We start from the raw sequence: 72,089 nt of genomic DNA, 5'->3' as shown, positions 1-72,089 counted from the left end.
ATTCCTCCCGTTCCAAGGGCGTATGGGGAAAACAAATTATTTACTGGAATTTCTGAACTGCCTCTTGTTTTCTTCTTTCATATGCATTTCATCAAAAAAGTTATTTGGAAAAGCAAAGGTAAGGGTTCCGTTCCGACTACTCTCTTTTCCCTCTCCCTCTGTACAGAGTTTAGATCCTTCAAATATTGTTTGGGAGGCCTAAATATGTTTTCTGACTAACAAGTGTTTGAACCATTGTGCTTAAAAGCAGGCTTCATGAGAGAGGTGGAGATCTGATAGAGTAAGAACTGTAGGGTTTAATATAACAATGCCACTCACAGCAAGTGATTTTCCCTTCCATTTCTATTCAGCGCTTCAGTGAATATAATTTTACATCTTATTTTTCAGTACTATAGTATAGCCAAACTAAGACATCTCTCTTTTCCCCTCTCACCCTTATCATTGTTAATATTGAAATCTTTTTAACTAAAGAAAAATAATATTATCACTCTTTATACCACACCAAATTCTGCCTTCATTGCTTCAAATACACAAGTACATCTATTTCACCACTGCCAGTAGCCCTAGGCATTATAATTTTAAGTTATACTTGAAAGCCACAGTATGTCTCACTTTTGACACCAAAAAGATGAGCTGTGGAAACTTTGTGGAACATGATGTCAGGATACAAGGAAGAACAGACTGCCAAGAACCTGTGGTAGAATCAAAGGATTCATTTCCACTATTCGGCAAACAAAACTAATGAATAGCTATCCAAAATAGGATACCTGAACAGCTTTGCAAATGTCCTAAGTCTGAAACAAGCTACTCTTATTCTTAAACTCCTTTAAAAAACAACAACAGAAAAATATCTTTGCTTATCTGCCAAGATCTCAGGAATGCAAGTTAGATAATGTTTAACAATTATTTGGGTAAGCAACCATTTTGGACACCATTTGAAATGCTGAAAAGCATATAATGAATAATTTCATGAGGTATTGTCATGTTCACAAAATACCTACCAAGGTCACAAAATGGACACTTCAAAACAAAGGAAAGAGAAAAAAAGAAGTCAGTATTCGGTTAGAGGCCTCCAGGAAATATCTGAACTGGAGGGACGAATGGAAAGCCAAAGAACAAATAAGCAAATGTCATCCAGAAGGAGGCAATGGCAGCATTCTAGGAGAAGTGTCAGAACTTACAAGGCTAGCTCAATTAAACTCATTTTTCCGATTGTGAAAAGTGTCAAACTGTATCATTTCAGATGGCAGGTCTGCAATCTAAATGTCCATCTACACCAAGGCAGAAACTGCCTCAATCTGCAACTCCCACAGTATATTATGATGGCTGAGGCTATGGAGAATTAACATGTAATTAGAAGGATTCAAGGTTTCTTGTCTCTGCCCAATTTAAATCAAAGAACTGCCAACACATTTTTAAAAAGTAGGCCAATGATATCTTCAGAAGGTTTCTCGCTGACTTTCTAATTGTCTAATTCAGAAGAGGAAGGTAAAATAAAAAGAGTGTCTCATGTGAACCAATGTCACATTGTCAGATTAGTTGAGCATTCATTGAAGAGGCTCATGGGGATATTTAAACAAATTTACATTGGAGAAGTTTTGTTCCTTGAGTGTTCTTTAGAGTTGCTCAAAGTTGCTACTTTTAGTTCAACCTTCTTTTTGTATATCATATTATCGCGTCTGCCTCAGAGAACGGTTTGAAGATATCTGAATCTAAGGTACTCTGGTATTATATAGGTAGGCAAAAAAAAGTGGGGGGGAACAAAAACAAAAAAAGAGTGATTTTATTGAAACATCATTTGCCTTCTCGTCATAAATATGCCTTTTGTACATCATAAAAAGTAATAAAGCCATAACGTGCAAACATAAATAGCAGCCTACATTTTGACCAATCTCCATTCTGGCATATTTGTTCCATAAATAGGAGAAAACTTATTTTAGCATGCCAGGTAAGCCGCATAATAGCATGAAGAGTAATGGATTTATTTTGTTTTAATGTGAACATTAACTCCGTGAACAAATTATTCAGTTCACATTTCCAAGAACAGCGTTGGATTTACATTCAGTAGTGTATCCAGTGGATTGCAGCTTTTGATTAATAGCATTTGCATTATTGTTCAGTATCTGGAACTCAAGCTGATACTGCAAACAGCTGAATCCATATCAGTTAAGTGCTAGCAGCATGAAACAGCAAACAATAACTTGCCGATCCATGATTTGGGAAAAAAAACCTGCCAAATGCTTCTCGGCAAATTTCCAGGGGAAAATAGTTCAATTAGTATTTGTATCTATAGCTCCCAGGGAACTATGCATGCCTTCTCAAAACTGGCATATGTGCATATTTACCCCCTGTCAATGTTTTCCCTGCTAGCGCATACATGGGGACTATGACCTGTTTTTACCAGATTTCATTGATATACTATTTTAGAAGTAGTATCTTAGAGGCTGACAGTCTACAATCTATGGATTCAATGAGGATTTCTGAAAGTTTTCGATGAGGTCTCCGGAGACAATTGCAAAAATATTACCAGAATGCATAACACAAAATGTTTAAATGCCTCTGATGAAAGATACATTGTGCCCTTTCCATTATTGTTTCGTTAAAATTGATAGCCTATCTGAAAATCCACGCGCATGGGCATGCAGAATGGAATTAAATATATGCAGATCCAAATTTGATAGTCAATGCTCTGTATGCCCCAAACCACTTGATTTTTTTTTGGAAAAGTTTTTGTTTTGCAGATATCAGAATAGATAAGTTGGTAAATATCTGGTCAGCTGATGGAATCTGTTAAGTTATTGGATTCCATACATACTTGTTTCAACCATTCTGGAATTACTATTCACAATAAATACTGTGTCAAGGCTTATGCCTGGGTTAATATCATATGGCAGTAGCGTGGAATTGTATGCATGTATGTATGTTTGTAGGTATGTATGTAAAAGCTTGGACTTCCTCCTCTTCCCTGAAATGAACTAATTGATTTGGATTTTTTAAATTTTTTATTTATTTATTTTATCAAGCATGTATTTTATGACAGATACAAGTGTAAACATAATTATAAATACATGTAAAGGATATAAATTACCGGGCATTTGGCCCTGGTTTTTGACTGTCCTGACTTTGTCCATAGGCTACGATAACATCAAGTGGCTAGGGAACACCTTTTTTTTTCCCCACTGTTATTTAATCTTTTAGCATGAAATATTCGTCCGCTGACCTCCTCCGACTGCGAGGTTCCCCCGCCTCGCAGGAATGGCCCTCCGGGTTATCGATGGCCGGCCTTAACGAGGGGTCTTGGGACCCGGAGAGGTGGCATGCGAGGAAGAAGAATCTGTGGGGTTTTTTAAACCGTTTTTTAAATAAGGGTTTTTTAAGGGGGGGGAGGGATTCGACGGGTGGGGGGGAAAACCCGTCGGGGAGGGATCCAGCCCCTGTGCTAGTTCGCGACACTATTCCATCTTGTCTGGAGGCAGGGGGGGAGGACGTTCCAGGTTTAGAGGGATGTTCGATCTGTACGGTAAGTGGGAGAGGCAGATATGGCGGGGAGGGCCGTGCGAGTTGTGGGAGCACGCTCGATGTCTGAAAGCGATCGCCTCCCCCGCCCCCTCTGTCCCTACCCGTTCCTCGGGTGGTCGTGATCCTCAGAGCTTGGATCTTCGGCTGATGTTATGTAATGCCCGGTCCGTGGTTAATAAGGCTCCTCTGATTTGCGACCTTATTCAGGGGGAGTCCGCGGACCTTATGGGCATTACGGAAACCTGGTTGGGCCCAGAGGGAGGGGTCCCCCTGGTTGAGATGTGCCCTCCAGGTTTCCGAGCATTTCATCAGCCGAGGTCCAAGGTAGGGGTGGGGGTGGCGGTTGTTATCAAGGAGGATCTAGAGCCGAGGAGGCCACTATTCCTCAGATTGCCGGTTGTGAATCCTTTATGTGCGGTGGGGCTATAGGAATCAGTTGGGCTTGGTGATCGCGTACCTGGCTCCTTGCTGCGTGACCACAGCCCTGCCTGAGCTGTTGGAGGTACTTGCTGCTGTGGCGGTTGAGACCCCCAGACTTATTGTCATGGGGGATTTCAACCTGCCATCAGCTGGCTCGTCATCGACGGCAGCTCGGGAGTTCTTGGCTTCCATGACGGCCTTGGACCTGATTCGAGTAAATGATGGCCCCACGCACACGGGGAGGCACACTGGATCTGCTTTATATCTCTGGACAGTGGTTAAATGATCTGGTATTAGATGATTTAGTAACGGAACCAATGTCATGGTCGGATCATTTTCCTTCGCCTAGACTTCCGAACCGCCATTCACCACGCAGGGAGACGGAACCTATACGGTGGTTCCGCCCCAGGCGCCTGATGGACCCTGAGAGGTTCCTGACGGAGCTTGGGCCATTCCTGAGGATCTGGCCCACGGCACGACTGAGGAACTGGTCGTGGCCTGGGAACAGGCCGCAGCCGGGGCCTTGGACCGTGTCGCGCCTTTGCGGCCTCTGACCCGGCGAGATCTCGACCGGCCCGTGGTTCTCCGAGGGGCTGAGGGAGATGAAACGCCGGAGAAGACGCCTGGAGAGCACCTGGAGGTCCAGTCGCCCGAATTGATCGGACACTAGTTAGGTCCTATTCTAGGACCTACCTAGTGGCAATGAGGGAAGCGAGGCGCCCACGCCCACCCTCATTGCGCCGGCAGATAACCGCCCGGCCGCCCTGTTTTGGTCACCCGCCTCCTACATCAGGAGGTGCGGATGACCCTTGCAGGGACGAGCCGAGGAGTTTAGCGGTTATCTATACGATAAAATCGCTCAGCTGAGGGACGGTCTGGATCGAATTTGGGATGATCCAAGCGAGGGAGAGGAGGCACGTCTTGTTGAGTCCATTTGGGATGAGTTTGACCCTGTGGCCCCCGAGGACGTGGACAGGCTGTTGGGGAGGCTTCACGGCACGACATGTTTACTGGACCCGTGCCCTTCCTGGCTGGTACTGGCCACTCAGGAGGTGACACGAGGCTGGCTCCAGAGGATTATCAACGCTTTGTTGGAAGGGTTTTCCTGCCGCCTTGAAAGAGGCGGTGGTGAGACCCTCCTTAAGAAGCCCTCCTGGACCCAGCTGTTTTGGGTAATTATCGTCAGTTCCAACCTTCGCTTTGTTGCTAAGGTTGTAGAGAGTGCCGCGACAGCTACCTCAATACCTGGATGAAGACGCCTATCTAGACCTGCTCCAGTCCGGCTTCCGACCCGGATACAGCACGGAGACAGCTTTGGTCGCATTGGTGGATGATCTCTGGAGGGCTCGGGACAGGGGTTATTCCTCTGCCCTGGTCCTATTAGACCTCTCAGTGGCATTCGATACCATCGACCATGGTATCTTGCTGCGCCGGTTGGGGGATTGGGAGTGGAGGCACCGATATCGGTGGTTCTCCTCCTATCTCTGACCGGTCGCAGACGGTGTTGACAGGGGGCAGAGGTCACCGCGAGGGCCTCACTTGTGGGGTCCTCAGGGTCGATTCTCTCGCCTTCTGTTCAACATCTACATGAAACCGCTGGGTGAGATCATCAGTGGTTTCGGGTGAGATACCAGCAGTACGCTGATGACACCCAGCTGTACTTTTCCAGGGAAAATAGTTCAATTAGTATTTGTATCTATAGCTCCCAGGGAACTATGCATGCCTTCTCAAAACTGGCATATGTGCATATTTACCCCCTGTCAATGTTTTCCCTGCTAGCGCATACATGGGGACTATGACCTGTTTTTACCAGATTTCATTGATATACTATTTTAGAAGTAGTATCTTAGAGGCTGACAGTCTACAATCTATGGATTCAATGAGGATTTCTGAAAGTTTTCGATGAGGTCTCCGGAGACAATTGCAAAAATATTACCAGAATGCATAACACAAAATGTTTAAATGCCTCTGATGAAAGATACATTGTGCCCTTTCCATTATTGTTTCGTTAAAATTGATAGCCTATCTGAAAATCCACACGCATGGGCATGCAGAATGGAATTAAATATATGCAGATCCAAATTTGATAGTCCATGCTCTGTATGCCCCAAACCACTTGATTTTTTTTGGAAAAGTTTTTGTTTTGCAGATATCAGAATAGATAAGTTGGTAAATATCTGGTCAGCTGATGGAATCTGTTAAGTTATTGGATTCCATACATACTTGTTTCAACCATTCTGGAATTACTATTCACAATAAATACTGTGTCAAGGCTTATGCCTGGGTTAATATCATATGGCAGTAGCGTGGAATTGTATGCATGTATGTATGTTTGTATGTATGTATGTAAAAGCTTGGACTTCCTCCTCTTCCCTGAAATGAACTAATTGATTTGGATTTTTTTAATTTTTAATTTATTTATTTTATCAAGCATGTATTTTATGACAGATACAAGTGTAAACATAATTATAAATACATGTAAAGGATATGAATAAAAAAAACATTACGACAGGGACAGTAGGCATGCTGGTGTGCTTATGCATGCCCCTTACAGACTTCTTAGGAATGGGGTGAGGTCTAAAGTAGACAGTCTAAGGTTAAAGTTTTGGGGATTTGGGGAACAAACCACAGAGTCAGGTAGTGCATTCCAGGCATTGATAACTCTGTTACGGAAGTCGTATTTTCTGCAGTCTAGTTTGGATCAGTTTACCATGAGTTTGTATCTATTGTGTGTTCTTGTATTATTGTGGTTGAAGCTAAAGTATTCATTGGCTGATAGGACATTGTGGCAGATGATTTTATGTACTATGCTTAGGTCAGACCGAAGATGGTGAAGTTCTAAGTTGTCTAAGCCCAAAATTTTGAGTCTGGTGGCATAAGGTATTTTGTTGTGAGCAGAGGAGTGGAGGACTCTTGTTGTGAAATATCTCTGGACTTGTTCAATTGTATTAATGTCCGATAGGCAGTGTGGGTTCCAGACAGATGAATGCCTTCCAATTTTGTTTTAAAGGAAGTAAGAGGCACAATCCACTAATATGAAAAATAAATTGTGAAAAATCTGAAGGAATTAACTAATGTATACTATGCCGGCATGGAACCTAGTTAATCCTGATCTTATGAATGAGCTATCTCTTAATGAATGGAGGCAGGGATGCTCTATTATTGCCTAAGAAAATGTTATAGGGAGATAGACAAAGAGCTGGGAGACTGACTAAACCTGCAAGCTTCAACTTTTAGCAGAAGGTGACATAATCTCTGACTAGGGAAATGAAAGGAGGTGCAGATAAGACTCAATATTACAACCCTTGAAGGGAAACATTCACTGTATGCAAAGACTTCTTTAAACTTAAAGCACATGCTGATAACATTTTCCCATTCTTCACCTGTTGCAAGAACAAGACTGGATATATGGTGTCCCAAAAGAGTACCACAACCATTCTGTTTCTAGCAGCTTATGAAAGATGTAATGCTTTCAAGTAGCCTTGAGACAAATATTTTCAAAAATCTTGGCCTTTGAACATCTCTTGTAGTGCACTTTGAGATTACATCCTTCCTTTTCTCTCTATCACTAGTGTCAAAGGAAAGCCAGATGTTCCATCTTTCCCTGTATTTAATGTTTCTATGGCTGAATTTCTTTCTGCTCATATTATGAGAAAAAAAAACAAGAAATTCAATTGTGGGCCGCTATTTCTAGCACAAAGAGGCCTGTACTGCATATGTAGTGAAATTTGTGGCAAAATCTAGGTGGCACTACAATTTGAAGAGCTACTGTTGGAAGGCTACTTTTATTTTCTCCCACATAAATTCTTAATTTGAAGTTTATTTATTTATTTATTTATTTATTTTTTATTTAATTTGATTTTTATACCGCCCTTCTCCCGAAGGACTCAGAGTTAATTTCAGAGGAATAGTTATCATATATCAGTCAAATTTAAAAAGAATTTAAAAAGAAAAATAACTATTTTATAATATGCCTGCCTAAAACTAAATGGCAAATATAAAAGGTGTATCTGAATCCTTATCTGAGCACAAGCTGAATGTATAGGAATCATGAGCCATTATTTTAAAGAGCTAACTTCTTCAAATTATTAGGACATTTTAATTTACCCGTCTTTTAGACTCTCTCTCTCTCTCTGTGTTTGTGTGTGTGTGTATATATATGTGTGTGTGTATGTATACACACCTATCTATCTATCTATCTATCTATCTATCTATCTATCTATCTATCTATCTATCTATCTATCTATCTATCTATCATCTATCTATCTATCTCTGTCCCAATGAGGAAGAAATGTATGAATGCCTGTGGACAACTCTTATTTTTAAAAATGAACTAAAATTCTTATTCAGCCTTATCGGTGACTTGATTTCTTGCTTTTCATTCAGGAACAGGAGGTTTAAATGTCATTAAAAAACCACGGGCAGTAATATTTCCAGCAGGGGACAGTGAAGAGAGGACAACAGACTGAAAAAAGTTATTAACAAAACAGTAGGAAACTGCCACAAACAGGACACAGTACAATTGCTACATTTACTGATTAGATAAATGATAGTAGAGATAGTAAGACAGAATTCAATAAACAAACACTACTGAATACTAGAATTGAATCTGCTTGCCCAATAAGAACATCTTGGAAGAGCCTACTGAGAAGCTGCCTTCAGTGTGATATTAAGGGGAAGTGGACTATGGGGCAGGCAATTATTGTTGTGATTCTCATGCTTTGGAACTTTTTGTCTCCATGAGGTTGTGAATCTCCCTCTCTCTTGACATTCCATAACAACCAGTGGTATTCCATCAGTCTGTTTTGCAGCATCCAACATGGAGTCAATTAATTAACCTTATATACTGTTTTTATATCTTTCCAGTCCACATACTGGATTTTTTTTTTTTAATTTATATTTATTTATTTATTTATTTGTTACAACAGTATATATAAGCATAAGCATGAAATAACTATACGATATGTAAGCATAAATATAATCATAAATATGTAATAACTATATGAAATTGGATACAATCAAAGGGAACATTAGGACAGGAATGGTAGGCACGTTGGTGCTCTTATGTATGCCCCTTACAGACCTCTTGGGAATGGGTTTTGGTCAATAGTAGAGTTTTTGGTTAAAGCTTTGGGGATTTTGGGAAGAGACCACAGAGTCTGGTAGTGCATTCCAGGCATTAACAACTCTGTTACTGAAGTCATGTTTTCTGCAATCAAGATTGGAGCGGTTCACATTAAGCTTAAATCTATTGTGTGCTCGTGTATTGTGATTGAAGCTGAAGTAGTCTTCAACAGGAAGGACGTTGTAACAGATGATTCTATGAGTTAAATTCAGGTCATGTCGATGGCAGCGGAGTTCTAAATTTTCTAAACCCAGGATTTCAAGTCTGGTGGCATAAGCAGGGGTGAAATCTAAAAATTTTCCCTACCGGTTCTGTGGGCATGGCTTAATTGGTGGCCGTGGCTTGGTGGTCAGATGGCTGGGTGGGCGTGGCCAATAACAATAAATAATAAAAATAATAAACAAAGTATAAAAAAACAATAAGAGGTACCAAAAACCAACTTTCACACTTTACACACACACAACACAACACAACTGACTCACACACAATGTAAAAGCAGCTGCACTTCACACTTCACACAGCCACAAAAAGCTCAAAAACCAACTTTCACACTTTACACACACACAACTAACACACACACAATATGCCACATACAGCTTTCTGAGATTTTGTGTGTTTGTGTAGTTAGAGTGAAACACTACAGAAACACACCAAATCTCAGAAAGCTGCACAAATATTTTATTTTATTATTTTATTTTATTTTATTTTATTTTATTGTGGACTTCAAATCCCAGAATTCCTCAGCCAGCAAAGCCAGCCAGTTGATCACCGAGGAAATAGATTGTTTTTATTTTTATTTATTTATTAATCATATTTATATACCGCCCTATCTCCCGAAGGACTTAGGGCGGTTCACAGGCAAATAAAAACATATAAATACAGATTAAAATAACAATTAAAAAACTTATTCTAAAAGGCCGAATATTTAAAAACATTATAAATAATAAAACCCATTTAAAACCAATAAATTTAAAATCTAATCCAGTCCTGCGCAGATGAATAAGTGTGTTTTAAGCTCGCGACGGAAGGTTCGAAGGTCCGGAAGTTGATGAAGTCCTGGGGGTAGTTCGTTCCAGAGGGTGGGAGCCCCCACAGAGAAGGCCCTTCCCCTGGGCGTCGCCAGACGACACTGCCTCGCTGACGGCACCCTGAGGAGTCCCTCTCTGTGAGAGCGCACGGGTCGGTGAGAGGTATTCAGTAGCAGTAGGCGGTCCCGTAAATAACCTGGCCCTATGCCATGGAGCGCTTTAAAGGTGGTTACCAAGATTAGCTGAGCGATTGATTCTGTCTGGCTGAAACTGAAACTGCTTTCGGGCTGTGGCCATGAGGTTCATCAGTAATCAAGTACGTGCCTTAGAATCTCTACTCTTACTTGTAGAAAACATGTTTTCTACAAGTAAGAGTACAAGTAAGGTTCTGCTGATGAGGAACTCAGGTGAGATCGCCAGAGGAGACTTTATTTTTATTTTTTTAAGTTTAAAGTCTGCCGATCTCAGCTGAGGGGTAGGATCCTCAAAGGCTTTTTGTTTTACTTTTAAAGGCCTGTTTCGGTTGAAGCAAAACTGGCTTTTAAAAGTAAAAAAAAAACCTCTGCAGATGGTGCGGCTCAGCAGAGGCGGGGGGGCGGAGCCAGGGATTTTTGCTACCAGTCCTCCGAACCAGCAGCCGCCTGATCCGGGAGCATTTCACCCCTGGGCATAAGGTATTTTGTTGTAATCAGAGGAGTGGAGAACTCTTCTTGTAAAATATTTCTGGACACACTCAATTGCATTAATGTCCGAAATGAGGTATGGGATTGGATGAAGTAACAAAGTAAGTAAGAAAATAACCTACAAATCTATTTACTTCCTAGTGGTTTCTTTCAGTTAGTGCTATAATTATAGAAGATCCTCTCTTTCATATTTAGAAGTCAAAATTAACTATGGCTATTTCTTCTTCTTGCAGACATATCATTAAACCCAAGAGATGTTTCTCCCTTAATTAACACTGCTGACTGTTGTAATATAAATTGTCCCAAGGTCTCTGGGCTGTGAATAATTTTCAGAAGTGCTTGATCTTTATATAAGTAAACGCAAATTCATATTCATGGAATTGGTTAGGACTAACTTTCTGCGTCAAAGACACATTTTTATTTCTGAAATATATCAGTGATATCACTTTAATCTCATAGTAATTGCCATTTTTCTTGAAGGCTTATTGGCGAACAGAACAATGTACATGGTTTCTAAGGTTTTCATGTAATTGTGCAGTCTTTGGGAAGACAATGCTTGCTAAATATCCATCATCGCACATAGCTATTGGGTCCTGTAAAATATGCTGTCAGGGAACAGCCATTAACCAAATGACTGCACTTCAAACACAACTTTCAGTTTTTCCTGTATCTTGGATGTTGTTCAGGTAATAATGTTCCTCTTAATAACTTCAACTGTGCTATTATTACATAAGGATTCTATCAATATTCACTTTAAGGCAGCACAAAGTCAACATTTGCAGAATAAAATATTTATCTCTCAAACATTTGCATTATGTTACAATAATGCATTGCCCTTTTATTTCTGCTTGACTTCCTTTTCTTCTGCCTTCACTGTATTTGACATCATCTCCCTATGTTTGGCTGCCATCAAACACATTTTTCTTAATCATGTAAAAGTTTCTGTCATGATGAAATACAAAATGCTTCAAATCTCCACAGGAAACAAAACTAAAGAGCAGTGACTGCTCAAGAAATAAATAAAATAAAAGAAAGAAAGAAGAAAGAAGAAAGAAGGGAGGAAAAGAAGGAAGGAAGGAAGGAAGGAAGGAAGGAAGGAAGGAAGGAGAGAGAGAGAGAAAGAGAGAGAGAAAGAAAGAAAGAAAGAAAGAAAGAAGGAAGGAAGGAAGGAAGGAAGGAAGGAAGGAAGACAAGAAAACAATGTTTAAAATGGAAATAAAGTGAAGATGTGGCAACATGAACTATTTTGCTCTATTCTAATAAAAATTAACAGTCTTGCAAAAATAAAATGTACGGTCGAAGAATCATAAACATTTAAGCATTTTGTCAAGCAGAACTTTCTACCAATATCAGGAATATTGACTAGCTTAACTAGCTCAGGGATAGGCAATTTTCTGGAAATCAAGGGCTACATTTAATATTTTTGGGAAATCAAGGACCACAAAATTGGTGGTATTATATAAATGGATGAGAGAAGAATTTTGGATGCTTCCTCAATTTTTCATGTATGATAATTTTCAACATTTCTGGTTAAATGGGATACAAATGCTGCAAAAAGGATTTATATATAATACATAAATATTGGATAGAAACTAATCAAGGAAAGAAGCAACCTGGAATTAAGGAGAAATTTCCTGATAGTGAGAATAATTAACCAGTGGAACAGTTTACCTTCAGAAGTTGCTTCATCACTGGAGATTTTTAAGAAGAAACTGGACAGCCACTTGTCTAATATGGTATAGTGTATCCTGCTTGAGCAGGGGGTTGGACTACAGGACCTCCAAGGTCCATTTCAGCTCTATTCTGATTGATTGATTGATTGAAGTATTCCTGTGATTATAAACAGCCAATCTCTATGTTTTCCTCAAAAGATGACTTTCAGATCTGTTAGTAACAACTCAGAATTATCAGAGAAAGGGGACAATCAAATCTCAGCAGAGGCTAGCTTAAGCAGAAGGTAGCCTGCCAACTCTACTGATCAACTATCTGGCATAATCTCTACTTAGATAACTGCTCTTGGGCTCCACGTTAGCATTCCTACAAAGCTACTTGGTTTACGCTTGCCACTCAACACCCAAAGTATAAAGTATTTCAGAAAATTGACAAGAAAGTTAGGATGGCAGAAAACAGCCTACAGAATTTCAGAGGCTAAGCAAGAACAACATTTCAAGAAAATAATGTTTTGTGCTTAGATGTGCTCAGTACAAATTAACTCCCATCCCCACTTCGCTTCTACTTTCTAAAGATTAGTTCACAAAATTCACTTATTTTGTGACAAGGCTGATATCAGAGGAGAGTTAAAAGGAAGGGAAAAGCAAAAGGTATAAAATGTACAATATTTTATAATGTACAATGATTTATATATGTTCATATTTAAGAATGCTGCTAATGATGCTGTATGCAAAGAATACATGAGTGAAGCAGGCAGGTGTAAATACATAAAACTAATTCAACTAAAGTATTTTTCTTTAAATACAATATACTAAAATATATTGCTAAAGAATGAAATAATAAAAGACTAAAAAATAAAAGGGATGGGATGGCATATGAAAGGTGGCAAACAGAAAACTAGAAAAACCCTTTAATTGGACAGTAACTCAGGTGAAAACATGATTGAGAATGGTGAAAATATAAATTGTTTGGTGGCAAAGGGAGCATCACTACACATACAGATGCAAAAGAAGAAATCCTGGACAACACTGAGGAACAATTGCAGGAACAGCAAAATATATAATCAATCTTTCTCTTTTCCCTTCATGATCTTGTCATTCTTCCAAAAGGCTATTGATTCAGAAATTCATGAATGATAATGGAAGTTAGATGGTTCCATTTGTCCTCAAAGCCACCCAGTATCACCTCATTCCATATCAACTGCAGGCTTTATGCTGAATCAGAGCACTACTAGAATTTGTGTTCTTAGTATCTCATTTTGTTCTGCATCTACCTCATGTCCCCGGGTCACAAATTTGAATCATCATTTACAGACAAACTACACCCTTAGACATAAGGTATCTAAGGTTTCCTATCAAAATCAGCATAATAATGCAATGCTACTTAACTCAAAGTTACCGGTTTTATAAAGATTAAATGGTTACATACTTGTTTCAGCAAGACTCAGTTACAATAGAGAAGAACTGAGAGACTGAAGGACTAGTTTAGGAACTGATCATTATGGAGAAATTCTATCGATATTGTTGCTTAAAGTTGATAATAACTTGATGATGATCATCATCATAACATCATTGTGATGTTATCAACTTGAAGCAATACAGCAGTGACACAAAGTAGAACAACCAAGCAGTGATGGAAAGTCATTCAAGAGCATCATTTTGCTCTCTAGAATTAGACCATCACATTTCTTCACTCAACACAGCTTGCAAGATGTTTCTCTTGAATGACCATTCAGCACAACTCCCCTCTGAAGTTTGCATGACCTTAATGAGTGTTTCAGAAACTCAATATACCAGGCAGGGTATGTCAATAGGAATGCCCATTTCTAAACCCGATCAGGGTGGAGAGAACAGAACTAAATCAGATCTTACATCCCATATTTTGTTTTTTCTGTTACTGCCTCTCAATGGCCAGTGGGAGAGAATGGGATAAATGGGAGAAGAAAAAGCCATCAGTAAGGGGTATCTTTACCATGCTCAAAGAAAAGCATATACCATGCTTAAACCCAATAAACATCTGTCTGTGTTTTGCCTCAAGGGGACTTTTTAAATTTAAAGAGCTTTCAAAAAAAAATCAGCCATTTTTATAACAATAAAATCAGACCAGGGCTATCAAATATCAAAAATATCTGCCAGTCTATCTAACTTCCTTTACATGGGCAATCTGAATCTGTATGGAAAAAACATCTCATTAAACAGAATCACTGCTTATCATTGTCCAATATTAGGGCGTGTCAATTTTTCCACTTTCATTTTCCAAATTTAAAAGTTGTGACGCCTTGGGAATTGTAAATATATTTTGGTTACTTTAATATAATTTAGATATGGTTGGTAAATACATAAATATCATAACTTTTTAACATTTTTAACATTTTGTTTGTGTCCATGTGTACATAGACAAGATATTGCAATTGAGTTTGGACTGGACAAATATGCCATACTCACCATTAAATGGGGAAAAATAGTAAAAGGTGAAGAAATCAAGATGCCGTAGAAAAATAACATCAACATCAACAGTCTGGATGAAGATAATCACTACCAATACCTGGGTATCCTTCCAGCTGACAACATCAAGCCCACTGAAACTAAGGTTAATATTAGAACTGAATACATCAAGAGAGTAAAGAAGATCTTAAAGTCCAAGCTGAGTAGAGGAAATACCATTAAGGCAATCAACACCTGGGCAATGCCAGTCATTAAATACACAGCTGGAATAGTGGTCTGGACTCACACTGTGGATACAACGAAATTGTGGTCTCTTCCCTGGTGCTCCAGTGGTTAGGATACATTCCTTGGTGATACAGTTGTTAGGATTCACCATTCCCTGGTGGTCTAATGGTTAGGATTCGGTCATTGGTAGTCCAGTGGTTAAGATTCAATCCCTCATGCTCCAGTATTTAGGATACAGTTCCTGGTGGTCCAGTGGTTAGGATTTAGCCCCTAGTGGTGATCCAGTGGTTAGGATTCAACACTCTCATCACTGTGTCCTAGGTTCGATTCCTAGTTAGGGAATCTATTTTCCTCCAGTGAGGCACTTCCCTGATGTGATTGTGAGTCTTGTCTGCTTTGAGGAAGATGAGACTATGCCAGAATTTCTAGCACAGAATTTATAATAACAGAGTTGGAAGGGACCTTGGAGGTCTTCTAGTCCAACCCCTTTCTTAGGCAGGAAACGCTATACCATTTCAGACAAATGGTTATCTAATCTCTTTTTAAAAACTTCCAGTGTTGGAGCATTTACAACTTCTGGAGGCAAGTTGTTCCACTGATTAATTGTTCTAACTGTCATACAGAGACAGTTACTGTCAGAGAACTCATCAGAGGCATCAGACAAGGATTAAAAGATATGGTGAGATGTAAATGACACAAATCCACACTGGCTCAGTTTTCATCTGGGTTAACAAGAACCATGCTAGATATTGGGGTTCCTGGACATCTAGTGAAAACTGGGCTACAAGACTGAGGACTATTAGCTGAGGAATCAGGGCCAGCAGCTGCAGAACTACTGGAAGGAAAAGTGTTTACTCGTCCCAACTATACAGTGATTAAAAACAAAGAAATCATGATATGTTATTACAGTTCAAGTCCAACAACAAGAGGATATTTGAAATGAAAGTACCAGTTCTGGAAAAAACAATACCCAGTATCAGAAATAATAGAACAGATGCTAGTAGGTCAACATAGATTTATAATACAAAATAAAGTATTCACAGAAATCAAAACCTTGCCAGACTATAGAGTCAAACCAGGTAGAGTTGGCAGTAGAGGAATCAAACAAAGATTGTTTTTTATTTGGAAATGGAGCACCCTTTCCTTTGGCTCAGAAAGAACAAAGCCATCCATCTATAGCCATCTTTCTGGTGAAATCCAGCAGGTTCTGACAGGTTCTGGAGAACCGATAGCGGAAATTTTGAGTAGTTTGGAGAACCGGCAAATACCACCTCTGGCTGGCCCCAGAGTGGGGAGGGAATAGGGATTTTGCAGTATCCTTCCCCTGCCACGCCTACTGAGTCACGCCCACCAAGCCACGCCCACAGAACCGGTAGTAAAAAAAAATGGATTCACCACTGCATCTATCTAAAGAAATAGAAAAATTGAAACAACGAACAACTGAACAGCACAAAAACATCAGAATAAGGCTGCCTGCAATGAAGCATGTTCCAAAGAAACAGCTACACCAAGCACTAAAAATGGAACTACTCCAATATGAAGTATAAGCACCGTCACTGCAAGAAACAAACCGACTAATGTGCAGCACAGTTGCAGTTATAATTGAATACATGGGATGCAATATAAACAAAGAAGGAAAAAGGCCAAACAATGTGCCACCAAAATGAAAGATCAGATCGGAAAATAAGATCAGCAAATTGAGATCAGAAGGAAGCAATTTCCAGGCCCCATGGAAATAATATCAAGAGTTTGGATAGAGAAGATTGCTACAAATAACTTAGTATCCTTCAACCTGACAACAGAAATCTGGATAGTGGACATTAACAGTATCTGGAGACAGAAGAATAGAAGAGTATAAATTTGGCTAAATGTCTAGGGAAATTCTCAATCATCCAGGTCCTGTTTATCCCAAAGGTGCTTTTTCCAAAAGGCAACTGGACTTTCTTGATTTTTTTCTTTGAAAAACCTAAGAAGCTTCTTCAGTTCAGAAGAAGTTTCAGAACTAAAGAAGTTTCTTGAATGAGAAGTGAAACGTTTTCAAAGAAAAAAAAAAGTCCAGTTGCCTTTTGGAAAAGGCACCTTTGAGACAAGAGAATAAACTGGAGAAATTCACAAAATACAAAGACCTACAAATAGAAATAAAATGACGATGACAAAAGAAAGCAAAGGCCAGTAGCAATAACAACTAGGGTACTTTGGGTGAAATCCCCAAAGAATTGGAACACCATTTGAACACTATTGGCATTAACAAAATCACCATCAATCAACTGCAATTCTACAGTTTACATTCTACAGTGATAGCTTTAATTTTATTAAACAACAATATCTGCCTATCCTAGGTTCTTGAGAGGGACTCAATAGTTGGATAACAATGCTAAATCCAGTTTAAACATCTGTCTGACTATGTGATCAAGCAAAATAATAATAAACCTAAGATATATGTCTTCCTGAAAAAAAAATAATACCCATTTTTTCCCCTCTAATATTTGAAGAAAAAAAAGTATAATTGTTGTGTTTAAGGTTAGTAGCTTTGTTTCGATAATTTATTTGTACCCTTTCCCAACATGGATTGGTGATACTCCTTTCCCTTTAGTAAAGTCAAGTGGAGAAATGATACTCAAAATCTCCGACTGACATTTTTCATATAGTACAACACATTTTATACTCCATTTCTTTTACCAAGGATACTTAATCTTTCTTCATTTCTGCTAGATCACTTTTCTTGTATTTCTCCTAGCAAACAAGATAAGGGAGTGTTATACAGCCAGAAAAAGTGGCATTTTCACAAATTATAGTAGTTTACACAGTTAAATCTACTTTGAAATGATGAAGATCACCGCTTATCTGACTTTCTCCACTGTTTGTCTGTTCTAAATCCACTCTTCTACTCTTCATTGATTGAGGTTGCTTTTTCTTTACTATATTACTTTGATTTCTAATGGTCCTTGAGTGTTCACTATTGCAATGTCATATAATCAATCATACTTGGCTAATATCGCGCTAAGAAAAATATAGAGATAGTGCTATCTGCAGGAGAAATCAAGATGGTAGAATGACTTAACATTGTGCTGCTGCAATACAAGCTTCACATCTTCCTCATGTGACAACATGCGCAAACCCTCAACAAATGAAACTTTCAGTGCCCCACTTCGATCATTTTGACAAAAGCAGAAAGCTTCAGTAAACATTCATGGATAAATAAGAATATTGGTTTACTATTATTTTGCACTATTTATATATTAGCTTTCATTGTGAAGGTCTCTAGCTGATGGATACCCAATCTGTGGCTTTAGTGTGGAGTCAGGCTGGACAGAACCCATTTCTAGACAGGACACAAAAGAAGAAAAATCTAATTGTCATAGCAGAATTGTTCAGCTTTGTTATCTCTGAACACAACATTTTCTTGGGTGAAGTCTGATATAACTGGCTTTTCCCAGAAAGAACCCTCTCAACACTGTTAGGACTTGCTTTTATTATACTGGTAGCTTGTAGGCAATAAGTTAATTAGCAAAGGCAGCAGAACTGACTGGCATAGAACAAAAGTCAGTCGTAGCTTCTTTCCTCCATTGTTAAAAGCAGAAAATGTTTGGATTGCTGCCTGTCAGTGCAAGCTTGGCAGATGTTGACTTATTGTAATGTAAAGACTCTCAACCTACCCTAGTCATGTGCAGTATGTAAAATAATACGTAGGTCATGAAATCTGACTAAGAGTGCATATTGTTAAACAGGTAAGTTCTAAGTTAAAATAGTTGAAATATAAGTTGATCTCTGACTAAAGCTATGGCTTGGGGCTGGTCGTATTAATTAATACTCAAAGTAATATTAACCTAGGCACCTAAAAAAGAGTTCTTTAATAAGGTGACAAAACCCATCATGCTGGCTACTCATGTTAATATCAATAAGCCCATTTTATAACTCAAGTCCTATCCACTTAGTGTTCTCCATGCATAGAATTTAAATTAAAAGTTTATAGATTGTCTATAAGAATCCCAGGGGCTATAGGAAAGCTGTCCATTTTTCTGAAACATTTGGGAACCATCTGATTAAATTGTGACTTTGAAACAGGCCATGATATAATAATTTAATCAAAGTTTCATTGAGTCAACCTTTCAAAGCTTCAAACTTAGGGGTGTTATATAAGATTATTTGGTTCTAACAGAGTGGGCCATTCAGTCATATAGTGTCCACACTCACTACTAGAATGATTTATCATTCAGTTGTTTAATTAATGATCTCTAACATATGATATCCTGAAACACTTAATTCTCTCAGGATACTTTCTTGTTCTTTAAAGTTATTTGTAGACCTCAAATCAAACCAAATTTCAGAAAAGCAGATGTTTTTTTCTTTTAAAACATCCCTTATAATGAAGGAACAATTTGAAGTATTTTCATCCCACTCTGTCAGAGGAAGAATTTTTTTAATGTAATTATTTATTGTTAACTCCCATATTTAAGCACAAACAGTATGATCAATCAGCCAGAGTACCAATTAGTGCTAGCTTTGATTATAGTCTTTCAGTAACCATTTCAGCCATTAGGAACTGAGCTGAAACTTCCATTTCATTTCACATACACAATGACACCAAATAATGATCAGATGGGTTTGTTGACCTTTATGTAGTACAAAAGTAGAAGACAGTGAAATATTATTAGCTGGAATTTGTTTCACAAGACATATGGTAATTTGCATAAACTCATATTTGCTTTACTAAGTGTTTACTTAAGCAGTATAATATTTCATTGTTCTGTTTTCTCCCAATAAGCAGTATGATACTCAGAAAGAAATTTGTATTGGAAACAAAAATGTCTACCATCATGCTAAACAAAAAATGCAGTCCCAACTGTTTCACATATTTTGAAAAGGACTAAAGATGACAAACTTTCTTGTACCACATGTGTGCTTTCACGCAATGTCAAATAATTCCTGGATATAAAAATCAATTAGTGCAAATATACTCCTAGCTACAAGAAATCAAACCTCTGCACAAACCCTTCTACTAACTATTGAACTCATCATGAATCCATAAATAAGTGTTTGCATTTATTCTCCTAACACTGGGACAGAAATTATTTTTCAATTCAAAGGCCAACTGTTAATCTCAGAAAATTCTGAGAGAGGTTAATAAATCCATGTGAGTATGCTCCAAAGGAACAATTCTAATTGTTCATAAATATTTTATGTAATTTTATGTAATTATATAAACACTCACCATTCAGACACCATTTTGTACATGTACACTGAGAGCATATGCACCAAGACAAATTCCTTCTGCGTCCAATCACACTTGGACAATAAAAAAATTCTATTCTATTCTATTCTATTCTATTCTATTCTATTCTATTCTATTCTATTCTATTCTATTCTATTCTATTCTAAGCATTAATAAAAAGCCAAGTTTGACTTCTAGGGGCTGCTCCAAATGGTATGGATACAACCTCTCAGATATGATTTGCTTTTGTCTTTTTCCGGGATTTTTTCCCCCAACTGTTCAATCTATGCAACATGAACACCATCCTAAAATAAAATGTTTTTCAACCCATTTGCATATGTGCATGCATTCACTGAGCAAATATTTATCATGAAATGAGGACCGAGCTTTGGGTTAATATTTGTTTTGATCCTTAGCACAAACTGTAACGGTCTAGTTTACAGATAAATGGGCTCTGGATTTGGAGACTTTGCATCTTTAGTTCTGGATTAGTTACATATCCTAAATAGATCTGATACACAATTCAGGAACCTCCCTTAGATTCATTGCTTTTACATGAACAACAGATAGCCAGGGGAAACTTTGCAAATACTATCTTGTGTGCCAATTATACCCATTCTTGGATTGGAGGCTCTGTTCATAGTTACTTATTCCTTGGTCACCTCCTGCTTATACCACTGAATTGTGCTGTACATGAACTACCCTTGAAGACCATTCAGAAGCTGTAAATGATCCAGAATATGGCAACTCAGGTAGTTATCGGTACAATACAGTGTGCCCAAGTAATACCACTACTTTGCAAGCTGCAGTGGTTCATTTATTTTTATCTAATTTACATGGTCGCCCACCATCAAGTAACTCTGGATAGCGTGCAACAGAATATATATCCAGTATATACCCCATATACAGTATACCTAATAGAAAAAATAGTTCTAATACACATTCTACTTACCATCAATAAAGCCTTAATAGCACAAAGCCAACTTATTTCCTATTATTGCCTATTTTCAGTTGTGTCTGCCTGTCCTGTGAGATCTGAAAACTGAACATTCTTCAGGTTCCCTCTATGAAGTAGTATTATCTAATGGAACCTTGAGAGTTTTCCTTTTCTGTCATGGTACTTATCCTCTGAAATAACATATGCTCAAGATTGGCACAGCCTCTATCTTGTTGGCCTTCTATAAGGAACTTGTTCTTTTTCCCTCCTCAGCACTAGCCAAGATGTTGGCTAGTCTCATCTGGTAAGTGGTTTGTCCGTCTTTTACCGTGTTAATTCAGTAGTTATTTATTTATTCATTTATTTATTTTATTTGTCAACAAATACAAGAAAACAAGTAACAGAGTAGACACAGATATTGACACATGAAAAATTTTTGGCACACAAAAAAGGATATAAATTGGTAAAACATAGCCATAAACACATAGAATTATTACAAATAATTGGGAACAGTAGGACAGGGATGATAGGCACCCTGGTGCGCTTATGCACGCCCCTTAGGGACTTCTTAAGAAACATGAAAGGTCCACGGTAGACAGTTTATGGTAAAAGGATTAGAGAGACTTACAACAGGATCAGCTAGATTGTTCCAGACATTTACTACTCTATTGCAGAAGTCATATTTCCTTCAATTAAGATTACAGCGAATTACATTGAATTTAAATCTGTTGATGGCTTTTGTATTATTATGGTTGGAATTAAAGTATTCATTTACAGGTAGAACGTTTTGGTAAATAATCTTATGAACTAAGCATAGGTGGAAATGTAGACGAAGTAGTTCAAGGCTTTCTAGACCTAAAATTTCAAGCCTGGTGATATAGGGAATTTTATTTCGAGCAGAAGATTTGAGAACTCTCCTAGTAAAATTAACTAGTGAAAACTAGTTGAAGTATCCCAACACATACCCAACTGCTGGCTCCAAGAAATAATGGAGTCCACCTCCCCTCAAAAAAAACAACATCAACCATACTCCCCAACAATCGTTTAGTAGAAAGCAAAACAGTGTGTAGGAGGATGGGAAATGTTCAAATAAAACTTCTGATGATTAAAAATAAGTGCTGCTACAGAAATCTGAGCAGCATAGTAATATTTGTTATGTTTTAGACTGGATTTCTACCTGTCCATGTTGAGGACTAAAGGATAATATTCCACCAGTCACTCTGGAAAGACTGAATTTGACAAAAGATTGAATTTGATAGTTGTATGTTGCCGAATACACTAAGAATGATATGCATTTGATTTATTCTTGCCCTGAGCATGTGTAGACCAGCCTGTAGTCCATGTCAAAGAATGCATTCTGAGTCAGCCAAAGCTGTTCACATGAGTACTCCATCTAATACAAGATGAGCGGAGATAACAATAAAAGAGGCAATACCAGGGGTGGCTGTGATCCAAACAGAGCTAATTAGGAACACAGTTGTAGGTATAAGAGAGGAGGGGGTGGGACAGATGGTGCTTTTTTTTTTTTTTTTAAAAACCTAACACTTCTCTGACATCAGCTATGACAGCCAAAAGCTAAACCACAAAGGGTGCATATATTGCAAGACAGAAATGCCCCCAACAAACTGAATCATCGCTGATACTGTCTGTTTAGCTTTAGTTCTAACTTTCCATTTTTATTTTTCAGCTCGGCAGCCTGCCTTCAGCTGTGCACGTACTTTGCAACTTATGGCTGACCTAAATAATGTTACACCTCTGATTCCTAATTGTGCATGGCTTTTTGTGTTGTTTAAAGAGAAACGCCAGTGTCACACTTAGAATGAAGCAAATAAAGGGAAGAAATTACACAATTACAAAAATTCCTTTGCTCTCTTTGCTTTAATGAAACTTACATTAAGTTCTCATTGGTGAATAAGCAATGTCCCCTCCTCAATACATTTTACAAGGTTCCTGGCCCAGGATAACTTCTTCTAATACTGGGTAATAGTAAGATGGGCAATATAAACCAAGGGGTTTAACACTCTGTCATTTGGCTGCCAAATTTAACAGGCTTGGCAAAGCAGATGGACAATCAGTTCCAGTGCTGTCTTCTGCTATTCAAAGCTTATGGGAGGAAAAAATAGATAATTGCAAAACGACCATTCTTTGACAGGACAGATAATGCATATAGGCCCCCTGTAAAGGAAGAGCATTGTAAAAAAAACAAATGAATAAAAACTACAACAAATTTTGGTCAAGGTCCATGAATCAAATATTATGAGTGAACCAATGGCTACAGATCAAGACATATTCCAGTGGCTATGTAAATCAGGGGTCTCAAACTCACGGTGTCATGTGACATATCATGACTTTTCCCTCCTTCACTAAACTGAGGTGGTGTGGCCAAGTATGTGACACATCTGAGCTGCGGGCTGCAAGTTTGACACCCCTGATGTAAATAGTAATACAAGGGAAGTTTAAAGCAAAGTACCTACTAAAACAGGGGTCTCCAACCTTGGTCCCTTTAAGACTTGTGGACTTCAACTCCCAGAGTCCCTCAGCCAGCTGCTGGCTGAGGGACTCAGAGTTGAAGTCCACAAGTCTTAAAGGGACCAAGGTTGGAGACCCCTGTATTAAAATGACAAGCTTAGTATTGAAAGAGATATACTCCTTACAGCTGGAACTTAAATAAAGAGAGGTTTCAGTCAGTGCTGGAAAATAACTGATGCTAATCAGATGCTTCCCAATTTAGATTTTTCTCATTGCACCTAAGCATTTCTCCACCTTCCTGATTTTTCACATGAGGGAATACCATTCCTGGATGTAGATGAGATTCTACAAAACTGAACAAAATGGTACAAAAACTGAAACGGTGTGGCCTGAATCTCAAATGCTAATGCCACTTCCCCTCTATTGTTTGGGTTGGAGTGCCTGACTCCAGTTGCCTTGTTTTAGTCCTCTTTCTAATGCAGGATACCTTTCTAGCCAGGGAAGTGATAATTGCACTTGAAGCTACTACTTACTTAGTGTAAAAACAAACAAACAACAAATGGGATGATTTAGCATAAATAAATGATTCTTCTTTCTTGTGATATACTACAACAAATTAAATATTAAACAAATTATTCAGCCTGGGATATTCTTTGTATGTGGTGTGAGAAGCACGGTTCTATGTGCTTGCTGGCTGTTCCTTAGTCAGGCATTCCCCATTTTCTCCTTTTAATAGCATAGTTAAGCATATCACACTGCTGGGATGTGCCTAGCAATTTTAAAGACACAATAGTTGTGCAATATTTTGGACACAATGGTAGAGAATCCATATCAGTGGAGCTTTTTATGTACTCTCTGACTAGAAGTGTCATAACAGCAATAATTTGGATTATCATGAGTAAGTCATACAATTGCAGATGCAACTTGTAATTGGCCAATCCAAGCATGTCAGTGACTTTATTGAGAATTAAATGAATACTTTCCCAAAAAGGTGTTTGGTGGATGTTGGTTTTTTACTTTCCTCAATGGTATCATCACATCTAATTGATTTTTTTTTGCTATGTGTGTTTGGAAAAAAAAAGAGCAAAACAAAACCAAGAATAATATAGAAAAAGCTTGACACTTTTTTTTTTATATCCCCAAACAAAGATTATATGCACAGCAAGTTGTAATCCTTGGCTTTACAGTATTGCTTTGCAGGATTAAGAAGATAAATGTTCATTGCTTTAATCCTCCCCATGATTCATGAGACTCTGGGTAGCTTCTCCCCACTCCCTGAGAGCATCTACGGAACATGTGGTTGTTCTGTCTGTGGCTTAAATTATAGATAAATCTGTGAAGTAAATAGCAGATTGTTGTCCTCTAACAGAGAAGCTTCCTTATGTCTCCTGCCTGCCGTGGTCCCCTGATTGCCACAAAGAATGTTACTTCTTTGCTTGGTTATTAAGATCTTGAGGGAGAGGGATTCTATCAGAGTAGGTAGTGTTATGAGGCCCTGGATGATCACTTGTCATGCTAACTTGAAAGCAACATGGCTATAATAGCAGCTGCATGAATTCATGAGAGAAACAGCTGAAAGCTTTGGCTTCTATTGTTGCACAACATATTCGGAGCTCTTGCTTACTGAGGGGGTAATTACAAGTTAGGCAAGATGTGTCTAATGTAAAGAAAGCATGATACATCAAACTGTAATCACACCATTTGGATTAGCCTTCCATTTTGCTTCCTGCTGTAATTACATCAGGTAAAGGCAAAATTTAAAAGATGCATTACGGCTTGCTTTAAAAAAAAACCAGTAATCAGCCTAGGATGCAAGAATAGAGCTTTTTAAATTGACATTTTCCAGAATTGGTTGGGAATTTTGGGAGTTTGAAATCTTGCAAAATGCAGCAAGTTGCAGAGAGTCGCGTATAGGTATGTTCCTCTCCCTTACTTGGGTACTTTAGGCCAATAATTGTGCAGAACAACAAATCTATGCTGAGCCTTTTTTCCCAGTAGCTCCTTAAAAAATTTGAAATATATTAAATTCATATCAGGTTGTCAACAAATCAAGACTGATGAAAGTCCAATCCATTTTACAAGTGTAAATACCCACTGAACATAAGAAATATGGCAATTCCTTTGTTTAGGTTCATTCCTCTAAAGATCTAACTTTAATATGCTTCCATACCTTATGCTGATGTGTCAGACAGGAATTTGGGAGAATTCTTAGGACAACTACACAAGGGTGGGGAACACCAATAATGAAATTGTCAAAAAAAAAAAAAGTTACCAAAAGAGTAAAAATATTACATAATAAAAAGATGGCCAATAAATACAAATATTCATAAAGAAGTGTACTTGTAACCTTTTAATGGGAATACTAAGCAACAACTATTTAGAAAAGATGATTGACACAAGGAAAAGGTTAACCCAATGATATGGAAGTCTTCAGTTATTTAGATAGGAAAATGCCATCAGCTGGTAGATGTTCCTACTGATGATGAATTGTCTAGGTATCAAAAATGTAGTGAAAATGCTACATGCCTAGAAAAACCAAGCCATGGAGACCCAAAGGAAGATGGGTTTTTCTCATCTTCACAAAAGGAAAGGAATATACTGTGGAAAGTTCCAATTTCAACCATGGCAGCTGCAGAGATATCAAACTGGTGGCCCATGGGCTGGATGCGTCACATGCAGGCCACCCCAACTCCAAGAATGGAAAAAACATTGTGAAATGTCACATGATGACAATGTGATATGGTGAGTTTGAAACTCGTGGTATATAGATCCAGATGCAAAGCCTTTGAATTTTACTTTTATAATCACATTTACATTTACTTGAAGCATACACTGAAAATATAAAGGTAAAGGTAAAGATTCCCCTTGCACATACGTGCCAGTCGTTGCCAACTCTAGGGGGTGGTGCTCATCTCCGTTTCAAAGCCGAAGAGCCAGCGCTGTCCGAAGACGTCTCCATGGTCATGTGGTCGGCATGACTCAATGCCAAAGGTGCACGGAACGCTGTTACCTTCCCACCAATGTGGTCCCTATTTTTTCTACTTGCATTTTTAGGTGCTTTTGAAACTGCTAGGTTGGACTTCCGGTTTGGCTCCGCTTCGTGGAGAGCAGCTATGATTTAGCTGCTAACTCCCTAGTCTGTAAAGCTGTCAGGACATCGTAAATCTGGGTCCGACAGCTTGGAATTCTTTGCTTCGGGCAAAGAAGGAAAGATGAGCAATTAGGTTGAGGTTGAGATGCCCTAATAAGCTTTTAAAGCTTGCGGGAAGTTCTCCTTCTATAACCTGATAAGCTCCTGGCTGGGTGAGGCATTTGCCTTTATGGCAAACAAACGAAGCGTCCAATTTCCATGGCAGGAATTGATTTATGATGGATTGTAACGTGGACGGAGCAGAAACTGGAGTTCTAGCATTTGTTTGTAAGAAGACTGTAAGCCCCTGAGGATTTATTTGCTGCGAAGATAGGAGAGAAGAAAGCAAATGGCGGTTTTGTGGAATGTGTGTACTGAAAATGAAAGTAGAAATGCTTACTAACGGCTAGTGTTGAAATAGAAGATACATAGAAACATACTGACTAAACGGAAGACATGAGAATTTTATGATTTATATTTTTTTTTTAATGGCTTTTAAGCAAATAGTGCCAAAAGTCATTAAAAATTTGAAATATATTAAATTCATATCAGGTTGTCAACAAATCAAGACTGATGAAAGTCCAATCCATTTTACAAGTGTAAATACCCACTGAACATAAGAAATATGGCAATTCCTTTGTTTAGGTTCATTCCTCTAAAGATCTAACTTTAATATGCTTCCATACCTTATGCTGATGTGTCAGACAGGAATTTGGGAGAATTCTTAGGACAACTACACAAGGGTGGGGAACACCAATCATGAAATTGTCAAAAAAAAAAAAAAAAAGTTACCAAAAGAGTAAAAATATTACATAATAAAAAGATGGCCAATAAATACAAATATTCATAAAGAAGTGTACTTGTAACCTTTTAATGGGAATACTAAGCAACAACTATTTAGAAAAGATGATTGACACAAGGAAAAGGTTAACCCAATGATATGGAAGTCTTCAGTTATTTAGATAGGAAAATGCCATCAGCTGGTAGATGTTCCTACTGATGATGAATTGTCTAGGTATCAAAAATGTAGTGAAAATGCTACATGCCTAGAAAAACCAAGCCATGGAAACCCAAAGGAAGATGGGTTTTTCTCATCTTCACAAAAGGAAAGGAATATACTGTGGAAAGTTCCAATTTCAACCATGGCAGCTGCAGAGATATCAAACTGGTGGCCCATGGGCTGGATGCGTCACATGCAGGCCACCCCAACTCCAAGAATGGAAAAAACATTGTGAAATGTCACATGATGACAATGTGATATGGTGAGTTTGAAACTCGTGGTATAGAGAAATATATAGATCCAGATGCAAAGCCTTTGAATTTTACTTTTATAATCACATTTACATTTACTTGAAGCATACACTGAAAATATAAAGGTAAAGGTAAAGATTCCCCTTGCACATACGTGCCAGTCGTTGCCAACTCTAGGGGGTGGTGCTCATCTCCGTTTCAAAGCCGAAGAGCCAGCGCTGTCCGAAGACGTCTCCATGGTCATGTGGTCGGCATGACTCAATGCCAAAGGTGTGTTGAAATAGAAGATATATAGGAAGATACTGACTAAACGGAAGACATGAGAATTTTATGATTTATATTTTTCTTCTTCTTGGGATTATAGTGATTTAGAAGAAATTCAAAAAATCAAAACAATTGGAACTTAGATAATAAGATGGAAGATATAAAGGCAAAGGTAGATAGGGCAGATGAAGAAAGAGTAATATTACAATATAGATTAATGGAATATGCTATAAGGGTGAGGGGGTTGAAACAAAATAGGAAGGAAAATTTAAAGGAGATTTTACGCAAGCCTTTGCTCAGATAAAGGGTGTGGAGCCAGAAGATTTTGAGATTAATATTGAAAGAATTTATCGTGTTAATTCTTGGTGGGCAAGACAAAATAGAGTACCTAGGGATGTGGTTATTTATTTTACAACTAAAAAGGTTAGGTATGAAATTTTGCAAGCCTTTTATAAAAATAAATTTCAGATATTGGGACAAGATATAAAAATGATGAAGGAAATTCCTCCTAAAATGTTAAGAAACAGAAGAGAATTTGCTTTTTTGGTGGATGAGTTTAAGAAATATCAGATATATTTTAGATGGGAAGTCCCAATGGGTTTGTCAGTGAATTTTAGAGGTAGAAAGTATTTTCTTAATTCAGTTATGAAAGCGAGACATTTTTATATTAATGTTTTAAAGAGTGGGAATCCTTTGTTGTTAGATGCTAAGTTAACTGGTTTGGAAATGATGGAAAATAGAATGGGAGAGGGGAGGAATGTTTAAGATGTGAATATGATGATTATGGTTAATTTTTGGAATTGATTTGTTTAGGATATAAATTATAGGATTTTTGTTATTTGCTATTTGTATGGTATAAATCTATGGGATGATATTACTCAATTGTGAAGGATGGAAAGTGAAATTTATGAATTTAGATAATGTGGATGTAATGATTTTAACTGTTTACTGTTATATTGTGGATGTAGTTTAAATGATTATTTGCTTGATATTTGATTGATGGAGTAGTATTGGAAGATTGAATATTAAATCTTATGACAATTGAAGAAATATATAAGTGATGAAAATTTGAATTTGAGAAGCTGGATTGTAATTTAAGAAATGGACTTATGAAATTTGAAGGAATACACAAGTGGGCGGGGGAAAAAAATTGAGCTTCAGAAGATGGACTAATTTTTAAAATGGACTGTAAGAAGAATGGACATTAAATGTTATGGCAATTGAAGAAATATATAAGTGATAAAAATTTGAGTTCGAGAAGATGGACTGTAATTTGAGAAATGGACTTATGAAATTTGAAGGAATATACAAGTGGAAAAAAAAATTGAATTTGAGAAGATGGATTAATTTTGAAAATGGACTGTAAGAAGAAGTAATATGTGAAGTTGATATTGTTTCTTTTCTTTTCTTTTCTTTTTTATTATTCTTTCCTATCTTTTTATTTTTATTGTGAGGGGATCTATAGTTTTAAATGGCCATAATACCCAGTATTTGCTCTGGGAAGTCGGGGGGGGGGAAGGGGGAGGAGGGGGGGAAGGGGGGGATTGATTATTAATGTACAGTAATTCTTGAAGATATGAAATTAAAAAATTTAAAATGATATTGGGGATGCTCGACTGCCATTTCAGGAAGAAAAGGAGAGAGGAGTAGAAGGAGGGAAGAAAGTAGGTAGGAAAGTGTAGAGAAGGAGGAGGGGAATAAGAGGGATAGATAGGGTGGAAGAAGGGAGGAGTGGAGAAGGAGGAGAGGAAGTAGTAAAGTGAAGGAGATGAAGGATGGGAAAGTAGTAGAGGGTAGAGAGGGAGATTGTGTAGTAAGGAAGTGGCAGTCGGGCAGGCCTGAATCAGTAATAAATAAAAAATAATGATTAATGATGGATAATAATTTGTACATAAATATGATGTTGAAAAAGGGAAATAAAAAATTATTAAAAAAAAAAAGAAACTGCTAGGTTGGCAGAAGCTGGGACAAGTAACGGGAGCTCACCCTGTTACACGGCAGCACTAGAGATTCGAACTGCTGAGCTGCCGACCTTTCGATCGACAAGCTCAACGTTTTAGCCTCTGAACCACCGCATCCCTATTGAAAATATAGTACCCTCTTATTGTAAGCAATGGTAAAGGAGAATAACTAGCATAGTTACTTTGCTGGTTCTATGTATATCTTTAATCCTACCTCCAACAGCTACAAGTCCTTAAATACTACATATTATTGGATATCAATTAAGATGCAAATAAACCCATCCATAAAAACTTCTATCATTTTTAAGGCTTTTTCCTGCAACCTAAAAACCTAAAAGGAGTTGGTGCGTTTCTAATCTTGATTCCTATGGAAGCAATTTATATCATTCCTATTTCTTTTCTGTACTTTCAGCTATGATGTTACAGTTTAGACCAATATTTAGGTTCAATATAAAAAGACATTTAGCTCAGAAAGACATCTGCATAAGGGAAAGCATGAAAAGGATGCAGGTTTTATACTGAATGGCATCTTTTCAGTGAGGGATTTATCACTTGTACCAATAATGCTCATGCAACCTATTTAATCTCTAACCTTTTGAATGATGCAGGAAGAAGAAAAATGTAATTGCATGTTGAGGAAATAATGTACACATTGTCAGCTGATAAAAGCTGCCATGTGCAAGTAGCAAAGAACCTGTGATCTTCTGAAAGCCATTTCTATCCATTCAACACTCAAAGCTATTCTTTAAGCAAGTGCTTCTTTCTTGGCATTTCCCCTTTTCAATTATTATAGAATATTGGGGAAATATATTTTAAAATCACTTAAATAGAAAAGCAGTATTCAAAACATCTTAATCTAGAGCAGGGGTCTCCAACCTTGGCAACTTTAAGACTTGTGGACTTCAACTCCCAGAATTCCTCAGCCAGCTTTGCAAAACTGGCTGAGGAATTCTGGGAGTTGAAGTCCACAAGTCTTAAAGTTGCCAAGGTTGAAGACCCCTGCTCTAGAGGGTTCTCCCCCCCCCACCCCCAGAATGTTCACATTTCTATTTCAGGGTATATTGCTTCCAGATAGTGGTGTAGTGGCCTAGAGGTGGAGCTCTCATCTCACAATCAGGAGGCTATGAGTTCAATTCTAGGTAGAGGCAGATATTTCTCTGGGCACATATCTCCTGAATATAACTCCGCATTGGCATCAGGAAGGGCATCTAGCCAGTAAACACTCAGCTCCATTCAGTTGCCCAGACTCCATCCCACAAGGGATTATGCGGTCATAAAAGATGATGATGATTGCTTCCAAGTCCCATGCCAGATGGCAAACTTCTTTTTTAAAACCAAAAGATACTTCAAAGAGTTTATATAGCACATATAATAAACACTATTCTCCAGACTCCATCTGTTTACTAAATACATCTTAGCCAAAAGGGCATGCTGTAGGCTCCTTTCTTTCTTGAGAAAAGAAAATGGGGTCCTGGAAGTTGGTCTTAATGGTTGTAAGTCTCCTCAGCCTGCTCAACCAGGTCAGGATGGCCTCAAAGCAACAAAATCAATACTTTTCTGCAGGGTCTTTGGAGTAGAGAGAATAATGCAAGGGTAAAAGCTTTTCATTGGAACTGTTTGGGTTGACCAACATGGATGTGGCCTATGTTATTATAATGTATGTTTTTAAAAAAAAAAATAGTTTATGCATGAAAAATTATCTGGAGTAGGTGTGTGAATATATAACATAAATATATAAATAAATAAAACATAAATAGATGTGCGTGAATAAGTAAGTGAATAGTGCAGATCTTTCAGTATGTATAGAGGATAGGGTGGGGATTTTAAATTCCAGTACCAAACAAACTTGGGAAGATCTAAATAAGATTTTAGACTTCAATCCTTATTTATTTTTTACCTGCAAAGGTGAATCCACATCCTCCAAGATCTCAATAGGGGAGCTTTATCTTGTCATGTCCTGAAGCAATGAAGTCAAAACGATGGTCTGCTAAAATAGAAGAAGGGCGGGGGAGGAACAGGACAAAAAGGACTTATTGAGAACAGTAGTATAGAGAAATAAAAATTACAAACATTAATTACTTTACAGTACAAGAACTTTGGAACCATGTCACAATTACTCTAAGTAAGGTTAGGGTGAACTTCAGAGATGTTCCACCTCATGATTAAAAAGCTTAATCTATTCTCCCTCCCTCCCCACCCCCCCAAGATTCATCTTCCCTGGTACATTCATTTGGTCCAGGTAGTCCTTCTTTCCCTGCTCATTTGGCTCAAATGTTGCATTTTAAAAGAACAAATTGTAGATGTGTATGTAAATCACCTGCCCACTCTAAGTAAGACTTTGCTAGTCTTTCTGTGGGGTATTCTTTGCACTTCTTTCAATATTGTTGCTTGAAAAAGCCCACACTTAAGAGTCAGTGACAACTTCCTTCTTGGTTAATTGCTTTAAGAGGCAAAACTACTGTATATACAATCACAATTTCATTTTTCTTTGATTCTGGAATCATTGGATACTTTTTAGTACCCATGAAAAGAATAAGGTTTCTTTGTAACTTAAAGGGCAGAAGCAGAAAATTAGAGCACTGGCTGGACTACTCTAGCAATTTCCCCAAAAAACTATGAGACATTCTTAGCCTGAAGGTATAATCTCCAACAGTTTCCATTGTTGTATTTCCATTGTCTTTTATCCTGACAGGGAAGGGAAATAAACATGCAGTGAATCTTTTTATTTTCCAAAAATTGCCTCGTAATGATTTGGAATCATTACTCGATGTGCGTAGAAAAATTCTATAATGTCTTCCTAGTAACACTCAGGAAGCTTAAGGATTTTCTTTGGTCTCCATTTCAAAGTGAACCAATCTGTTCTGCAATTTTCAGCTTAATGCACACTTTAGAAAGCAGCAGCAATCTTTCAAGTTGTTTACATTTTTTTATGCAGTACTTTCTTCTCACCAAATTTCATGGTTTAATATAAAAATGTGTTTAGGCAATCATAGAACATTTTGAGAGTCATTTGATTTAAGATAGACAGACAGTATTTTATTTTATTATTTGTATCCCACCTTTATTATTTATTTACAAATAACTAAACTGGCAAACATATCCAACACACCTTCCTCTTCCTATTTTCCTAGAACAACAACCCTGAAAGGTGGGTTGGTCTGAGAGAGACTAATTCATCCAAAGTCATACTTAGAAAGAGAGTTAGGCAGACAGAGAGACAGACAGAAATCTTTAGGTAGATGAAAATGTTTTGAAATTGAATAAGTTTTTTGTCATGACTTCCTATATAATATTTGGGGGTCTAAATAGATGCATATCTTCCAGAATTACCCAGGAAAAATGACTGATGATTAAACCACTTTGATCTTAATTGGGATGTATTCTGATGTATGATACAGTTGATCTATCTGCAACCAAGAAAAGCCTGCACGAGGCTTTTCGCGTAATTCGGCAGCCGCCGAATACGCCAGCAACGGGGGAAATTCAAAAACCTCTTCTCCGCCTCCCCGGCTGTCCGCGGCTTTGCGCTAGTCAGAGCGATCTTTGGCTGTCCCCAGCGGTATCGGGCTGAATCGCCCTTCTCGCCGAGGGGAGTGGGAGAACTCAACCAAGTCTGGGAGCCTCAACCCCTTTGACAGCCGTCGCGGAGGGAGCGGATTGAGTTTAATAACTTATTTATTTCGTATGGCTGGACTAACTTGATTTTTACCTTTAAATTTTAATTGAATTTGATGGGTTTTTAAAGTTTCGTAATTTTATGGGGGTGTATGTTATTTTAATATTTGGGCAAATTTAAATCAGTTTTTTAAGGGATGTTTCAACTATTGTGTATATCTGTATTTTATCTGCCTGTTCACTGCCCTGAGTCCTTCAGGAGAAGGGCGGTATACAAATTAAAATATTCATTCATTCATTCATTCATTCATTCATTCATTCATTCATTCATTCATTCATCTCTTTTAAAAAAAAAAGGCTATTATCCTTTTTCTTACTTTCGTTGTGATACTGAGAGGGAGGAGCTCAGAAGGGCGTCTGTCCCAGTCAGATCGAGTCTGAAAGCTGGGAAGCACCAGGAGGAGGAGGTGCTTTTCAACTAGCAGACTCGATCCCATTGGATACAGACCGAGTCAATCCCATGCCTGGCTGCTGGTTCCGCCCTGCTGGAGAACACAGTTGTCTAAAAAGTACACAATGATTTTTTTAAAATTCCTGTATGAAATCCAGAAAAAGCCAGAAAAAGCCAGAAAAGCTAGAGCATGAATCCAATCAATGAAAAGAGTAAAATAAATACTCTTACTGGAGTGGTATGAGGAAGCAAAGAGTCAGTTTGACATAAAGGTTAAGGCACCAGGCTAGAAACTGGGCATCAGGTGCAATCAATCAAAATAATTTTGTGAATAAGCCAAAGCAGTTTCTTTATTGTTGATAACCTATTTATAAGAATCTCACCAGACTGATTGCATTCCCATCTGAACCGGCAGATAAAAGCTTCACTAATCCAGCCTATGCTATTTCCTGCCCCAGAGTAACTCCATATTGTCATGCCTCTTTTCTCCATGCTCTCTTTTAGCTAGTGATTTCCCCAAACAGGGAGATCGTAAATTTTAATTCCACCTCAGCAGACATGAAAGACATCTGGATCACTTTGAGCCAGTGGCGAAATCCAATTTTTTTACTACCGGTTCTGTGGGTGTGGCTTGGTGGGTGTGGCAGGGGAAGGATACTGCAAAATCCCCATTCCCTCCCCATTCTGGGGCCAGCCAGGGGTGGTATTTGTCGGTTCTCCAAACTACTCAAAATTTCTGCTACTGGTTCTCCAAACTGCTCAAAATTTCTGCTACCGGTTCTCCAGAATCTGTCAGAACCTGCTGGATTTCACCCCTGCTTTGGGCCAATCACTCTCTCAGCCCAACTCCTCTTGAAAGGTTCTTGTGATGGGAAAAATAGGAAAAGGAAGGAGTATTAGACATATTCACTCACCTTGAGTTATTTATAAAAATAATAAAGTTGGGATAAAATAAATAAATAAATGAATAAATAGATAAATTTTCTCTTTTAGTGGGCATGTTGGAAAAATGTCCTAATTCAATTTAAATCTGATGTTAGAAACAGTGAATATGATAATTACTCATACATTAAATAGTTTCCACCTTTTGTAATACTGAAAAAAATGCATAATTCAGTGGAAACACTTGGTATAACCCAGAAGGCTTTGGGGTGAGACATTATTCATCCCTGGGGCACCAGATCATGGGCTCTCTGTTTATTGTGCTTCCATGAATCACATAAATGCCTCCATCCAAATGAGTTGGTTACAGGGATATAAAATAAATCTGCTAAGTATTTCTGCAGAAGCAGATTTGTGTGACCTGCTGAAGCAAAGATGGCCATATTGAACAGAATCCTGTAGCATCCATCTTTCTCTGAAAGAGAAAAAAATTGCATAAAAAGGAATTTGAAAAAAAAGCCTGTGGAAAAAAAGAGCATGTTTTAAAGTTGCATATGCAATATCTATACATGGGGCTGCTCTTTTATCAGAAGTGAATAGTACAATATAAATTTAAATCATGGAAATCCATATTAAGAAAATGAACATAGGCAATAGACTTATTTAAAAAGGATCCTGGAAGCAAGTGTTAAAAATCTATGAAAGTTGTGTAATTTGTGAATAAAGAGATCTGGTATGCCAAGGATAATGGGAATATGATAAATTCATGTTAAATGTGTGCATACACAGTACATGTGCACAGTTACAGGACCAGAAAATTAAAAATATAGGGCAAGATTGGAGAAAGATTCTGATTCATAAAATCCTAGTCACAATTTTGTGTGTTGAATTAGTTCCTTTAAATTAAGCTGATTTAAAATTGTCCTTTTATTCCTGAAAGGGGCTAAATTTTTCCTTTCCTTTCCTTTCCTTTCCTTTCCTTTCCTTTCCTTTCCTTTCCTTTCCTTTCCTTTCCTTTCCTTTCCTTTCCTTTCCTTTCCTTTCCTTTCCTTTCCTACCTTCCCTTCCCTTCCCTTCCCTTCCCTTAAGGTTAAAATTCTGTTGTGATTTTCACTAGTCTAGCCTGAAGCCATGGAGACTTGCTGATTTTTACTTGGCAGTGTCCCTTGCTTTGTATTGACTTCGGAGAAATAGAAGTGATTTGCTATGCCTAATAAGAAGAGTGTTTGCATAACTCCAAAACAAATCAATTCATTAATTGCTTTGTCTTGATTTTGTTTTCAGTCAGTTAGTTTACTTAGTTAATTTGCTTAGTTGCAGAGAAGATTAAAGTTTACACAAAACCTGACTTTGTCAAAGAAGAAACTATTTTAAAGTGCCCCGAATTAATGCATAACTCAGGAATGTGCAAAGGAAAGAATATTAAAGGAAGCTTATTGAGTATTATTATAATACACACTAAGATACAATCAATATATGATTAATTATATTCCATTCAACTGAGTTATTTATGATTGCTGCCAAGAATGGGGGTCATGAGTCATGTGTCAAGCCTCTATTTCTGGATAATATTTATTGTAAATGAAAAGTTCTTTTCTTTGGTAATAATTTTATTAACAGTTTTATGTAGAACAATAAGAGATAATGCAAACTAAAAAAAGAAAGAAAAATGCAAGAAAATATATCATATTTTTTGGAGTGTAAGATGCACCTTTTCCCCCAAAAAAAGAGGGTGAAAATCTGGGTGCATCTTATACTCCAAATATAGCCTTACCCAGCCTCTCAAATGGAGGTTTCTGAGGCTGAAAAAAGCCTCTGCAACTGAAACAGAGCTGCAGAAAAAAAGCCTCTGAAAGGGAGCTTCAGAAAAAAAGCCTACGAAACAGAGCTTCAGAAAAAAAGCCTCTGAAACGGCAGGGAAAAAAAGCCTCTGAAACAGAGGTTTCAGAGGCTGAAAAAAAAGCAAGGTGCAGAGCTCACAACCAATGAACCTGTTGCTAAAATTCACCTCTGGGAACAGCTGATTGGGGGTATTCCAGGAGACTGATCCAGCAGTCAATCAGCTTTTTTCTTATTTTCCTGCCCAAAATCTAAAGTGTGTCTTATACTCCGGTGCGTCTTATAGTCCAAAAAATATGGTATATATCTATATATATACACACAGACACACACATATATCCAACCTCCCCTCAGAAAGCAACTTTTCCCCCTCATCATCATGTCAAGTATAAACAATTTCATAATCTCTTCATCTCCTTTTAGTTAACAAGCTCTTCATGCCCTCTTCATCGTATATTCATCCTAGGCAAATCAAATCAAAGTAACATCTTCTCTGGTTCAATTATCAGCAAAAAGGCCAAACCAAGCTCTAAAATATTAGCATTTATTAATATTCCACATCTCAACTCTTAATCATAAGCAAATTCCCATTTAAATGCATAACGTGGTCCCAATATCCTAATGTAAACAAAATAGAAGAAAACCAAGGTTTAATGTAACAAAAAAGGAGACTGTGACAACTGAAATTGGTTCTGATATTTCCATGTGATTTAGTACAGCAGGACTAAAGAAATGAGCAATGTTGTAACAACAGAAAAAGGGGTAGAAACTAAGAATTATCTGGGCCATTTTGATTCTGAAAGAACATCTACTCCCATATATGAACCTGCCAAAACTTTCAGATCCTTTGAACAAGATCATATTTTCTCTAGGACCATGTAGATGTATATTTGGAGAATCTTCAGAATAGTTAGTACTGGGCTGCAGGCAGTGATGGGATTCAAGTAATTTAACAACCGGTTCTCTGCCCTAATAATTTCTTCCAACAATCAGTTTGCCAAACTGCTCAGAAAGTTAACAACCGGTTCTCCCGAAGTGGTGCGAACTGGCTGAATCCCACCACTGGCTGCAGGCCTTTCAGCCTTTAGGAAATCATGTTATTCAAGTGGTTTAAATCTGAAATACGTTTTAACTATTGGGTGTTGTGTATTAATTATTATTATATTTTATGTTTTTGCTTATTTTACAGGCAGTATTTGGAACCCAAAAGCTACATGAAACCATAATCCTAGGATCATTTGGTAATAACTATTGTAGTGCTACAATTTCTGGTTGATTTGAGGCTTTGGGCAACATTTATTTTAGGAATGGTAGTGATCTATTCCTTCTCCCATTCCCACTCTTAAACCATGAATTATTCCAATATAGGCTGGACTTTTGTTGGGGAGAGAACAGCCAATCTAGTCAATTGACACTGGATTGCTTCCAAAAGATTGGGGGACTGAATTATGGCCATGGACTGTTTAAAGGTTGCCTTGGATACTTTTGTAATTTTACTTCTGTGTTTTGACTACATTTTAAAATTATTAGCAACCTTAAGAACTATTTTGAAGGGAAACATGCAATAAAATAATAAATGTAGGCAAACACTGTGTATTGAAATGTTCATATGTAAATTGGGAAAGCAGAGACAACAGCACTCATGTTAAGTTGCATGCAAATATTTAAGGTATTTTCACTGCAATGTACTGACATGAGTTTTCTTACATACTCCTTGCCCTTAATGCAGAAGGCCATGTCTGCCTGCATATTAAGGAGAAAATTTATTGGCCTGTATGGTATTTCTCTGTTCTGCCCACAACTCTAAAGGTAAAATCATAAGAAATTTGAGAAATTAAGAGAAATGTTATGGATGGTCATGAAAGAAATGTCTCTAATTTGAATACAGTCCACACACAAAGACTTTTGTTACTATAAGGACTTTCTAATAGGCTGGCGCCCCCCCACATCCCAAATAAGGTGGGTTATGGGGTGATATTGATAGAATGAGCACTTGAGATACTAAACTTTTGTGGTTTCTGTTATGCACTAATTTAATCTAAACCTCTTAAAATAATTTGCTGATTCCAACTTAATTATGCACTAGAGATTGTACAGTTCTCAAGTGGAAAAGTGCCCCAAAAATAATATTTTAAAGACAAATTGTTTCAAACACACACACGCACACACACATGTATGGATATTTTTTTATGGAATGGAGAGATTTTGATTAAAGTGGATACTGAATTGAAAGTTTTATTTAAATTAATATTATTAGAATGAAAACAGTCCTCTACAAAATTGAACTGCCTGCATTTCAAATGTAGCTAGAAAACTGGCTGGAGAAGCGATGGCAGGGAGCAAACTAGGAGATCATTAAAAAGTACAAAAGCAAGGTCACCTTAGATGCAAATCTAATTAGAGCTCTGATTGCCTAGCAACCAGATAGAGTCTAAGAAGTTGGTTCTTTTTTGTGTTAAGTTTACAATGAGTGTTCCAGGTTGAATTGTTCATTCAGGTTTTATTGTGAAGCAAGTAAAGTTTGCTAAGTTCTATACTTAATGGATACAGCCAGCTAATTTAGAGAGTTTGCTAATATTTTGTTTCAAGAGGTGTTTGTTAGTGCCAAGCTGATTCTATTAATGATAGTAATAAATGAATAATGAAAAGATGGCAATTCACCTGTAATCAATCCATAGTACAGTGCTTTATTAATATAAATTTTGTATTCCCGCATCTAATGATCTCAAGTATGATTCACTTATTAGACATAGCCATTTATTTTTCATTTTGCCTGGCCTATCCAAAACACTATTAAGAAGTGCAGTGGAGTAAATGACTGTATTTTTAAAAGCCCACTGCCAACAGTGCTTTAATGACCAATTTAATTTGCAATGATGGAAAAGGAGTAAACTGCTCAGGAATGAATGAGCCCATTTCAGCTTGAAACATTTAAGCATTTGCAGGGTGGGGAGCCAGACCGTCTGAAAATTATCTTACCGAATACCGGTACTTGTTTTTTTAAAACAATCATTGGCATTTGAACTGACAATTCACTATACAATCACCAACACCAACTATATTAGCTTTAAATATTAAGTCATTATTATTTTTTTACAATTTCCCCCAAAGTATTAATCAACCGAACAGGTTGTTGCATGGGTAAGAAATACAGTACTGTTATTTTCAAATTGTAGTTTCTTGGATACTTTTATGGACTTTTTTTAAAAAAAACCAGATTGTTGTGACCCAGGTTCCTGGACCCGGACTCCTGGACTCAGATGATTCAGCAAGTGAGGGAGAAGACCTGGCAAGCCCTGCTTCTCTTGGGCCCTCTCCCTCCCTGGCACTCACTCAAAGGGAGGAGGAGGGGCTGGCAAGGCCTGATTCTCCGAGCCTTCTTCTGATTTGGCAACGCCCCAAGAACAGTTTTGGAGTGATGCAAGACTGCGCAGACGTGACCGGCGCACGCAGCAGAGGAAGTGTTGGGACAAAGCCAAGGAATGATGGTCATGCAGTGACATCTGCAGAGACTATAAATAGGAGGCGGGACTTCCTGTTTTTTTGTCTTGGACAAAGCAATGAATTTGCGCGGGCAAACTGTATCAATGGAGGGAAGAATATATTCGTGAGTAATTCTGGCCTTATCTATAATTTCCTCGTTATCTCCAGCGACTTGGCAGGCCCGTGGGTAGACGTGGCCAGGACATTTATCTATGTAAATAAAGTAGAAGAGAAGGCCTTTGACTGACTCTTTGTTGGGAGTATTGGGGGAGGGAAACAGAACATTTTGTCCAAGACCCCGACTAAACCATCTTCCATCAAAGATGGACCAGCAGCAGGTACAGGAGCAGTTACAGCAGCTACAAGCGGCTAATCAACAGCTCCAGCAGCAAGTGGCTCACTTGGCAGGCCAACTTGCTGCCGGGAATGTGCTTGCAGCCCCCCCTCCCATCCTCCCACTCCTCCTCCTCGTCGCAAGTGCCCAATAACTGTGCCGGATAAGTTTTTTGGGCAGCCTGAGATGTTCCCAACCTTCTTGGGACAGTGCCAGCTCTACATGGCTATGTGGCCAGAGGATTTCCCAGACGACCGGGCTAAGGTGGCCTTCGTGATTAACCTTCTTTCCAGCTCGGCTGCCCGATGGGCCACGCCTCTCTTGCTCCAGGACAGCCCCCTGCTGGCGGACCAACAGCGTTTTTGGCAGCACCTGCGCATCATGTACGAGGACCCCGTTTGGATGCTGACGGCAACCAGGCGCCTTAAGGAACTCCGTCAAGGGAAACGCCCCCTGCAGGAGTACATCGCCAAATTTCGTCTTTTGTGCCAGCACTCTGACTGGAATGATGCAGCGCTGGTGGACGCGTTCCAGGAGGGACTCTCAGAGGAACTACAAGATGAGCTGGCCGGGTGGAGGCGCCGCGGACCCTCGACAACTTGGTGCCCCTTTGTCTCCGCCTCGACGCCCGTCTGCAACGGCGACCGTCCCGTCGCGCCCCCCGGGACCCGCCGTCGACATCTGCACCCCCACTTCCTGTGCCACCAGCACCCCGGGTCGCCCCACGTTTTGTAACCGTTGCGGAAGAGCCCATGGAGTTGGGAGCGGCCAGACCTCTCCTGACAGCCCAGGAGCGGAACTGGAGGCGCCAAAGGGGATTGTGCCTGTACTGTGGGGAGCCCGGCCACTTCGCCGCTTCTTGCCCCAGAAAGCGAAGTGGGGCACACACGCCGGTCCCCGAATCACAGCATGACCAATCGGGAAACGGAGCAGGCCCGACCTCGGGGAAACCCTAGGTCGGGCACGTACTAAGCCCCCACTGGATGTTGCAGAAGTAGACTCTGGGTCCCCTCGGCATCTGATTCTGGACACACGGATATGGTTGGGGAACCAGTCGGACAGGCTCCAGGCGCATGCGCTGGTGGACTCGGGGGCCACAACAAACTTTATGGACCAGGCCTTTGTGACCCAGTTTGCGGTCCCCGTGGTTCCGGTGGACCCTTCGATGCGAGTAGAGACAATTGATGGACGAGAACTGGTGTCCGGCCCCATTAAATTCGCCACCCAGCCTTTGCGCCTGGCTATTGGGGACCATGAGGAGGCGATCCAGTTTTATGTCATGGCGGACCTTCATTTTCCCTTGGTCCTTGGGTTGGCCTGGCTTCAGACCCACGATCCTCAGGTGGCGTGGTCGCGGAACGCCATCTCTTTCCCGAGTCTGCAGTTCGTTGACCACATTGGCCACACCTGTGCCAGCCAGAACGTCCCCACCGCTGCCATCACCTTGCCTCCTGAGCTGACGGACTTCGCCGACGTGTTCAGCGAGAAGGAGGCGGACCGACTACCCCCGCACCGGCCCTACGATTGCCCTGTGGACCTTCTGCCCAATGCACCACTGCCTGTGGGACGCCTGTATTCCATGTCGGAGCCCGAGTTGGCCGCCCTCAGGGACTTCCTGGACAAAAATCTGGTCCGAGGGTTCATCCGGCCTTCAAAGTCCCCTCTCTCGGCCCCGGTCCTCTTCATGAAGAAGATGACAGGGGACTTGCGCCTGTGCTGTGATTACTGCCGGCTAAATGCCATTACGGTGTGGAATCGCTACCCCCTGCCGCTCATCCCGGAGCTGCTGGAGAGGTTGCGGGAGGCCACGATCTTCACCAAGCTCGATCTCTGGGGGGCCTACAACCTGGTGAGGATGCAAGAAGGAGACAAATGGAAGACAGCATTTGGCATCCGATACGGACACTACGAATACACTGTCATGCCATTTGGTTTGACCAACGCTCCCACCGTTTTCTAGTACTTCATGAGCGACGTGTTCCGAGACATGTTGGATCGGTTCGTGGTTATCTACCTGAACGACATCCTGATTTACTCCCGGTCCAGGGAAAGCCACCTTCGATACGTCGGTCTGGTTCTGCAACACTTGCGGGAGGAACAACTCAATGCGAAGCTGGAGAAATGCATCTTCTTCTGGACTTCCATAGAATTCCTCAGGCATATCATCTCGCCCGAGGACATAGCCATGGACCCACACAAAGTAGAAGCTTTGTGTAGCTGGGAAGCCCCTCGTCGGGTGAAGGATGTTCAGCGCCTGCTGGGCTTCGCCAACTACTTCCGGACCTTCATCCCGGGCTTCACCACACTGATGGCTCCACTTACCCAGCTCCTCAGGAAGAAGGTTGCATTCCAGTGGGGTCCCCCGCAACAAGAAGCATTCACAGCCCTCAAGAAAGCCTTCATCACGGAACCCGTCCTGAGGCATCCCGACCCGCTCCGGCCTTTTGTGGTGGAGACGGACGCGTCCAATGTGGCTCTGGGAGCGGTGCTGCTACAGGCTCCAACGAATGGCGCCACACTTTTTCCCTGCGCTTACTACTCCCGGAAACTCAATCCTTCCGAGCGCAACTACACTATCTGGGAAAAAGAGTTGCTGGCTATCAAGGCTGCATTCGAGGCTTGGCGACACCATCTGGAGGGGGCCCGACATCAGGTGGAGGTCTGAACGGACCATCGGAATCTGGAGCACCTGACCACAGCTCGGAAGTTGAACCACCCGCAGATCCGGTGGCCGTTGTTTTTTGCCCAGTTCAACTTCCATGTGACCTACATTCCCAGCGGTCACAACTGGAGGGTGGATGCCCTGTCCCGCAAGCCAGAGTACCTCTGCACCAAGGACCCCCTTCCTCCACGGATGGCAGAAGCCTTGGCTGCAGTACGGGAACCAGTGGAAATAAAACTTTCAATTCAGTATCCACTTTAATCAAAATCTCTCCATTCCATAAAAAAATATCCATACATGTGTGTGCGCGTGTGTGTGTTTGAAACAATTTGTCTTTAAAATATTATTTTTTGGGCACTTTTCCACTTGAGAACTGTACAATCTCTAATGCATAATTAAGTTGGAATGTGCATAGGGACTACCCAGACGGCTGAAAAAAGTGATTTCTGACAGGTTCTCACACTTTTGACCAGTCCTCACAGTTATGATCGGTCATCATTTATCCCTGTTGCAGCATTTTGTGCGTAGGGACTACTCGGAGGACTGAAAAAGTTATTTTTCACCTGTCCTCACACTTTTGACTGGTCTTCACACCTACAACTGTCCTCACATTTTACATTTTGCACCTATCTTGTAACCGTGGGAAGAGAAGCAGTTGTGAAATAAGTGACATGGTTGTTAAAAATGCTGCAATGAGCATAAATGTGAGGATTGTCATAAGTGCGAGGACCGGTCAGAAATTACTTTTTTTAGCCCTCTGAGTAGTTTCTATGCCCATAGCCAGGGCCACCCGGTCACATGAGCAGCTAGCCACGCCCACCCAGTCACATGACCACCAAGCCACACCCCAAAATAAGCCACGCCCACAGAATTTGTACTAAAAAAAAATTAGAATACCCCCACCCCCCGGTCAATGGTGTCCCACTTTACCAATGTTAAAATCTGGTCACTATATTATTGGGTGATCCAACAAAACAGCAAACAAAATAATAATAATTTGTTCTTAGCTTGTTTCACTTTAAACAGAGGTGTCTGCAGTCACTGGCTTCAAAATGTTAAGTATTAATTGGATATACAAAGTCCATTCCTTTTTATGCGTATAAGGTAATGGTTCCCCTCACACTTATGTGCTAGTCATTCCCGACTCTAGGGGGCGGTGCTCATCTCCGTTTCAAAGCCGAAGAGACAGCGCTGTCCAAAGACGTCTATGTGGTCATGTGGCTGGCATGACTAAATGGCAAAGGCGCACGGCACGCTGTTACCTTCCCACAAAAGCTGATCCCTATTTTTCTACTTGTACTTTCATGTGCTTTCAAACTGCTAGGTTGGCAGAAGCTGGTGCAAGTAACGGAAGCTCACCCACTTACATGGCACTAGGGATTTCAACTGCTGAACTGCCGACCTTTCGTTAACCACTGCATCCCTTTTATATGTCTATACAATGCATCAAATAGACCTTTAAAGGGAGTGGATATCACTCCTATTCACTCTCCATTTTGAAGACAATAACATTACCACAGATACCCCTGCCTTTAAGAACTACTGCTGTTATAGTTTGGTCTTAGAATATTATTAGGATAAGTTAATAAAAAAATGGGCAAGATCCCAGTGAAAGTAATTGTAAAAATCTATACTAGCTGAGAGGCAAAATAAATTTATGCCCTCAGAACTCCATATAATCATTGAATGTTTGCAACTGTAATATTAGATTCATTATATCAATGGGCGTTGGTGTATAACCTAACTTGATTTTCTAACTCTCAACTCAAAGCAATAATTCAATGGTTGTAACTATAAAATTATATTTATTATATTATTTCAACATGTATTATATATATAATACATGTAGCTCAATTTACTGATACCTAATGAAATAATCAGATATTTGTGATTATATTATGTTAATTGTATTGTATTTATAAATGTTACATGTGCAAGCCAGAGAAGAAATTTACATATAGATTTTGTTGATATGTACTTTAGGCTAATCCTGAGATTTTTGGAGTTTGGTACAATAAAATATTTTTCCCTGTAGGCAAAATAAAGCCACATGATGATTATTGCAGCAACAACAATATCACAATAGGGAATCATAAACATGTAGTCAATTTTATCTCATTGGAATTTTGACTAATGCTCCATATCTAGGCTACAAAAATATGGACAATTGGTAGATGCTTAGAACCTTGTTTTTCTTTGCTGGTCATTTGAATGTCTCCAACCCAGTTTAAAGTGATTAATGCTAGTTAACACTTCCCTGGGGAAAAAAGAAAAGCTTGCATAGCCCCCAGTTTCCAACAAGCCACATTTGAAATTTTAAAAGTAAAAGTTCCTGAATTCCTTGTGATTTCATTGGAGGAGAGGATCACTTGGAAATAAGACCTGCTATTTGTAAGCCTTATGCCCCGAATCCAGTGTGGTTGGTTTATTGTGCAATATCATGAAGGTTGTATAGACTCTTAAAACAGTGTTTTAAATAAGTGCATAATTATTTCAGTTAGTTCTGATTAGATACAATTATTACATCACACTGCCTTTGCAAGCAGATTTGTGCAGCCATTTTGTGCGCCACCACTCCATTCCTTTTTTTCCTTCTTTAACCGTCTTATATATTCATCACGTTATTTCCATCCACCAAATTGTTCCCCTTGTGGTACATAATAGGAGGGATCAGCTGGTGTTCTACTATCCATTTTTATTTGATACATAAAAAGGTTAAAGCTGGAATAACCAAAGATCACTCTTTTTTCCGACTACCATACAAAATTATTCACAGGTTGTTTCCATATCTCTGAAAGGCTCTGTATCTTTCGATAAACATAGATAGATAACACCAATAATGTAAATTTTCCATCATGGCACAGATTTCAAAAATATATTCAGAAAGGTTTTGGATATTTTGCATGAGCAGATCTCTTTGCTATCCTAATTCATTGAATCAATCTGGCTTTTTTCAGACTTCTAAATCAGCCTGGAAAAAAAATGATGATGCTTGAAAGAAACTATTTGTTAACATTTATATAGGTCTTAAAGCAGAACCACTGGCTTTTTTCCAGCCACACCTTTGTCTCCTATTAGTTTCACAAAATATAAGAGGAAGATCTCATAGAAGCTTCCAACAAAGAGTCAGCAGCACATCACTATACTGTATGTATAATTTTGCATTTGGATATGTCAACATATCAACAAATTTTGTATTAATTGCATGCTTTGCCAGCTTCCAGAGAGTCTAATGAAGGTTATTTACCATTGAAAACGGAAAACATAATATTAGTTTTGCTTTTTCATTTGACGCGATAAAAATAGAATCAGAATTTGAGATAATAGACTGCTACTATACAATGTTTGCAACCGAGCAGAAGAAAACATTGAGCCAAAAGAATATTTCATTTTGGATTATATTTATTTTAATATTTAAACTAGGAGGGATATTATGAAAGGCCTTCATTCACATATTTTACCTCTCATTACATGGATGCCTACCATCTTGGAACAAGATTTACACGATGGAGAAGATTTTAGACATGGAGTAAGATTCTACTTACCTTTACTACCGGTTCACAACAGGAGCATGTGTCCTTCTGTGCATGCGCAGATCGTCAATTATGACGTCCAGGCAGGTGGGCGGAGCCTCCCACCACTTTTAGTACTGGTTCTATAGAACCAGACAGAACCGGGAGCAACCCTGTGGCTCCCGAGGACATGGACAGGTTGTTGGGTAGGCTGAATGCCACCACGTGTTTACTGGACCCGTGCCCCTCCTGGCTGGTGCTGGCCACTCGGGAGGTGACACGAGGCTGGCTCCAGGCGATTACGATTGCTTCTTTGGTGGAGGGCGTCTTCCCGGCCGCCTTGAAAGAGGCGGTGGTGAGGCCCCTCCTTAAGAAGCCTTCCCTGGACCCGGCTGTTTTAGGTAATTATCGTCCGGTCTCCAACCTTCGCTTTTTAGCGAAGGTTGTTGAGAGTGTGGTGGCATATCAGTTTCCTCACACCTGGATGAAACTGTCTATCTAGACCCGTTCCAGTCCGGTTTCGGCCCGGTTACAGCACTGAGACGGCTTTGGTCGCGTTGGTGGATGATCTCTGGAGGCCAGGGATAGGGGTTGTTCCTCTGCCCTGGTCCTATTAGACCTCTCAGCGGCTTTCGATACCATCGACCATGGTATCCTGCTGCGCCGGTTGGAGGGATTGGGAGTGGGAGGCACCGTTTATCAGTGGTTCTCCTCCTATCTCTCCGATCGGTCGCAGTCGGTGTTGACAGGGGGGCAGAGGTCGGCCCCGAGGCGCCTCACTTGTGGGGTGCCGCAGGGGTCGATCCTCTCGCCCCTACTGTTTAACATCTACATGAAGCCGCTGGGTGAGATCATCAGTGGTTTCGGTGTGAAGTACCAGCTGTATGCGGATGACACCCAGCTGTACTTTTCTACACCGGACCACCCCAACGAAGCTATCGAAGTGCTGTCCCGGTGTCTGGAGGCCGTACGGGTCTGGATGGGGAAAAACAGGCTCAAGCTCAATCCCGCCAAGACAGAGTGGCTGTGGATGCCGGCATCCCGGTACAGTCAGCTAAATCCGCGGCTGACCATCGGTGGCGAGTCAGTGGCCCCGATGGAGAGGGTTCGCAACTTAGGCGTCCTCCTGGATGAACGGCTGTCTTTAGAAGATCATTTGACGGCCGTCTCCAGGAGAGCGTTCTACCAGGTTCGCCTGGTACGCCAGTTGCGCCCCTTTCTGGACCGGGATGCCCTATGCACGGTCACCCACGCACTCGTGACGTCTCGCCTGGATTACTGCAATGCTCTCTACATGGGGCTCCCCTTGAAGGGCATCCGGAGGCTGCAGTTAGTCCAGAATGCGGCTGCGCGGGTGATAGATGGAGCCCCTCGTGGCTCCCGCATGACACCCATCCTGCGCAGACTGCACTGGCTACCTGTGGCCTTCCGGGTGCGCTTCAAGGTTTTGGTGACCACCTTTAAAGCGCTTCATGGCATTGGGCCGGGTTATTTACGGGACCGCCTACTGCTACCGAATGCCTCTCACCGACCCGTGCGCTCTCATAGAGAGGGTCTCCTCAGGGTGCCGTCAGCGAGGCAATGTCGCCTGGCGACGCCCAGGGGAAGGGCCTTCTCTGTGGGGGCTCCCACCCTCTGGAACGAACTACCCCCCGGCCTTCGTCAGCTTTCGGACCTTCGGACCTTCCGCCGCGGGCTCAAAACATACCTATTTAACTGTGCAGGACTGAGCTAGATTTTAAATTTATGGGTTTTAACTGGGTTTTATTTTTATATTTTAAAATACGGGCTTATAGAATAAGTTTTCTAATTGTTTTTTATAGTGTATTTATGTATCTATGTGTTTTTTAAGTGCCTGTAAACCGCCCTGAGTCCTTCGGGAGATAGGGCGGTATATAAATATGATTAATAAATAAATAAAATAAATAAACCCACTACTGGAGTAAGAGGAGAGAAAACTGAAGTAAAGATCTGTAGAACAAGAACTCTATTACCTAACAATGGATGTAATCCAATGGATTTTTTAGCAAAATGTCTATGTTTTTAACCCTTTGGAATAATAATTTTTAAAAAATGTGTGAAGCCATGCTATTTCTTTCAAATTTCAACATGTGAGTAATCCACAACCACACCATTTAAACTTTTCCAGAGTGGTTGTTTTTCAGAAATGGAAAAAGCCAACATCCAAAGGTATCAGTGAAGCACACAGAGAAAGTTGATGTCCTCTTGTCCCAGTGCAAAAGTTCTTTCAAATCTCAGAGAAATATATATATATATAGCTAATTCTGTAATCTAGGCTGTTTTATTTTTTTTCCCTTTTGACTTTTTTATTATCATTTGCATTATACCTCTTATTAACCCTATGTTATTATTTTAATAAATTTACAATACAATTAATTTTAATTAATTATAGTGCTAATGACTTTTGAAAACAAACATCTAGAATAAATGATCTTGATTATACAAAACCAATCATGGTGCAGGGAGGGATAAGTTAAACTTTCAAATCTTCACCTATTACAAGAAACTTGAAGCATCCCCACTACATGGCTGTCCAACTTCTGCTTCAACAACCTCTCTATCTAGTAAATAGAACCCCTCTCTCCCTTGTAGTCATTTTTTCCAGTGCTGAAATGCTCTTACTATTAGATGATGATGATGATGATCTCTTTTATTCATTAAACATGAAACTCAGTCAACTGAACATTCAAAAATGCATCACAAATACCATTGACTGGTGCTAATGGTTGATACGGGTTGATGCCAGCTTTCTAGATATCAACCAAGTACCTTCTTAAGATGTACAGTGTTCTGAGTAGCATTTTTTTGCAGTTCTGCTGGTGTTATTGCAGGAAGGTGCAATTTGTTGATGTAGTTATAAAATTCTTGGACATGGTACCAAGTGCCTTGATAACAATGGGTATCACTGTTACATGTTTCATCCATAATCACATAGTTTCGATGGCCAGATTGCGATATTTCATGATTTTTTCCAGTCCTTTTTCTTCAAGTCTGGCATCTCCTGCTACCGCGATATCAATAAACTGTACACTTCAGCCCTCAACAATTGTGATAACTGGGGTGTTATGTTCCAAATGGCAATTTGTCTGTATTCGAAAGTTCCACAAGATCTTCACTGTCTCATTTTTGATAACTTTTTCCACTTTGTGCTCCCATGACTTTTCAGATACAGGTATGTCAAATTTTTTAGGTAATGACCCATGGACTAATTTAGCAACAACTACTACTACTACTACTACTACTATTGTTATTGTTGTTGTTGTTGTTATTATTCAGCCAGAACCTGCCTTCTTATAATTTAAAACCATTCCTCTCTTACCTAGGTAAACAGAAAACAGTTCTTTTCTGTAACATATTTTCAGGTACTATCATAACTATATTCCTATATCCCTTAGTCTTTTCTTCAAAGAGTCAGTTTCTACTCCTGAACTTCTTTTCTTTCTTTGCACTTGTTCCAGTTTCTCTATTTTTTTTTCAAGTGCAGGTCCTAGAAGTGGTTACAGTTCTTGAACTTCAACTTGACTAGCCAATATAAAATATGATAGAACTACTCTTTCCTGTGATTTAAAATATTTCTCTAAATGGAGCCTAAAATTGCATTTGCCCTTCTAGTTGCCAAATCATCCTACCAATTCACACATAGTCAACTAGAAACTGCAATTTCAATACGCTTTTCAGAAAGACTATTACCTAGTAGGGAATTGCCCCCTATATCTTTGTGTTTTTAATGTATTTCTCCTAAGTGAAGAATTATGCATTTGCCTTATTGACTTTAAATCCACTATTTTCATCACACTATCCTAACCTTCCAAGATTATTTTAAATTTTACATTTGACTCCTAGAATATTAGATACCCTGCTTATTTTGTGTCTTAAGAAAATTGGATAAGCATTTGTTCCATCTCTTTATCAAGTCATTGATAAAAAAGTAATCAGTGAACAGCTGAATTTTGCACATCCCATTTGATTCCTCACTCTAATTTGATGAGAAACATTTGATGAACATGGATCCACCTAAAAATGATAACATTCAACCCTATCTATCTATCTATCTATCTATCTATCTATCTATCTATCTATCTATCTATCTATCTATCTATCTATCTATCTATCTATCTTTGTGTAAGATGTCTTATAGTTAAGCTTGACGACTGGTGATGACATATATTTTTTATAGTTCATTTATACCCAGCATATTCACAGTCATGAAACCAATGATTTTCTGGGCAACAATGAAGTACGGATTTCCCACTGATGTCTTCTGGGATGATGGTGATGATGATTAACTTTCCAATATAGCCACTGCCCAGAAGTTCCACCTTGCCACCTATTATAGTTTGGCCCACATTTTACTGCCTTGCTAATCAGAGTGACATATGATTGTTTGTTAACTGCTTTTCTCATTCCTATGTCCATATATTTTCCATCAATCTATTGTAGAAGTTACTTGAAAAAAACCATGAAGTTTATTTGACAAGAGTTGTTCTTTGTCTATCCATGGCATCTTGCATTGTTTTAAAGGTATTTTACAAAGTAATCACATGAAGAAAATCTATCTGCACTATGTGGTAACTAGGGATCAAAAAGAACTTGATGGATCACCACCACCACCACCATTACCACAACAGATTCATCACTTTATAATCTATTCCAAAACTTTCTTAGATATTGAAGTTAATTTAAATCAGGGGTGTCAAACTCAATTTCATTGAGGGCCGCATCAGGGTTGCATTTGATCTTGGGGGGCTGGGGGGGCATGGCCAGGGTAGGTGTGGCCAGCTTGACATCACTGGTGTTGGGGGTGCCTATGGCGGCCCGAGTGGCAGAGGCACCACAGGCCAGTCCTTCACTGTTTCCAGAGCATCCTCATGGGCCAGATCTAAGCACCCTGTGGGCCAGGTCCATCCTGCGTGCCTTGAGTTTGACACCCGTGGTCTAAGTGGTCTGTAGCTCCATTGACTTCTCCGTTTAAAGATGGAATTAATCTGAAAATTTAAGAACACAAATTTAGGAACACATTGTACTCTACTTTGAGTACAGAGTCTCCTGATTCTCCACAGTTTATTTTGGTCCTGTTTTCTGAGGAAGGAATGTGATGAATGCTGAATATGCATTGTGCTTTTTGTTCATTTGTGTGTACTCTGCTTTAACATGTTTTGTTAAAAGGAAATGGGAAATTACACTTGCAGAAAGAACTAATGTTGTTGCTGTTGTTTTATTCTTTCGAATTTTGAAATCCTTAGGCAATTGCCACTAATAGAAATAATTAATTTGCTGTGTATTAATTCTAGAGTACATAAAAAACAATGTTCCACACTTCCAAACAAGAGAGAGAGGAAAAGAGAGAGACAGGAGAAGGAAAAGAGACTGAATTTTATTAAGATTTATCTGATGGGCTTTCAAAATTGCTAATGTGTTATCTAACTGGGCCACACATAGACCTCAATGATGCTAGTCTAATTAATTCCCTTTGGCATTATTTTGCAGACTCAAATATAATACTATAAAGCTTGTTATTTTTACTTCCCTGGAGCTAACCATCACATTGACTAGAAAGTAAATCTAATGTGGTAATTTCTTTCCCACTTCTAACATCTACATCTCTTTTCTAATAAGTCACTCATTTCAATATATAACCCTGAAGCAAAGATAATCTGTCACCAGGCATTACCAAATAGCTTTGTGATAAAGGTGCAGCTAATATATAATTAAAATGAAGAGAAGGTGAACCAACAGAAATATCAAGCATCTTCTAAAAATGTTTTACTTATGCCGTAGAATATGATTTTTTTTTAATGGAGCATATGCATTCATATATGTTTTATAACAATGAGGTTTTGGGTTAGGCATCGAAGAAATACAGTCTTTGGGAATAATGTGTGTTTTTGCTTCTCCTCCAGTGAGTTTCCTTGTTCCATTTTTAGAGCCACCCCAAATGCAAAGAAGCTTAGAGATATGTCCTGAACTGCAACCGATAGACAATACTACCCATCTACATTGCATATAAATATGCATTGTGATTTGCATATCTTTTGTGTGCTCAAAGGATGAAAACCTTCTTTGATTTGTGGTACTCTGGGCTAAAGAATCTAAAAGTTCTGTAGAAAGAACCACAATTCTGAATTTGATTTAGTAACAAATTACATTGCTAGGAAGATTTTTTTTCATATATAGCCCATTGGAAGGAAATTAAACGAGGGGACAAATGTGTTGATATAGAATGTGCCCCTAGATGGGTCATTGCACATAATATTCTACCTGCTGTGAAGCAGAATCAGTGCACAAAGACAGTTTAGTGTTCTACCTAGTTTACCAGTCTGTCAGCGGCTCATATGAAGAAAATTTTAAAAAAGGTTGAACCACATTCCAATTTTGCAAACATTTCAGATTTCAAATACACATTTTCCATATTATTATTATGAATTATTTTATTCATTAAACTTGAAACTCAGTCAACTGAACATTCAAAAATGCATCACAAATACCATTGACTGGTGCTGATGGTTGATACAGGTTGCTGCCAGCATCCTAGTTATCAACCAAGTATCTTCTTAAGATATATGATGTTCCAAGTAACGCAATTTTTTGCAGTTCTGCTGGTATTATTGCAGGAAGCTGCAGTTTGTTGATGTATCTTGTAAAATTCTTGGACATGGTACCAAGTGCCCTGATGACAATGGGTATCATCATCATCATCATCATTATCATTATGGAATGTGAAGATCTTGTGGGACTTTCTAATACAGACAGATTGTTATTTGGAACACTCCAGATATCACAGTTTTGTTGAAAACTGAAATGTACAATTTATTGATATTGCAGTACCAGGAGATGCCAGAGTCAAAGAAAAAGAACTGGAAAAAAATCACAAAATATCACAATCTGGCCATTAAAACTGTGCAATTATGGATGAAACATGTAATAGTGACTGCTAAAAACTGTACTACTCAGAACATCGTACATCTTAAGAAGGTACTTGGTTGATATCTAGGATGCTGGCAGCAACCCATATCAACCATTAGCACCAATCAATGGTATTTGTGATGCATTCTTGAATGTTCAATTGACTGAGCTTCATGTTTAATGAATAAAGTATATAATAATAATAATAACTGGCAGCTGTGATGTCATATTTTATGTATATAACAATAAAAACCAATTAATAATGGGGTCCTTGGGTGCAATCTAAAACATGAATTGAAGCATTGAATTTGAACAGCATCAGCAGTGAATAAATCACCACTTGATAGATAGATAAAAACGCCAAATCCTATCTAAACATCTGGTTCACTGTGCTACCAGTCATAACATCAACAATAAATTAAAAATAGTAGTAATGATAGCAAAATATTAGGTGTATCTAATGATCTATCTGTTGTCGATCTAGGAACCATAGTATATATTTTAAGAAATGAAGGCATAATCTGAAAATGGATTATAAAAATAAATAATAATGTTATCTTTCAGAATGTTATCAGATTGTCAGGGTCTGTTTCATATGTCATCCATCAAACCTGGTCAGTGACCCACTGGATATGGAGAATAACCTTTTAAAACTCTTTAAAACTATAAAGTACAGCAAGAAGTTTCATGAATGGAACATAAATAGTGAAAGATGAGAGAAAGCCATTTTCTTCATTGTTTATAACAATAATTGCTAAATCTGTTTTTTTTTAAATAGTTCTTTTGTCTTTGTTTCCTTGAGTTTAAATTCAGAAATAAGACCTTACATTATACTGTAGCTTCAAATGAAAATTATTATGAAATTGTATTAAGAACTAGCAAAGGGAAAAGAAGAAATTAATTGGTTTCTCATTTTACTGTGAACCTACTGAAGACACATTTTCTGAAAATTAGAAAGTCAATTCAAATACAAGGAACCTGATTTGTTCTGGAAATATGAGGGACAAAACAACAATCATGACAACAGCAACTTATATCTTCAAAGGAACACATAGTCTGGCCCTTAGATTATAAAGTGATTACTGTATAATTGTCATGTTATGTGACCTTTGTGCTTATAGATGGTTAAATAAAAATGATACAGATATGACATCTAACACTTTAATCCCAGGAATATTAATTTATGGAATTGGTGATGTATAAGCAAAATTACTGAGTGGTCCTTGATGCTCTCTGAGCTTGGGGTTTTTTGTTTTTTGGCAGATATTTCATTACCCAAACTAGGTAACATCATCAGTGCTAGTCCTGATGATATTATCTAATTTGGGTAATGAAATGTCTGCAAGAAAACCATGAAGCTCACAGAGAAACAAGGACTCCTCATTTCAACCTTGAGCTACAAATATTGCCCTTTACTGGTAACAAAATTACTAACCAGTCTAAAGATAGAGCAGAAAATCAAAAGTCAAAGGACTATCACCACAGACACCTAGAAAGCAAGAATTCAATTAAGCATATGATAGAGGGAAAAGTCAATAAACTATCTCATGCTACTATAAGCCATAAACCATACCATAAACTTATTCTGTCAAAATGGCTAACATTAATGGCATTTAATAAACTTTAATACATGATGTTTTAATTTATTTTTATTAACTGAAAATGTGCATGCAGAAACAAACATAAATTCCTATTAAAAAACAGAAAATTGAGCTGCCAAAACTTCAAGTCTATGGATTAATTCATTAGGAAGAAAGTTATGCCCTCCCAATATTTCATATTAAAAAAGGACTATTTTGGATATCTTTAATCCTTTTAAAAAAAACCACACACATGAGAAATCACCTGCAGTGCTGACTCCTTGTGATACTGGAACATCAAATATAGCATCCCTGTTCATTTCTAATACTAATTACAAATTGTTGCAGAGATATTTTAGTTAACTTAAAGCAGCCTGTCTCTGCCCTACACTGATTGAAAAGTCAAAATAATATTTCGTCTGTTGGTTAAACACTTATTAAGGAAATTAAAGTGCCCTATAAAATATAATTAACACATCAGAATGTCCATCAGCAGATGTAGCTCATGAAATGACATGCTTTATAGTGGTTGGATAGTGTTAGGATGAACATTTACCTGGGGGAATTTCTTTCATTAAAAAAAAAAAGGATACAGATGTAAATATCTTAATACAAATACATAAGTATATACTGTATCTAGGGTGTTTTTGTTTTTTTGGGATTTTTTTTTTTTGTATGAGGGGGTCCCTTTGAGTCAGTTTTTTTTTTTTACTGTTTGTAACTGCCTGGAAAAAAATCCCTGCAGCAATTTGGTTTGACATTGTCTCCTTTCTAAGGCTGAAAGACTGGCCCAAGGTCACCAGGTTGCTTTGTGGTTTAGGCAGGACTAGAACTCATGATTCTGTGATTACCAGCCAGCTGCCTTAACCACTCCACCAACTGGCTTTAGACATCATTACTATCACATATGCATAACTATAACGCTCAGAATATGACTTTCCCCCTTCCCTAATTATCTACTGACCCTTTCCATTGATTGCGGAATATCTGATGGATTTATCTCAAAGGTATTTTTTCTTTTAAAAAAAAAAGCAACTGGACTGATTTTTTGACAATGAAGAAGAAAATGATACTTCATTTCCCATCCAGGAAGCTTCATCAATTGTATTGGATGGTGAGGGAGATTGAATGCAGGGGAGAATGGAAGCAGTGGTGGGATTCAGCTGGTTTGGGAGAACTGGTAGTGGTGACTGCGGAAGTCTCCATCCACCCACCCGACATAATGCATGAGCAAAGAGCATGCACGGAAGGCCATAAGCATGCGCAGTGGTGGCACATACTCACATTTGCAAACTGATAGAGAAGGTAAGTGAATCCCACCTCTGAATGGAAGGATTGTGGGGTTTTTTTTGCAGTCTTCTGTTCTTAACACTCTCTGAGAGCTGTTGAGGCTACTTGGGCTTTTATCTGTGGCAACAGGGTCACCTGTCCAGTTGCCTTTTTAAAAAAACACCTTTGCGACAACTATGATCTGGATGACTGAAAATCTTCATAGACAACTGATGGATTTATACATACTTCTACTTTTTCAGAATTCATTCTTTTTCACTGACAGTCACGTCTTCCCTTATATTCTTGTTCAACAAGTACACACACACACACACATAGTAGACAGAACATAAAAAATATCGTGTTTGGGAAGGTAGTGTTTTTCATTTTTTCCCCAAGAAGATAGGTAGATAAAATGGTAAATCTATATTTAAGCCTAGGGTATATTTAAGTATAAAATGTATAAATCTGACTTGGTTTGCTATGCACAAATAAAAGCACAATTTGAAAACGGTGTGAAACAATACCTAACGCTAAATCAATGGCCAAAAACCTTGTGTTAGCTTGCGGGTGAAAAACAAAGACTTTCTTCTGTCAGGATTTATTCTTTCTTGGACACATTCACTACGTAAGTTTCTTGGCAAGAATCTGGATCTATTTACCAGTATCATCTTTTAGTCTAAACTAAGCTCCTGGAATTTGTTTTGGTGCTCTCTCATTCAAATACTAAGTCCAATGCTGCTTAATTTCTTGAAGATCAGTGAAGATCAGCAGGTTACTGCTCCCTGCTGAGTTCATTTTATCCAGCAGAATGGGGCTGAATTAGACTTGAGTTGTTCAGAGTTTTATTTGAGAACAGGTGATACAGATAGATACATGGAGTGCATAAAGCAAAACAAATTAAAACCAGATAGGACAATTTTTCCCTCTCTCTGTGTGCTCATATTCATAATTTTGTAGTATCCTGCTACAGTAATACCAGGAAAGCAGGGATTTTCAAATTTTGCAGTGTGGTGCCCCTTTAAATGATAAAATAATTTGTATGATTTCTCCCAAATACTATTAATGTACACAGTAATTACTCTGTCCATTAAAGAATCGGTTGACTGCAGGGAAGTGGAATGTATCTGTGGCGATACAAACATATCCTTGTAGTGGAAAGCAAGATGCAAGCATGCCTTTAACAAGGCATATCAAGGACACTTCCCAAAGGCTCAGTGGGATTCATATTATTACAGATTAATAATTATTAAGTTTATGCCTTTGTGGAGGGTTGCAGTCTGAAAAGCCTAGCCTTCTTTTCTTTTTTTAAAAGCATATGCTAAGGAATTGAAGAAAACTTTAAGGGCTTGTCCTTCTACTTGCAGCATCCTATGATACCCAAAGGCAAACAGCAAATTAACCATTCTTTGTTGTTATTGCAGCAAGGAGGAGGAGTCAGCCCTGAAGCCATTTTAGGAGCATCTTCAGGGCTGCCACAGCCAGGTCTGTTGGAGTTGATGGAGCTGTGGGGACATGAGGTGTCGAGATAGAGATAGCTGGGCGGGATGTGAGCCAAAATAGCTTTCTTTTCTATTGGAGCCAAGGACTCATTACCAGGTGTTGGAGGGGCATGGACGAGAGCCAGCCGGAGCTGGAACTGTGACCTGATTGGGCTTTGTGATGGATTTGTGACCTGGGGACAAGAATGTGGTGTTTTGATTTGAGTGGGTTTTCACCAGCTGTATCAATATGACATTCCTAATAAATTCATTCTTTAAAGAAACTCCAGGCTTCAGAGTTTTGATTGCTTTGGGTCTTTTACTTGGAACCCTGACAGGAGGAGGAGAAGGTAACTAATATTACGTGCAACTTATCTTCTGATAAAACAATCTCTTTGGGAACAATATATTTTTTCTTTACCTCTATACCTCAATATAGGAAGCAAAAGAAAGCAGCTGTAGATATGGGGCCCTTACACTGGATATATGTAGGACTAGATGGGCCATGAACATTGTACATGTAAAGCGGCAAGTGTCCTATAATAATTGATTCTGTGGTTAGCTTAATGTGACAAGCTGTGCATAAGTACACTCCATCAAAATTGTGATCTCCACCAACCCCCACAACCCCCATCTACTATGGAACCTGTGTTTTGAAAACCCTGAAATAATTAATTCAATTAATAGTAGTATACAATATATGAACCGTGGTGGCGCAGAGGCTAAAGTGCAGTACTGCAAGCTACTTCTGCTGATCACCGGCTGCCAGCAGTTTGGCAGATAGAATCGCACCAGGCTCAAGGTTGATTCAGCCTTCCATCCTTCAGAGGTGGGTAAACTGAGGACCCAGATTGTTGGGGGCAATATGCTGATTCTGTATAGCACTTAGAGAGGGCTGTAAAGCACTGTGAAGTGGTATATAAATCTAAGTGCTATTGCTATGGCTATATATTATTATTAATATTAATATTAATATATTATATATATTATTACTATGACAGATCTACCATGATTTTGTAGTTACCTATCATACAACCCTTATTTCAGAATTATCTACCCAAATCAGTTTGATGAGAATCCCTCACGTTATTGAAACAAAGCAAAAAAAAAGTGTGTCAAGAGACAATGAGACATTTATTTTATATTAAAATTTTTAATTATTAGACATGTCAAAGCAATGGCACATCTTTGAGATTCCAGTGTTATTGTGGAAAAAAAATTGAGGAAAGATTAAATGATTAAGGGGATTATATTTATTATTAATAAGAAATTAAAAAAACAAACAAAAAGTCAGCATTTCATCTATTGGTAGTTTTGCAATACTAGCAAACTATAGCACGGGTTATTAAAACGACCACATCATTTAATAAATATGAATATTTATAATATTCATATTTATAAATATGAATAAAAAGGAGCACTGTTCCATCTCACATAGAAAATAAGTCATATTTTAAGTGGTCAAATGAATCAACATTTTTCATCTAAAGCGGCAAAATTCCTCAAATTATAAAGTACTGTTTCCTGCCCCCCCACCTCCCCCAGTATTTTCCCTGGTAAAAATAAAACAAAATACTGAATCTTTTTTTTTTTAGATAAAAATTATTTAATCCAATTTGACTTCTGATAACTCAGATATATCCATGATCCTATATTCCCTGCCGCCTTGAATATATATTGGATATATTGGATATATTCCCTGCCACCTTGAAAGAGGCGGTGGTGAGACCCCTTCTCAAGAAGCCTTCCCTGGACCCAGCTGTTTTAGGTAATTTGTGGCGAAGGTTGTAGAGAGTGTGGTGGCACGTCAACTACCCCAATACCTGGATGAAACTGTCTATCTAGACCCGTTCCAGTCCAGCTTCCGGCCCGGGTACAGTACGGAGACGGCTTTGGTCGCGTTGGTTGATGATCTCTGGAGGGCTAGGGACAGGGGTTACTCCTCAGCCCTGGTCCTATTAGACCTCTCAGCGGCTTTTGATACCATCGACCATGATATCCTGCTGCACCGGCTGGGGAGTTTGGGAGTGGGAGGCACCGTTTGCTGTCCTGATGTCTGGAAGCTGTACGGGTCTGACGACCGTCTCCAGGAGAGCTTTTCATCAGGTTCGCCTGATCCGCCAGTTGTGCCCCTTCCTCGACCAGGATGCCCTATGTCAGTCATGCTCTGGTTACCTCTTGCTTGGACTACTTCAATGCTCTCTACATGGGGCTTCCTTTGAAGAGCACCCAGAGGCTCCAGCTGGTTCAGAATGCAACTGTGCGGGTGATAGAGGGAGCCGCTCGCGGCTCCCATGTAACACCACTCCTGCGCAGGCTGCACTGGCTACCTGTGGTCTTTCGGGTGCACTTCAAGGTGCTAGTTACTACCTTTAAAGCGCTCCATGGCTTAGGGCCAGGTTATCTACGGGACTGCCTACTGCTACCGATTGCCTCTCATCGACCCGTGCGCTCTCACAGAGAGGGACTCCTCAGGGTGCCGTCTGCCAAGCAATGTCAGCTGGCAACCCCCAGGGGAAGGGCCTTCTCTATGGGGGCCCCCACCCTCTGGAATGAACTTCCCGCAGGACTCCGCCAACTTCCTGACCTTCGAACCTTTCGCCGCGAGCTGAAGACCTATTTGTTCACTCGCGCAGGACTGGCATAGGATTTTAGATTTTTTATGGTTTTTAATTTTTAAATGGGTTTTATGATTTTAAATTTATCTTAATTTAGGCCAAATTGAATAAGTTTTTTAATTAGTATTTTATATTGTATTTATATTATTGTCTATTTTATCTGGCTGTCAACCGCCCTGAGTCCTTCGGGAGAAGGGCGGTATAAAAATCTAATAAATAAATAAATAAATAAATAAATAAATCTGATTTTTAATATTTCTCCAGTTACACCATTTACAAGGTTCAGTCTTAGGATTCTTCATTTTTCTTTTATTTCTTGAAAACCAATTACATTCTTCAAAATTGCAACCATCCTGATACAAAAATGAGCCTCTGGTGGCTCTGGTGGCTCAGTCTGTTATTAACACAGCTGCTTGCAATTACTGCAGGTTCAAGTCCCACCAGGCCCAAGGTTGACTCAGCCTTCCATCCTTTATAAGGTAGGTAAAATGAGGACCCAGATTGTTGGGGGCAATAAGTTGACTTTGTATATAATATACAAATGGATGAAGACTATTGCTTAACACAATGTAAGCCGCCCTGAGTCTTTGGAGAAGGGCGGGATATAAAGGCAAATTTAAAAAAAAAATCCCATTTGATTACCTTCAGCCCTCAAGAGCAGATTCCTTCATTCAGGTCTATTGTACTTTTTTCCCTTTTCTCTTAGTTTCAGTTAAGAAACATACTTTTCTTTCCATCCATTAACTTATGATCATGCACTTTATGACTCTTCTAATCTTCCGAGTTGCAGTCCTCTAAATGTAATGGTTGTCACTAGATGCAAACATATTGACTTTCACTAGTCATCAGAGCTTTGATCAGCTTAGACTTTCACATAACATTTGTTAAAGAAGTTAAATCACATGCAGACTTAGTTACTAGCCCTAATAGTGCCATACTATATGCAAATGCCCTGTTAAATAGGTAACAATCATAATGGACAGTGTTAGCACATTATGATCTGTATTCCACAAACACAACCAAAATCCAGTTTTGTCCCCAGGAAAGTTCCTATGATTCTCTAAGTCTATGCATGCTATGATCTAAAAATGACTTACTGTATTTCCTTTCCCTTCCGTCCTTCCTTCCATCCTTCCTTCCTTCCTTCCTCCCTCCCTCTCTCCCTCCCTCCCTCCCTCCCTCCCTTCCATACTAGTTCAAATAAATAATTTCACATGTACAGAAAAACAAAGTGAAAAATAGTGTTTCTCTATTTCTAGAAGAGTTGAAATTGTGGACAGGCAAATATGATAGTGCTGACACTAATCCCTATTCTAGAATTGTGATGGAACCAGAAGGAAGGATATGCAAACTCTTGCAGCATTAATTAACAGTAGGAGGTTGTTTACATGAAATTTCATCTTGATACCCCATTTTAGTAAAATTTATATTCTGCTTGAAGGCCCTTCCAACTAAAAAAATAAATGCAACTGAAATTTCATTATGATGATTCTTAGTTTTATTTCACCTGCATTTGTTTTGTTTCAATGCTATGTTGGTTAAGTTATTTTTATTGTTTTCCCCCCTTCTTTTTGTATACATAGATCTTCATACATCGATCTTTTCCTAACTACAATGTTGACTAAATACAAAATGTGCATCTTGGTATTATAATGAAAGTTCTGCTTTTTCATACTTGCATCACAATATGGCAAAAAAAAAAAAAAAATTCAACACTTGCTCCCTTCCTGTGGACAACTTTGAATCCTTGACATAGGATTGTATGTATCAGCAACTATCATTAATGACCTAATCCTTGTCCAATAATTGCATTAAAATGTGCTCTTTTTCAGAGTTCTAGAAAGTCTACTGCATCTTCTTCTATTCTATTCCTTTCGCTCCCAACTAGCCCCTCTTATGCCAGTAATAATTCTGTAGTCATTAAGTATGCAGTGGTTAGGAGAAAATGCTCCTCAAACAAGTGCTTTTGTATATTCTCTTTTTCAAAGCCTTAAATTGTCTCCAGGATGCTAATAACTTCATCACAAAGCAGCAGTCTTTGAAAAATGAGTTCAATATATGACACAGGTGGGACACCAGCAACCTTTGGCCTTCCAAAAGAGGCTTAGCATTATTTGAAAAGCCCTTTGCAGTTGATTAATGCAAACTTCTAGAAAGAGCAATGAATCTATTTTTTTGTGACAGAAAGAAAAAGAAAAGTAAGGTCTAAGGGTGTGGGGGAGAGATGGTCAGTTTTGTCAATTTTGTATTGACGTCAGTATGGACAGTATTCTTTAACTTGCCTAACTTTGGTTTAAAATGCAATCCTAACATATTATTCCTGGGCTACTATAACTATAAGATTGTATCAAAGTAGGGGAGGCAAGAATCTGTTTAACTGCTATTACAAAGGTCCCTTATATATATATATGGATGCCACTATTCAAGGTAAAAACAACTGTCAAAGAATCTTGTCTGTTTTGTAAAGAATTTCTGTGTTTGCATCTTCTTCTTCTACTTTGGAGATTTCAGTAGAAGGCAGGGAATAGGTATCCAATTATTTATATTGCAGCACTCTTCTTGTTCCTCCATATTTGAATATTACAACCCTTTTCCTGTATTTCTGTGCAATTATATGCTTGACTTGATATATTAAACCTTTATTTTCTTCCCAAGGCTCTTTATATAGGGTAGGTACTGCAGTAATCTGCCAAGTTTGATTTTTTGGATGTAAATATTTCTCTTGTGCTGATGTACATAAATTATTCTAAACCCAAAGACTGACAGTATATAAAAATTCAATGTGACAAGAATGACCTTTTCTGGGCTTTTTTTATATACATTTCACTTTGTAGAAAGAAGGATGATTGTGTGTTTTTCTCTCTGTATGTATTGCAATTTGTACCTGGATACACTAATGGAATAAGAGAGCTACAAAGACGTGGAGAACATTAATAAGCAGAAAGCAAGATTTCTCTTAAAGGAAAGTAGCCTTTAAACCCTTCACAAGATATACTATACTTAGATATCAAAACAAGACAGCAAAATGGAAGTGAGATGGATGCATAAACAGCAATATTGCATAGGCATTTGTGCCTACCCACTGTCAACATAAATGCATCAATCAACCACTACAATACACATCCATTTGTGAAACTCTTTCCCCTCCATGGGGAGGAGATGAGAATAGACTATGTGCAGAAGCTATTTGGCAAAATGGGGGGAGGGATCTGAGACATACAGTGGATGTTTTATGTATACCTGGGAACATAAAGAAACTCAAAGCTCTGAAAAAATAAGGTTTTGCCAACACAACTCACCAACAAACAATTTACAGAAAAGTCTAACTTTAAAATTCATTTCATTCCACTGCATTTTAAAGCAGCTTTCTCCAGTTCAGTGACTACTGAGCTGAGCTAAGCAATAAAAATGTGGTTTCAAGTTCATGCTATTAACTAAGACAGGGAAAGAGGAAGTAAATGCTTAAAAAACAAAATGATTCTTATGCCCTTATCCTGAAACATAATGTGAAGTAAAAGCTAGCAGTTGCAATGAACTTTTCAGAAAGAAATATTTTAAGATTACAACTTTGCAATTGGTTCCTACAGTCAGTTTTTGTTTTTCTTTTTTTGCGGCCAGTAGCTTCTCCAGCAAAGAAGAAATGAACAGAGTAACCTTAGTTAGTAACAGGGCTAGTGCTGCGCTGTGAACAAATCATGTTCCATCTGGTGTCCGCAACAGTGGTAGGTTTCAAAAAATTTTATTACTGGTTCTGTGGGTGTGGCTTGGTGGGCATGGCTTGTGGGCATGGCAGGGGAAGGATACTGAAAAATCCCCATTTCCTCCTGATCAGCTGGGACTCGGGAGGCAAAGCATAGATGGGGCGGGGCCAATCAGAGGTGGTATTTACCAGTTCTCCGAACTCTTCAAAATCTCTGCTACCGGTTCTCCAGAACTGGTCAGAACCTGCTAAAACCCATCTCTGGTCCACAACCAATCTAATTCAGTTCAGTGGGAAGTTGTTCCCACTTATCCTTCAAAGAAGATATCAGTGCAATTTAAAGGAGTTAGATGTGGGGAGCCAGCGTTCACCTGATCTATAAAGTGGTTAAGACATGTAGGTGAATGTCCTTTCTGTAATTGTAGCATCATCTCTATCGCCTTCCTGCTTCAAATTAAACCCAAAGGGAGATATCATGAAAAAAGTGATCCCCCCACTTTTTTTTTTTGGTTCAGAAAATTTGGTCAGATAGAGAACTATAGGTAGAGAGATGGAGAGGTCTATTAAGATAGAGAGATCTATTGTGGGTAATAGTGTTAATCGCATAATTCAAAATCAGCTAAAAATGTAACCAGCATATATATAGATATTAAAAATAAAGCAAACAGAAAGAATCCTAGGAATGAGATACAAAAAGAACACAAGCAAATGAGATGAACCAATTCTTATTTATCTATCTCTAGTCTATGTATGCTTTTTTAAAAACCTTTTTGTTTTTGGCCAGTTATCTCAAGCTTCATTGGAATTATGACTTTGAAAAGAAGTTAAAATTGTCTGCCTGGCTGGAAGAATATCCCAGTGAAACATTGCAGACATCACAAAACCATACATGTCCATCCCCAAGAACAAACACCTGCATGTAACTTGGACATAACCTCCAGTCTATTTTGGACTCCTTCATTATATCTGGAGGAGGAAAAGTATTCATTTACAGAGAATGGTTTATGGCTCCCTTCATAACCATTTGTAGCTAGAGGATTTATGAGAAAGCTTGGCTAGATTAAAACAAGCCTGTTTCTTTCTGTTCAGGTAAAAGTAGAACAACAACAACAACAAAATGAAGACTGCCTCTGGTTAAATCACCTTAACCGAACAAGAACTTAGCACAAACGTAAAAAAGGAAGTAGAGTTATTTTGAAAAAAGTGGAATGGGGCCAAAAATAATTTTCGTGTTTGCATTTTCCTGGGAAAAAAAGGTGTTTTGCAGAACACTTTACCACCCCACTCTTCCTTAAGGTTAAAGGCTTATATTCAGCTTATGAATATAAGTACTTCAATATAGGATGTGTTAGTGTTGCATTCTGGGAAGATGACCTAGTTTCTGTAGAAGGAATGGCAGAACCTGGGGGTGGAGTTAAAAGAGGGATCAGCCTAGGTTTTTTACATAGCCACAAATGGACTAACGCCCCTTGAATTCTGTGAACCTTTATCTAACTCCAAACAGATGCTAACCATTATTTGAAAAGATTCCTGTGCCTAGGTTATTTAACAATTAATCAATTTCATTGTACCTCCACATGTGCACCTGGTCTTTTGCACCTGACAATTTCTAATATTTTGGATAGATAGATAGATAGATAGATAGATAGATAGATAGATAGATAGATAGATAGATAGATAGATAATCTGCAATATATATCTTGCTCTTATCTCAAGCACCTGCAATATATACAGTGTTTTACTAGCCGCAGAACAAGAAAAGCAAAAGATATACTTCCAAACCACAATCGTTACCCCTCTGCTGATAGAAAAAGCACCAGAGCCCTCCGGCTTCTATATAAATCTTTTTCCATGGCATTTTTTCAAGTGTACAATTTGTCACTGGATACATTTAATAAAATCCACCAAACGTACGTGGCAGCACATTTTTTAAGTGCTGATATCAGATAAGAGTTTCGCCAAGTAAAACAATCAGTTACACAGTGTGGTACAGGGAATCTGAAAATACAGAAGCACCACTGCCTCCTTTTCTTACAATGCCCCATGATGACACACACACAAAAAAAATGCCTGGCTGCTTCTGAAAAATAACTAAAGAGTCACAAAACTGTGGTGTATCCATATTAATGCATTTTCTTTCTTTTAAAGCTCTGCAAAATTCAATATACCATCTTATGTGCAACAGTCAATCAGCTATAACTATATTATCACAACTTTTTTTTCCCTAGAAGGGTGATTCTTAAAACATACTAAGAATTTCACACTGTTTTTTATTATTCTGTAAAATCCAGTCCATGTGATTTTTCTGAAAGGACAGTTTTGGCCAAAGGGATGATCTATGGATGGGTAGCAGATATGACCAAAGCCTTGGAAAACGGGGTTTCTTACTGCTTTTATTGTTATTGTAATATATAGCACATCTTTGAATGCATTCAAGGTAGCTCATAATAAAACATAAAATATAAACTCTGAAGTCCAGAACCTATGTGTCTCAAAGAGCATTTAGGCTTTAGAAAGACTGAAACCTACTAGTCACAAGTTGTAGTTTGGGGAATTTGTACTGCAGCAGCAAAACTGGGACTTTTCTTTTTAAAAAAGGGAAAAAATGTTCTTCAGAACACCAAGGCCTCAAACAAGCCTTCAGGTATATTTCCCCTTACTTTCATCTTGCCTGTATTTTTTTTTTAATGCCTCTATCTACATAATAGCTCTGAAAGTCATCCAGGACAAAGAGGGAAGTCTCTAGTCATACAGCATCATGCATTCCTGAGGTGCTGAGCATTTCAAACCGAGATATTTTTTCCCTCAAGGCTGAGTAGATATGCTTAGTTAGCATGATGAGGGTTGTGGCAGCTATTTCTCTGCCCACTTTGCATTTTTAGTAGATCAAGCCTACACCAATTACCTTCTTCTGTGCCTGAAAAGAAATTGGACTCCAGAAAGGGAGGTTTTATTCCAAGTGAAATCCGAGAAAAACAATTTACTCTAACATTTTTTGCTTCAATGTCATTCTGCCTCCTTCACTGTGATATTGTGGTCTGCTACTGAGGGGAGGAAAGCTACGGCAAATCTAGACTGCGTACTAAAAAGCAGAGACATCACCTGCCAACAAAAGTGCATATAGTCAAAGCTATGGTTTTCCCAGTTGCAATGTATGGCTGTGAAGGTTGGACCATAAGAAAGGCTGAGCCAAAGAATTGAGGCCTTTGAACTCTGGTGCTGGAGAAGACTCCTGCGTCCCTTGACTGCAAGGCGAACAAACAAGTCAGTTTTAGAGGAGATCAACCCTGACTGCTCTTTAGAAGGCCAGATCCTGAAGATGAAACTCAAATACTTTGGCCACCTAATGAGAAAGAAGGACTCACTGGAGAAGAGCCTAATGCTGGGAAAGATTGAGGGCAAAAGAAGAATGGGACGACAGAGAACGAGGTGGCTGGATGGAGTCACTGAAGCAGTAGGCGTGAGTTTAAATGGACTCCAGAGGATGGTAGAGGACAGGAAGGCCTGGAGAAATGTTGTCCATGGGGTCGCGATGGGTCAGACACAACTTCGCAACTAACAACAACAACTGAGGCTAATTACTATATGCTTCTTCCAGTGGGGTTGGTTTGGGAAGGGGGGGGCTCTTTATGATGAGAGGATGGGCTCTTAATCAGAGCATCTCTTTTACTTTAAGGATTTGTTTATAGGTAAGATATAGGACCCTTTCACGGATACTGCCTTTTCATGGCGAAGGGGCTTGCACAGCACAATGAAGCTATGAGCTATGTCGTGCAGGGTTACCCAAGATGGACAGGTCATACCAGAGAGTTCTGACAAAACGTGATCCACTGGAGAAGGAAATGGCAACTCACTCCAGTATCATTGCCATAAAAACCCCATGGACAGTACCAAAAGGAAAAAAAGTTGTCCATGGGGTTGTGATGGGTCGGATATGACTTCACAACTAACAACAGCAGGATATAGGAAGATGAGATCTTTTGATTTATTTTAAGACAAAGTAATAAGTTACTAAAATTGTTTATACTTATTTAGGATGAATGGGGAAATCATTTCTTAATATGTTTATTTTCTTTACTGTCTTCTTAATTTTCCTAATTATCTACTTTTCATTCTTTTTTTTAGTTTGTATTAGTTATCTTTTAATTGTATTTTTTTAAAAAAATAATTACTATTGAAAGGACAGATCATACAAATAGCTTAAAATATTCATGCCAAGATTTGTTAAAAAAGGAAGAGGAATATCGCCATGGTATTATTGCAGAGTCCAGAATGTGACATATGTGCATCCCATAGAACCATATTAGAGCTGCTAAATGTCAGTTCAAGCAAATATGGAACAAGGTGTTAATAATCATTCCTGGATTGTGCTGCACCACTGCTTGTCCTGATTGGGACCTGTTTTGGACTTGGATTGGGGACCACAAGGAAATCTCATGGAAGTAAGCTATACTGGTAATTTCATAAAGGTAAAGGTAAACATATTGCCAAGAAAACTGCATGGATGTCTGCATATAGAAAACAGGGAATGAGGTCAAATTAAGGGAAAGTTTATTTTATTTTATTTACCACATTAGGGGTAGTGTGTGTATCTATGTACACACACACATACACACACACACACACACAAAGATAAGCAGCCAAAAAAAAGAAAAAAAGAAAAAGCTCAAGAAAGAATAAAAAAGCATGAAACTAAAAAGAAGAGACAAAAAAACAGAAAAGGAATGACTTTCAACTTTGGTACAGATACGAATAAGAAATACATCAAACTCTTACTCTAAGATTAACATTGGTCTACAACAGGGGTGTCAAACTTGTGGTCCACGGGCTGGATGCATCATGCACTGGCCATGCCCGCTCCTGTTTTAGCGAAGGGGGGGGAAAGTTTTGATACATCACATGACACAACATGTCATCGCGAGTTTCACCCCCCGGTCTACATTATTTCCATAATCCCATATAATTTTAATCATCAAATCCCAAAATCAACTTTTCCATTTCTTTCAGTTTTCTCACAAAAAATCCAAAAGTGATTTGAAAGTAGAAATGAAATTTGTCAGTCTTTTATTTCATCAAGGCTGTCAGTTTTGCCATCTCTGCCAATTCTACAAGTTTTACATCTATTCTCCTAGTTCTAAGAATAAGAAGTGTAAGAATGTCTAAGTCCTTCCAACTTTTGAGTCAGACTTGCTGCTGTTATCACATATAAAAGCAAAGTCCCACAAGATGTTTCCATTTGTTTGTCCATTAAACCCAAAAGAAATGCTTCTGGTTTCAATTGTACAGTTATTTTTAAAATCTTCTGCATCAAAATACATACTTGATCCCAATATTTTCTAGCTTTGTTACATATCCACCAAATATAAGAAACTGTTCTCTCAATTTCTTTATACTTTCAACCAATATTTGAAATTTCTTTATAGATTTTTGACAATTTACGCCGTGCCAGGTATTGATACATCATTTTATATAAAAATATTTTAAGATTATAATTCACTGAAAATGTCAATCCTTTTGTCCAATAGTATATTACATTCAATTTTATGACCATTTTATCATACAATGTTTAACATTACTGTTTGCATTTTCAGTAAAAGTTTGTATATCTTAGTAATAATATCTTCTCCCACTCAAGAGCAGTTATTGAGACTTATGTTTTGACCTGTTATAAATTTCTTTCTGATCCTCTGGTATCAGAAAGATATTTTTTAAGAAAAATAATACATAATAAAATATGATAAGCCTTTCAAGATACTTTGGAAGACGAAAAAGGAGACACATATCATGGCAATTTTCATCCTTCAGCAACACAGAGGCACCAGCTCTGATTTCAAAAAATCCTTATTTCAGTTGTATGATGTGAAAGAGATAATATTTTTCCCACAGCATACTGTTAACAGTATCCTCCCATCTGATGATGCCTGTGTGCATTTAATTAGCTTTCTTATTGTCACTAGTAACATCAAGAAATGTAGCCTCCTTGGGAAACCTAAATCTCTTACTTAAGCACATGTCTGAATAGGAAAGAAAAGATAAAGCAAGACAGAACATGTCTATCAAACGGAGAAAAAAAAATATTCAAGGAAGTCTTCTGACAGATAACAAGATGGTAAGTATAGTGGAATTTACAACTTGGGTAAAAGGAACATAGTGGGGAAGAAAGGCAACCAACTTCCTGTTCTTATCCCATATGCGATCCCATGAAGTACAGGAAGTGGATGCTTCAAACATGGTTAGTTGCTTAACGGGATTTGTTCCAAAACTAATAAATTTCCTGGCAGAACAATTGATCAGTGGAACAACTTGCCTCCAGAAGTTGTGAATGATACAACACTGGAAGTTTTTAAGAAGATGTTGGATAACCATTTGTCTGAAGTGGTGTAGAGTTTCCTGCCTAAGCAGGGGATTGGACTGAAGACCTCCAAGATCCCTTCAAACTTCTATTCTATTCTACTCTACTCTACTCTACTCTACTCTACTTTACTCTACTCTACTCTATTCTAATAATGTTATGGCACAGAGAAGGACTGATTCTTTAATTATATGAAATTTCCAGATTGCTGATGAATAGAGTCACAGAACTGGAAGAGATCATTTATGTCACTGAGGACAAGTTCTGCTGAGGGCAGCAATCTAAATTAAAACATCCCCAAGAGATGGCTGCTTGAAGGGGATTCTCTCATTTCTCTGAGTATTTGGGCCTATTGTCAAATTATTCTTACCATTAAGAAAGCCCTGTTTATTTAATGTACTCCCCTTTCATAATATTATTTCTGTTCCACCCAAAATTATTTTTATCCTACGCAATAATGCTATCAGCATATTTGATAAGCATTTCATTCACCTCATCAATCAGATCCCTAATAAAGAGTATTAAAGAGTATAGGACTAGGACTAAATTTTGTACTACATTGTTCCACTTTAATGAGGAATTTTTGATAAGGATGTTCTGATGAATTTTTGAGCCACCTATGTATTCCCTTGTGAAGCCATCTACCCGACACTTTAGCTTGCTGATTAGAATATCTGGTGGTGCTTTTTCAAATGCTTTGCTGAAGGCAAGGTATATTACATTTAAAGTATTCCCACAATCTACAAAAGAATTTATTTTAGACAAGATAACTAGAAAAAGTAGGATATGGTTAGTCTTCAAGACTTGTCACAAATCCTTGTTGACTTCTGGAAATTGTTCTCTTGTTTTTGTGATGCTCACAGATCTGGGTTTTTTTATGATCTGTTGTATAGCCTTTCCAGATTGTTATGATAGATTGATTGTTTCATAGTTCTAGTTTTATTTTGAAAACAGTTTTTTTTTAACCTCTACTAGCCATCTAGCTCTTCACCTATTCTCCAAAGTAGTACATAAAGATTTAGCCAGATCATGGGAACTTTTTTTTTTC

The sequence above is a fragment of the Ahaetulla prasina genome, chromosome 3 (genome assembly GCF_028640845.1).
Source record: "Ahaetulla prasina isolate Xishuangbanna chromosome 3, ASM2864084v1, whole genome shotgun sequence".
Lineage (NCBI taxonomy): Eukaryota > Metazoa > Chordata > Lepidosauria > Squamata > Colubridae > Ahaetulla > Ahaetulla prasina.
This window is presented reverse-complemented; position numbering follows the sequence as displayed.